The following is a 72,089-nucleotide window of genomic DNA, read 5'->3' as shown; positions in this document are numbered from 1 at the left end:
GATGGTAGTCACTCCTTATCCTTCCAGTGGGTGGTAGTCACTCCTTATCCTTCCAGTGGATGGTAGTCACTCCTTATCCTTCCAGTGGATGGTAATCCCTCATCCTTCCAGTGGATGGTAGTCACTCCTTATCCTTCCAGTGGATGGTAGTCACTCCTTATCCTTCCAGTGGATGGTAGTCACTCCTTATCCTTCCAGTGGATGGTAGTCACTCCTTATCCTTCCAGTGAATGGCAGTCACTCCTTATCCTTCTAGTACATGATAGTCACTCCTTATCCTTCCAGTAGATGGTAGTCACTCCTTATCCTTCCAGTGGATGGTAGGCATTCATTATCCTTCCAGTGGATGGTAGTCACTCCTTATCCTTGCTAGTTAGTACCTGGTGGCAGACCCATGCCTGTTGCTAGTTAGTACCTGGGGACTGACCCACGCCAGTTGCTAGTTAGTACATGGGGGCTGACCCACGCAAGTTGTTAGTTAGTGCCTGGGGGCTGACCCACGCCAGTTGCTAATTAGTATATGGGGCTGACCCACGCCAGTTGCTAGTTAGTACCTGGGACCTGACCCACGCCAGTTGCTACTTAGTACATGGGGCTGACCCACGCAAGTTGCTAGTTAGTACCTGGGGGCTGACCCATGCCAGTTGCTAGTTAGTACCTGGGGCTGACCCACGCCAGTTGCTAGTTAGTACCTGGGGGCTGGCCCATGCCATTTGCTAGTTAGTACCTGGGGCTGACCCACGCGAGTTGCTAGTTAGTACCTGGGGGCTGACCCACGTCAGTTGCTAGTTAGTACCTGGGGGCTGACCCACGCCAGTTGCTAGTACCTGGGGGCTGACCCACGCCAGTTGCTAGTTAGTACCTGGGGGCTGACCCACGCCAGTTGCTAGTTAGTACCTGGGGGCTGACCCACGCCAGTTGCTAGTTAGTACCTGGGGGCTGGCCCATGTCAGTTGCTAGTTAGTACCTGGGGGCTGACCCACGCCAGTTGCTAGTTAGTACCTGGGGGCTGACCCACGCCAGTTGCTAGTTAGTACCTGGGGGCTGGCCCATGCCAGTTGCTAGTTAGTACCTGGAGGCTGACCCACGCCAGTTGCTAGTTAGTACCTGGGGGCTGACCCACGCCAGTTGCTAGTTAGTACCTGGGGCTGGCCCATGCCAGTTGCTAGTTAGTACCTGGGGGCCGACCCTCGCCAGTTGCTAGTTAGTACCTGGGGGCTGACCCACGCCAGTTGCTAGTTAGTACCTGGGGGCTGACCCACGCCAGTTGCTAGTTAGTACCTGGGGGCTGACCCACGCGAGTTGCTAGTTAGTACCTGGGGGCTGACCCACGTCAGTTGCTAGTTAGTACCTGGGGGCTGACCCACGCCAGTTGCTAGTACCTGGGGGCTGACCCACGCCAGTTGCTAGTTAGTACCTGGGGGCTGACCCACGCCAGTTGCTAGTTAGTACCTGGGGGCTGACCCACGCCAGTTGCTAGTTAGTACCTGGGGGCTGGCCCATGCCAGTTGCTAGTTAGTACCTGGGGGCTGACCCACGCCAGTTGCTAGTTAGTACCTGGGGGCTGACCCACGCCAGTTGCTAGTTAGTACCTGGGGGCTGGCCCATGCCAGTTGCTAGTTAGTACCTGGGGGCTGACCCACGCCAGTTGCTAGTTAGTACCTGGGGGCTGACCCACGCCAGTTGCTAGTTAGTACCTGGGGCTGGCCCATGCCAGTTGCTAGTTAGTACCTGGGGGCCGACCCTCGCCAGTTGCTAGTTAGTACCTGGGGGCTGACCCACGCCAGTTGCTAGTTAGTACCTGGGGGCTGACCCACGCCAGTTGCTAGTTAGTACCTGGGGGCTGACCCACGCCAGTTGCTAGTTAGTACCTGGGGGCTGACCCACGCCAGTTGCTAGTTAGTACCTGGGGGCTGACCCACGCCAGTTGCTAGTTAATACCTGGGGGCTGGCCCACGCCAGTTGCTAGTTAGTACCTGGGGGCTGACCCACGCCAGTTGCTAGTTAGTACCTGGGGCTGACCCACGCCAGTTGCTAGTTAGTACCTGGGGGCTGGCCCACGCCAGTTGCTAGTTAGTACCTGGGGGCTGACCCACGCCAGTTGCTAGTTAGTACCTGGGGGCTGACCCACGCCAGTTGCTAGTTAGTACCTGGGGGCTGACCCACGCCAGTTGCTAGTTAGTACCTGGGGGCTGGCCCACGCCAGTTGCTAGTTAGTACCTGGGGGCTGACCCACGCCAGTTGCTAGTTAGTACCTGGGGGCTGACCCACGCCAGTTGCTAGTTAGTACCTGGGGGCTGACCCACGCCAGTTGCTAGTTAGTACCTGGGGGCTGACCCACGCCAGTTGCTAGTTAGTACCTGGGGGCTGACCCACGCCAGTTGCTAGTTAGTACCTGGGGGCTGGCCCACGCCAGTTGCTAGTTAGTACCTGGGGGCTGACCCACGCCAGTTGCTAGTTAGTACCTGGGGGCTGACCCACGCCAGTTGCTAGTTAGTACCTGGGGCTGACCCACGCCAGTTGCTAGTTAGTACCTGGGGGCTGACCCACGCCAGTTGCTAGTTAGTACCTGGGGGCTGACCCACGCCAGTTGCTAGTTAGTACCTGGGGGCTGACCCACGCCAGTTGCTAGTTAGTACCTGGGGGCTGACCCACGCCAGTTGCTAGTTAGTACCTGGGGGCTGACCCACGCCAGTTGCTAGTTAGTACCTGGGGCTGACCCACGCCATCTCATCACGGCTTAAGTAAATGAACATGTTACGTCACATGAATATATTAAATAAGATGTTATAACGCCGTGGCTGCAATAATTCACCAAAAATCCGCATTTGGAAGCTGATGACGCTTTGGTCTGCTTGACAAACTGTCAAGTCACACTTGGGACGAGACAAGATAAGGCCAGATGACAATAAAGATGGGTAGTAACAGTAGTTGCGGTGGTAATAATAGTAGAAGTAACAGTAGCAGCGATGATAGTAGTAATGGTGGTAGTAGTGTTAATAGTAGTAATAGTAGTGGTGGACGTAGAATTAGTGGTAGTATTCGTAGTAGCATTAGTAGTAATAACAGAAATATTAGTAGTGATAGTAGCAGTAATAGTATTGCAGTAGATACAGTAGTGATAATAACAGTATTAGTATTAGCAACAGTATTAGTCATAGTAGTAATAAGAGTAGTAGTGGTGGACGTTGAATTAGCGGTAGGTAGTAATGATAGTAATGGCAGTAGTAACAAAAGTAATGGTAGTAGTAATAGTATTATTACAATAAAAACTAAGCACCAAACCCACAGTAGTAGTAGGAGTAGCGAAAGTAGAATTAACAGCAATTGTAGTAGAGGTAACAGCAGTGGTGCCACACTACTTTTATTACCACTAATATCCCTCCTGTTCTTCCCTGCCTCCTTCCATACTGTCTTCTCTACCCATCTCGCCCCAGTCGTAACTTGACAATGGTCCATGAGGGGCCGAAACGTCGTCAAGATTCCTCTCCCAGGTGTGGTTTGTGGATGAACATAGTAATAATAATAATAATTATACAAATAATAACACAATATTTATATTTCGGGCCAGGAGGGAAAAAAGACTGGCAAGAAATGACAATAATCCTACACCAACTGAAAACACTTCTGCAGCAGAGGCATGGACATTGGCCTCCACTCCAGAACAACAGATATTAGAGTCAGCATATAACCCCCCCCCCCGCCCTAAATTCCACCAATATAACGACATTTGTCTTTGCAAATATATAGGGTCTAAAGCCGTCAAAAAAAATTCCTTACATCAAAGGATTGTTCACGGAGTCAAATGCAATATTTGCAACATTCACAGAGACCCACATAAAGGATCATTATGACAACGAAATATGGATCCCAGGTTATAACCTATTCTCATGTGACAGACTAAACAGGCAACAAGGGTGGTTGGTCTGTACGTCACTGAATCGCTCATTTGCACAGAACTACTAAACACCTCAAATGATGTAGTTGAAGTTTTGGCAGTAAAGAGTGAAAACCAAAACATTGTCATTGTGGTGGTATATTAGCCTCCAGTTGCAACTTCCCAGCAATTCCAAGAGCAGCTTGTGAAAATTGACCACTGTCTGGAAAATCTCCCAACTCCTGCCCCAAACATCTTACTACTGGGAAATTTCAACTTGAGACACCTAAAATGGAGGAGTATATCAAACAATGTTTTAGCAGAGATCACCCCGGGAGGCAGCTCAGATGAAAATTCACACACACACGAACTATTAAATCTCTGCACCAAATTCACCTTAAATCAGCAAATAGTAGAGCCTACAAGACTAGAAGATATGCTGGACCTCATCTTCACTAACAACGATGATCTGATACGTAACATAACCGTATAAAAGACAATACACTCAGATCACAACATAATAGAGGTGCAGACATGTATGCACAGGGTCCTAAACAGCAAAATGTGAGTAGTCATGAAGGTCTCCTCACGAAATTCAATTTCAATAACAAAAACATACAATGGGATCAAGTAAACCATGTCCTAAATGAAACAAGGTGGAAAGATATCCTAAACAACACGGATCCGAACATTTGCCTTGAAAAAAAAATGAATTCTGAGGTTCTTGAGATCTGCTCAAGACACATTCCATTAAGAAAAAGAAAGAGAAGATATAAACTAGAAAGAGAGTGATGCTCCCTATACAGACAAAGGTGAAGTGTCACAGAGCTGTTGAGTGGGGTCATTATATCTGAAATACGAAGGGAGGCACTAGTCAATGAAATTGCAAATATTGAACTTAAGCTGAAGGAATCACAGGAGGAACTATAAGCCATAAAGGAAAATGAAAAAAAAAAACTTATTCTCTTTTGTCAAATCTAAGGGAAAAACAACATCCAGTATTGGGCCCCTGCTTAGGCGAGATGGGCCATACACAGATGACAGCCAAAAAATGAGTGAGATACTAAAGTCCCAATATGACTCAGTGTTCAGCGAGCCACTGCCCAGACTAAGGGTCGACAATCCAAATGAATTATTTATGAACGAAACCCAAAATTTGGTCATGTAAAAAATCTTGGATATTATTCTAACTCCACAAGACTTTGAAGAGCAATTAATGACATGCCCATGCACTCTGCTTCAGGCCCAGACTCGTGGAACTTCGTGTTCATCAAGAATTGCAAGAAGCCCCTATCGCGTGCCTTCAGCATTCTAAGGAGAGGGAGCATGGACACAGGGGTCATCCCACACACACTAAACACAACAGACATAGCCCCACTCCACAAAAGTGGCAGTAAAGCAATTGCAAAGAACTACAGACCGATAGCACTAACATCCCATATAAAAATCTTTGAAAGGGTCCTAAGAAACAAGATAGCCAACCACTTAGATACCCATCAATTACACAACCCAGAGCAACACGGGTTTAGAACAAGTCGCTTCTGCCTGTCCCAGCTACTGGACCACTATAACAAGGTCCTGGATGCTGTAGAGGATAAACAAAATATAGATATAGTTTACACAGACTTTGCAAAAGCCTTCGACAAGTGTGACCATGGTGTAATAGCACACAAAATGCATGATAAAGGAATAACAGAAGTTGGTAGGTGGATCTATAACTTCCTGATAAATAGAACACAAAAAGTAATAGTAAACAGAGTAAAGTCCCAGGCAGCCACGGTAAAAAGTTGTTCCACAAGGCACAGTACTCGCTCCTATTCTATTCCTCATCCTCATCTTGACATAGACAGAGATGTAAGCCATAGCTCCGTGTCTTAATTTGCGGATGACACCCGGATTACCATGGCAGTGACCTCCATCGAAGACACTGTGAGACTCAAGCGGACATCAACCAAAATGTGAGGAGAAATTTCAACTACTCAGAAATGGAAAACTTGAAGAAATTAAAAATGTGTCAGGGTATACAACTAATTCTAACTGTACAATAGAGCGGAAAAGTAATGTGAAGGACCTGGGAGTGATAATGTCAGATTATCTCTCCTTGAAAAACCACAACAATGTATCTACCTCATCTGCTGGGAAAATGATACGATGGACAATGAGAACCTTCAAAACCAGGGATGCCAAGCCCATGACGATTCTCTTTAAATCGCTTGTGCTCTCTAGGCTGGAATACTGCCGTACACTAACGGCCCCTTTCAAGGCTGGCGAAATTGCAGACCTGGAGAGTGTAGAAAGATCTTTCACGGCACATATAAGTGCGATAAGGCACCTAAATTACTGGGAACGCTTGAAGGTCCTTGATCTGTATTCCCTCGAACGCAGGCAAAAAAAAAAAAAAAGTAAAAATAGGTTAGATAAATGCATGAGTGGGTGTGGGTGGGTGTGAGTTGGACCTGACTAGCTTATGCTACTAGGTCAGATGTTGGGCTCCTTCTTTCAGTGGATGTGACCCGACTAGGTGGGTCATTGGTCTAAGTCATGGGGGGTGACATGGACCTGCCTTACATGGCCCAGTAGGCCTGCTGCAGTGTTCTTTCTTATGTTCTTATAATATACACTTGGAAGGTCCTGGAGGGATTGGTACCAAACTTGCACACGAAAATCACTCCCTATGAAAGCAAAAGACTCGGCAGGAGATGCAACATTACCCCGATGAAAAGCAGGGGCGCCACGAGTACACTGAGAGATGACACAGTAAGTGTGCGGGACCCAAGACTGTTCAATTGCCTCCCAGCATATATAAGGGGGATTACCAATATTATTATTATTATAATAATCAAGGGGAAGCGCTAAACCCGTAGGATTATTCAGCGGGGATTACCAATAGACCCCTGGCTGTCTTCAAGAAGGCACTGGACAGGCACCTAAAGTCAGTACCTGACCAGTCGTGCTGTGGTTGGTATGTCAGTTTGCGTGCGACCAGCAGAAACAGCCTGGTTGATCAGACTCTGGTCCAGACGGGACCGCGGGGGCGTTGACTCCCGAAACTCTCTCCAGGTACTGCGCTATCAGCTTCAAGTAGTAACTAGTTATAAATGTATTTCAACTGCAATAAGACTATCAAGTTATTTTTAGATATAACGAAACAATGACTTAATTAACTTCTGCTGTTTAATATCTTTTGACCCTTTTCTGTCTTGAATTCATTATGTTAAAAAAAAAGAAAGCCGACCTTTTAATTCAGAACAGTAAGCGTCTCATTCAATGAAGTTTAAAAAATAACATAATCAGAAAAGTTTGTTTAGGAGCACAAAGCGTACACCCCTACCACTGTGACACCTCCCAGGTGACTGAGCTCGCTGCTGCCAGACTCAACACTACACTACACACGCTGCCGGTTTCCTCGCAAACTGTCGTACACTAAACTTTCACAGGGTGTTTAAAAAAGAAACTCAAACCATCAGGAAGAGAGATTATTTTAACCCACGAGAGACAAATATTATTGTAACCCATTAAAGAGATATATTATTCTAACTAATGGGGAAATACAAACCAGTATGATACTAAGTAAATGCCAGTATGATACTAGGGGAAGTACATACCAGTATGGTACTAGGGGAAGTACATACCAGTATGGTACTAGGGGAAGTACATACCAGTATGGTACTAGGGGAAGTACATACCAGTATGGTACTAGGGGAAGTACATACCAGTATGGTACTAGGGGAAGTACATACCAGTATGGTACTAGGGGAAGTACATACCAGTATGGTACTAGGGGAAGTACATACCAGTATGGTACTAGGGGAAGTACATACCAGTATGGTACTAGGGGAAGTACTTACCAGTATGATACTAGGGGAAGTACATACCAGTATGGTACTAGGGGAAGTACATACCAGTATGGTACTAGGGGAAGTACATACCAGTATGGTACTAGGGGAAGTACATACCAGTATGGTACTAGCGGAAGTACATACCAGTATGATACTAGGGGAAGTACATACCAGTATGGTACTAGGGGAAGTACTTACCAGTATGGTACTAGGGGAAGTACTTACCAGTATGGTACGAGGGGAAGTACATACCAGTATGGTACTAGCGGAAGTACATACCAGTATGGTACTAGGGGAAGTACATACCAGTATGGTACTAGGGGAAGTACATACCAGTATGGTACTAGGGGAAGTACATACCAGTATGGTACTAGGGGAAGTACATACAAGTATGGTACTAGGGGAAGTACATACCAGTATGGTACTAGGGGAAGTACATACCAGTATGGTACTAGGGGAAGTACATACCAGTATGGTACTAGGGGAAGTACTTACCAGTATGATACTAGGGGAAGTACATACCAGTATGGTACTAGGGGAAGTACATACCAGTATGGTACTAGGGGAAGTACATACCAGTATGGTACTAGGGGAAGTACATACCAGTATGGTACTAGCGGAAGTACATACCAGTATGATACTAGGGGAAGTACATACCAGTATGGTACTAGGGGAAGTACTTACCAGTATGGTACTAGGGGAAGTACTTACCAGTATGGTACGAGGGGAAGTACATACCAGTATGGTACTAGCGGAAGTACATACCAGTATGGTACTAGGGGAAGTACATACCAGTATGGTACTAGGGGAAGTACTTACCAGTATGGTACGATGGGAAGTACATACCAGTATGGTACTAGGGGAAGTACATACCAGTATGGTACTAGGGGAAGTACATACCAGTATGGTACTAGGGGAAGTACTTACCAGTATGGTACTAGGGGAAGTACATACCAGTATGGTACTAGGGGAAGTACATACCAGTATGGTACTAGGGGAAGTACATACCAGTATGGTACTAGGGGAAATACATACCAATATGGTACTAGGGGAAGTACATACCAGACCAGTATGGTACTAGGGGAGCTACAAACCAGTATGGTACTAAGAAAAGCACAAACTAGTATAGTACTAGGGGAAGTACCAACCTGTATGGTACTAGGGGAAGTACATACCTGTATGGTACTAGGGGAAGTACATACCAGTATGGTACTAGGGGAAGTACAAACCAGTATGGTACTAGGGGAGGTACATACCAGTATGGTACTAGGGGAAGTACCAACCTGTATTATACTAGGGGAAGTACATACCAGTATGGTACTAGGGGAAGTACATACCAGAATGGTACTAGGGGAAGTACCAGCCAGTATGGTACTAGGGAGGTACAAACCAGTATGGTACTAAGAGAAGTACAAACTAGTATGGTACTAGGGGAAGTACCAACCTGTATGGTACTAAGGGAAGTACATACCAGTATGGCACTAGGGGAAGTACATACCAGTATGGTACTAGGGGAAGTACATACCAGACCAGTATGGTACTAGGGGAAGTACCAACCAGTATGGTACTAAGAGAAGTACAAACTAGTATGGTACTAGGGAAAGTACCAACCTGTATGGTACTAGGGGAAGTACATACCAGTATGGTACTAGGGGAGGCACAAACCAATGTGGTACTAAGGGAAGTACAATCCAATATGGTACTTGGGGAAGTACATACCAGCATGGTACTAGGGGAAGTACAAACCAATATGGAACTAGGGGAAGTACAAACCAGTATGGTATTAGGGGAAGTACAATCCAGTATAGTACTAGGGGAAGTACAAACCAGTATGGTACTAGGGGAAGTACGAACCAATATGGTACTAGGGGAAGTACAAACTAGTATGGTATTAGGGGAAGTACAAACCAGTATGGTAATAAGGGAAGCACAAGCCAGTATGGTACTAAGGGAAGTACAAAACAGTATGGCATTAAGGAAAGTATAAGCCAGTATGGTACTAGGGGAAGCACAAACCAACATGGTACTAAGGGAAGTACAAACCAGTATTAGTGAAAGTGAACACAGTTTTGTAGTACCTACAGTAGGTAGTCAGGCTTCAAACACCTTTTATTGTACCACAATAAAGAAGTGGAAAGTACTGTCTGCTCATGTTAAAGCCAGTCATGGCATGAGTCAGTTCAGGAAAAGAGTTTAAAGTACGTAATGAATGGAGCTATGGAAAGGTACCTAATGAATGAACTACGGAAAGGTACCTAATGAATGGAGCTACGGAAAGGTACCAAATGAATGAACTACGGAAAGGTACCTAATGAATGGAGCTACGGAAAGGTACCAAATGAATGAACTACGGAAAGGTACCTAATGAATGGAGCTACGGAAAGGTACTTAATGAATGAACTACGGAAAGGTACCTAATGAATGGAGCTACGGAAAGGTACCAAATGAATGAACTACGGAAAGGTACCTAATGAATGGAGCTACGGAAAGGTACCAAATGAATGAACTACGGAAAGGTACCTAATGAATGGAGCTACGGAAAGGTACCTAATGAATGAACTACGGAAAGGTACCTAATGAATGAAGCTACGGAAAGGCACCTAATGAATGAAGATACAGAAAGGTTCCTAACGAATGAAGTTACATAAAAAAAGATTAGATTTTTAGATTTTCCCACCAGAGTAACTAGTTTATTGTACACGACATACCGACAGTGTGGAGGGCAGCACTAGACTGTATGGGTACACAAAACAGGTCTAGGAACTAGGCTCCAAAAGGAGTTAACATAAGTACAATTGGATAAATATCTAGGGAGGAGAGTGATTGTGTGTAGAGTTAACATTGGTGTACCTGTTATTGTAAGCTGATCCTCTCTTTAATATTAATGTAAATAAATCTAGCTTACCATATTTCAAGAATAACATCTCTGTATTATACCTGATTTTATCACAGTTGAGTTACTTAGCTGAAGTTGTACTCTAGTAACATGACTGGTGTTGTACTCTAGTAACATGACTGGTGTTGTACTCTAGTAACATGACTGGTGTTGTACTCTAGTAACATCATCAGTGTTGTACTCTAGTAACATGACTGGTGTACTCTAGTAACATGACTGGTGTTGTACTCTAGTAACATGACTGGTGTTGTACTCTAGTAACATGACTGGTGTTGTACTCTAGTTACATGACTGGTGTTGTACTCTAGTAACATCATCAGTGTTGTACTCTAGTAACATGACTGGTGTTGTACTCTAGTAATATCATCAGTTTTGTACTCTAGTAACATGACCAGTGTTGTACTCTAGTAACATGACTGGTGTTGTACTCTAGTAACATGACTGGTGTTGTACTCTAGTAACATGACTGGTGTTGTACTCTAGTAACATGACTGGTGTTGTACTCTAGTAACATCATCAGTGTTGTACTCTAGTAACATGACTGGTGTTGTACTCTAGTAATATCATCAGTTTTGTACTCTAGTAACATGACCAGTGTTGTACTCTAGTAACATGACTGGTGTTGTACCCTAGTAACATGACTGGTGTACTCTAGTAACATGACTGGTGTTGTACTCTAGTAACATGACTGGTGTTGTACTCTAGTAACATGACTGGTGTTGTACTCTAGTAACATGACTGGTGTTGTACTCTAGTAACATGACTGGTGTTGTACTCTAGTAACATCATCAGTGTTGTACTCTAGTAACATGACTGGTGTTGTACTCTAGTAATATCATCAGTTTTGTACTCTAGTAACATGACCAGTGTTGTACTCTAGTAACATGACTGGTGTTGTACCCTAGTAACATGACTGGTGTACTCTAGTAACATGACTGGTGTTGTACTCTAGTAACATGACTGGTGTTGTACTCTAGTAACATGACTGGTGTTGTACTCTAGTAACATCATCAGTGTTGTACTCTAGTAACATGACTGGTGTTGTACTCTAGTAATATCATCAGTTTTGTACTCTAGTAGCATGACCAGTGTTGTACTCTAGTAACATGACTGGTGTTGTACTCTAGTAACATGACTGGTGTTGTACTCTAGTAATATGACCAGTGTTGTACTCTAGTAACATAACCAGTGTTGTACTCTAGTAATATGACCAGTGTTGTACTCTAGTAACATGACCAGTGTTGTACTCTAGTAGCATCATCAGTGTTGTACTCTAGTAACATGACCAGTGTTGTACTCTAGTAACATAACCAGTGTTGTAATCTAGTAAAATGACCAGTGTTGTACTCTAGTAACATGACCAGTGTTGTACTCTAGTAACATGACCAGTGTTGTACTATAGTAAGATAAGATAAGATAAGATTTCGTTCGGATTTTTAACCCCGGAGGGTTAGCCACCCAGGATAACCCAAGAAAGTCAGTGCGTCATCGAGGACTGTCTAACTTATTTCCATTGGGGTCCTTAATCTTGTCCCCCAGGATGCGACCCACACCAGTCGACTAACACCCAGGTACCTATTTGCTGCTAGGTGAACAGGACAACAGGTGTAAGGAAACGTGTCAAATGTTTCCACCCGCCGGGAATCGAACCCGGGCCCTCCGTGTGTGAAGCGGAAGCTTTAGCCACCAGACCACCGGGTCACATGACATATGTTGTACTCTAGTAACATGACTGGTGTTGTACTCTACTAACATGACTGGTCATGTACTATACTAACATAAGTGGTGTTGTACTCTACTAGCATGACTGATCATGTACTCTAGTAACATGGCTGGTCGGTGGCCCGGTGGTCTGGTGGCCCGGTGGTCGGTGGCCCGGTGGTCTGGTGGCTAAAGCTCCTGCTTCACACACGGAGGGCCCGGGTTCGATTCCCGGCGGGTGGAAACATTCCGACACGTTTCCGATTAAGGACCCCAATGGAAATAAGTTAGACAGTCCTCGATGACGCACTGACTTTCTTGGGTTATCCTGGGTGGCTAACCCTCCGGGGTTAAAAATCCGAACGAAATCTTATCTTATCTGTTGTACTCTACTAACATGACTGGTGTTGTACTCTACTAACATGACTGGTGTTGTACTCTACTAACATGACTGGTGTTGTACTCTACTAACATGACTGGTGTTGTACTCTACTAACATGACTGGTGTTGTACTCTACTAACATGACTGGTGTTGTACTCTACTAACATGACTGGTGTTGTACTCTACTAACATGACTGGTGTTGTACTCTACTAACATGACTGGTGTTGTACTCTACTAACATGACTGGTGTTGTACTCTACTAACATGACTGGTGTTGTACTCTACTAACATGACTGGTGTTGTACTCTACTAACATGACTGGTGTTGTACTCTACTAACATGACTGGTGTTGTACTCTACTAACATGACTGGTGTTGTACTCTACTAACATGACTGGTGTTGTACTCTACTAACATGACTGGTGTTGTACTCTACTAACATGACTGGTGTTGTACTCTACTAACATGACTGGTGTTGTACTCTACTAACATGACTGGTGTTGTACTCTACTAACATGACTGGTGTTGTACTCTACTAACATGACTGGTGTTGTACTCTACTAACATGACTGGTGTTGTACTCTACTAACATGACTGGTGTTGTACTCTACTAACATGACTGGTGTTGTACTCTACTAACATGACTGGTGTTGTACTCTACTAACATGACTGGTGTTGTACTCTACTAACATGACTGGTGTTGTACTTGTGTGTCAAAACCTACAAACTAATATTTATGATGTACTGAGAGGAGAGAGAGAGAGAGAGAGAGAGAGAGAGAGAGAGAGAGAGAGAGAGAGAGAGAGAGAGAGAGAGAGAGAGAGAGAGAGAGAGAGAGAGAGAGACAAACACTGAGTCATCAGTAACGGACATAGGTAATTCCAGTCAGTCTTCAAGGTGAGTTATAAATCTCTTAGTAGTACTGTCGTACTCTCTGTTTATCAGCACCTACATACAGTTAGAAGAATGTAATCTTTCTAGCAGTACAATACTCCTTGCTGTTATTGATGCTCTCTCTTTCTCTCTCTCTCTCGCTCTCTTTCGCTCTCTCTCTACAACTGAGAAAGTCTTCCGTGATACTGAAGTTTGGTTTCATTCTTATGGTTGTGGAGGCCATGGCTTAAATGTGTGTTGATGCTATATTTAGCACTGCCAATGTTATTCCCGGAGTGAGTCATTGTGTGTGATTCCAGTGTGCGTCTTATGCGCGCGCGCGCGCGCGCGTGTGTGTGTGTGTGTGTGTGTGTGTGTGTGTGTGTGTGTGTGTGTGTGTGTGTGTGTGTGTGTGTGTGTGTGTGTGTGTGTACTCACCTATTTGTGGTTGCAGGGGTCGAGTCATAGCTCCTGGCCCCGCCTCTTCACTGATTGCTACTAGGTCCTCTCTCTCCCTGCTCCACGAGCTTTATCATACCTCGCCTTAAAACTATGTATGGTTCCCGCCTTCACTACGTCACTTTGTAGGCTATTCCACGGCCTGACTACTCTATGACTGAAGAAGTACTTCCTAACATCCCTTTGATTCATCTGAGTCTTCAACTTCCAATTGTGACCTCTTGTTTCTGTGTCCCATCTCTGGAACATCCTGTCTTTGTCCACTTTGTCTATTCCGCGCAGTATTTTATATGCCGCTATCATGTCTCCCCTGACCCTCCTGTCCTCCAATGTCGTTAGGCCGATTTCCCTCAACCTTTCTTCGTAGGACATTCCCCTTAGCCCTGGGACTAGTCTTGTTGCAAACCTTTGCACTTTCTCTAATTTCTTGACGTGCTTGACCAGGTGTGGATTCCAAACTTGTGCTGCATACTCCAGTATGGGCCTGACGCAAATGGTATACAGAGTCTTGAACGATTCCTTACTGAGGTATCGGAATGCTATCCGTAGGTTTGCCAGACGCCCGTATGCTGCAGCAGTTATCTGATTGATGTGCACCTCAGGAGATATGCTCGGTGTTATACTTACCCCCAGATCTTTTTCCTTGAGTGAGGCTTGCAGTCTTTGGCCATCTAGACTATATTGTGTCTGCGGTCTTCTTTGCCCTTCCCCAATCTTCATGACTTTGCATTTGGCAGGGTTAAATTCAAGGAGCCAGTTGCTGGACCAGGCTTGTAGCCTGTCCAGGTCTCTTTGTAGTCCTGCCTGATCCTCGTCCGATTTGATTCTCCTCATTAACTTTGCATCATCCGCAAACAAGGACACTTCTGAGTCTATCCCTTCCGTTATGTCATTCACATATACCAAAAACAGCACAGGTCCTAGGACTGACCCCTGTGGAACCCCGCTTGTCACAGGCGCCCACTCTGACACCTCGTCACGTACCATGACTCGTTGTTGCCTCCCTGTCAGGTATTCTCTGATCCATTGCAGTGCCTTTCCTGTTATGTGTGCCTGATCCTCTAGCTTTTGCAGTAACCTCTTGTGAGGAACTGTGTCGAAGGCCTTCTTGCAGTCCAAAAAATGCAGTCGATCCACCCCTCTCTCTCTTGTCTTACTTCTGTCACCTTGTCATAAAACTCCAGTAGGTTTGTGACACAGGATTTTCCTTCCCTGAAACCGTGCTGGTTGCCAATTATACACTTGTTTCTTTCCAGGTGCTCCACCACTATCCTCCTGATGATCTTCTCCATGACTTTGCATACTATACACGTTAGTGATACAGGTCTGTAGTTTAGTGCCTCATGTCTGTCTCCCTTTTTAAAAATTGTGTGTGTGTGTGTGTGTGTGTGTGTGTGTGTGTGTGTGTGTGTGTGTGTGTGTGTGTGTACTCACCTATTTGTACTCACCTATTTGTGGTTGCAGGGGTCGAGTCCTAGCTCCTGGCCCCGCCTCTTCACCGGTTGCTACTAGGCCCTCTCTCTCCCCGCTCCATGAGCTTTATCAAACCTCGTCTTAAAACTGTGTATGGTTCCTGCCTCCACTACGTCATTTTCTAGGCTATTCCACTGCCTTACAACTCTATGACTGAAGAAATACTTCCTACTATCTCTCTGACTCATTTGTGTCTTCAACTTCCAATTGTGGCCTCTTGTTTCTGTGTCCCCTCCCTGGAACATCCTGTCCTTGTTCACCTTGTCTATTCCACGCAGTATTTTATATGTCGTTATCATGTCTCCCCTGACCCTCCTGTCCTCCAGTGTCGTCAGGCCGATTTCCCTTAATCTTTCTTCATAGGACATTCCCCTTAGCTCTGGAACTAACCTTGTTGCAAACCTTTGTACTTTCTCTAGTTTCTTGACGTGCTTTATCAACTGCGGGTTCCAAACAGGTGCTGCATACTCCAGTATGGGCCTGACATACACGGTGTACAGTGTCTTGAATGATTGTGTGTGTGTGTGTGTGTGTGTGTGTGTGTGTGTGTGTGTGTACTCACCTACTCACCTAGTTGAGGTTGCAGGGGTCGAGTCCAAGCTCCTGGCCCCGCCTCTTCACTGGTCGCTACTAGGTCACTCTCCCTGAACCGTGTGCTTTATCAAACCTCTGCTTAAAGCTATGTATGGATCCTGCCTCCACTACATCGCTTCCCAAACTATTCCACTTCCTGACTACTCTGCGGCTGAAGAAATACTTCCTAATATCCCTGTGATTCATCTGTGTCTTCAACTTCCAACTGTGTCCCCTTGTTGCTGTGTCCCATCTCTGGAACATCCTGTCTTTCTCCACCTTGTCAATTCCTCTCAGTATTTTGTATGTCGTTATCATGTCCTCCCTATCTCTCCTGTCCTCCAGTGTCCTCAGGTTGATTTCCCTTAACCTTTCTTCGTAGGACATTCCCCTTAGCTCTGGAACTAGCCTTGTTGCAAACCTTTGCACTTTCTCTAATTTCTTGACATGCTTGATTAGGTGTGGGTTCCAAACTGGTGCTGCATGCTCCAGTATGGGCCTGACGTACACAGTGTACAGTGTCTTGAAAGATTCCATACTAAGGTATCGGAACGCTATTCTCAGGTTTGCCAGGCGCCCGTATGCTGCAGCAGTTATCTGGTTGATTTGTGCCTCCGGAGACGTGCTCGGTGTTATGCTCACCCCAGTTGCTGGACCAAGCTTCCAGCCTGTCCAGGTCTCTTTGAATTCCTGCCTGATCCTCATCTGATTTATTTCTCCTTATTAACTTCACATCATCTGCGAATAGAGACACTTCTGAGTCTATCCCTTCCATCAAGTCATTCACAGATACCAAAAATAGTACTGGTATGTGTGTACTCACCTAGTTGTGGTTGCAGGGGTCGAGTCATAGTGTGTGTGTGTGTGTGTGTGTGTGTGTGTGTATGTGTGTGTGTGTTGCATGCAACAACAGTAGTTAAGAGAAGTCAGACAACGTTCTCAACATCCTCTTACAGTCTAAGAGAAAGGATCAGTAACTTTCAGATTCCCTCTCACATCCGTCTGAGTCATGTATGACCTCCTCGCTTCTTTAAATGATAAAAATAATGTAACAGAAATAAAAATTAATCCTATTTTTCTTTACCATATCCCAGAATTATAGTAAGTTGTCTTTGTCAGGGAATAATAAACATCTCTGGGGCAGAACTATTCACATCTCTGAGACAGAACTATATTCATCTCTGGAGGAGAACTATACACATCTCTGAGACAGAACTATATTCATCTCTGGGGGAGAACTATACACATTTCTGAGACAGAACTATACACATCTCTGAGACAGAACTATATTCATCTCTGCGGGAGAACTATACACATTTCTGAAACAGAACTATACACATGTCTGAGACAGAACTTTATTCATCTCTGAGACAGAACTATATATATCTCTGGGGAGAACTATACACATTTCTGAGACAGAACTATATACATCTCTGGAGGAGAACTATACACATTTCTGAGACAGAACTATACACATGTCTGAGACAGAACTTTATTCACCTCTGAGACAGAACTATATATATCTCTGGGGAGAACTATACACATTTCTAAGACAGAACTATATACATCTCTGGGGAGAACTATACACATCTCTGAGACAGAATTATACACATATATGACACAGAACTATACACATCTCTGAGACAGAAGCACACACATCTCTGAGACAGAAATATATACATCTCTGAGAGAGAACTATATACATCTCTGGGGGAGAACTATACACATCTCTGAGAGAGAACTACACACATCTCTGAGAAAGAACTATACACATCTCTGAGAGAGAACTATACACATCTCTGAGACAGAACTATACACATCTTTGAGAAAGAAGCATACACATCTCCGAGACAGAACTATACACATCTCTGAAACAGCACTATACACATCTCTGAGACAGAACTATACACATATCTGAGACAGAACTATACACATCTCTGAGACAGAACTATACACATCTCTGAGACAGAAGCATACCCATCTCTGAGACAGCACTATACACATCTCTGAGACAGAACTATACACATCTCTGAGACAGAAGCATACCCATCTCTGAGACAGAACTATACACATCTCTGAGACAGAAGCATACTCATCTCTGAGACAGAACTATACATATCTCTGAGACAGCACTATACACATCTCTGAGACAGAACTATACACATCTCTGAGACAGAACTATACACATATCTGAGACAGAACTATACACATCTCTGAGACAGAACTATACACATATCTGAGATAGAACTATACACATCTCTGAGACAGAACTATACACATATCTGAGACAGAACTATACACATCTCTGAGACAGAACTATACACATATCTGAGACAGAACTATACACATCTCTGAGACAGAACTATACACATATCTGAGACAGAACTATACACATCTCTGAGACAGAACTATACACATCTCTGAGACAGAAGCATACCCATCTCTGAGACTGCACTATACACATCTCTGAGACAGAACTATACACATCTCTGAGACAAAAGCATACCCATCTCTGAGACAGAACTATACACATCTCTGAGACAGCACTATACACATCTCTGAGACAGCACTATACACATCTCTGAGACAGAACTATACACATCTCTGAGACAGAAGCATACCCATCTCTGAGACAGAAGCATACCCATCTCTGAGACAGAACTATACACATCTTTGAGACAGAACTATACACATCTCTGAGACAGCACTATACACATCTCTGAGACAGAAGCATACCCATCTCTGAGACAGCACTATACACATCTTTGAGACAGAACTATACACATCTCTGAGACAGCACTATACACATCTTTGAGACAGAACTATACACATCTCTGAGACAGAACTATACACATCTTTGAGACAGAACTATACACATCTCTGAGACAGCACTATACACATCTCTGAGACAGAAGCATACCCATCTCTGAGACAGCACTATACACATCTCTGAGACAGCACTATACACATCTCTGAGAAGCACTATACACATCTCTGAGACAGAAGCATACACATCTCTGAGACAGAACTATACACATCTCTGAGACAGAAGCATACCCATCTCTGAGACAGAACTATACACATCTCTGAGACAGAAGCATACCCATCTCTGAGACAGAACTATACACATCTCTGAGACAGAAGCATACCCATCTCTGAGACAGAACTATACACATCTCTGAGACAGAACTATGCACATCTCTGAGACAGAAGCATACCCATCTCTGAGACAGAACTATACACATCTCTGAGACAGAACTATACACATCTCTGAGACAGAAGCATACCCATCTCTGAGACAGAACTATACACATCTCTGAGACAGAACTATGCACATCTCTGAGACAGAAGCATACCCATCTCTGAGACAGAACTATACACATCTCTGAGACAGAACTATACACATCTCTGAGACAGAAGCATACCCATCTAGAGACAGAACTATACACATCTCTGAGACAGAAGCATACTCATCTCTGAGACAGAACTATACATATCTCTGAGACAGCACTATACACATCTCTGAGACAGAACTATACACATCTCTGAGACAGAACTATACACATATCTGAGACAGAACTATACACATGTCTGAGACAGAACTATACACATATCTGAGATAGAACTATACACATCTCTGAGACAGAACTATACACATATCTGAGACAGAACTATACACATCTCTGAGACAGAACTATACACATCTCTGAGACAGAAGCATACCCATCTCTGAGACAGCACTATACACATCTCTGAGACAGAACTATACACATCTCTGAGACAGAAGCATACCCATCTCTGAGACAGAACTATACACATCTCTGAGACAGAAGCATACTCATCTCTGAGACAGAACTATACACATCTCTGAGACAGCACTATACACATCTCTGAGACAGAACTATACACATCTCTGAGACAGAACTATACACATATCTGAGACAGAACTATACACATCTCTGAGACAGAACTATACACATATCTGAGATAGAACTATACACATCTCTGAGACAGAACTATACACATATCTGAGACAGAACTATACACATCTCTGAGACAGAACTATACACATATCTGAGACAGAACTATACACATCTCTGAGACAGAACTATACACATATCTGAGACAGAACTATACACATCTCTGAGACAGAACTATACACATCTCTGAGACAGAAGCATACCCATCTCTGAGACAGCACTATACACATCTCTGAGACAGAACTATACACATCTCTGAGACAAAAGCATACCCATCTCTGAGACAGAACTATACACATCTCTGAGACAGCACTATACACATCTCTGAGACAGCACTATACACATCTCTGAGACAGAACTATACACATCTCTGAGACAGAAGCATACCCATCTCTGAGACAGAAGCATACCCATCTCTGAGACAGAACTATACACATCTTTGAGACAGAACTATACACATCTCTGAGACAGCACTATACACATCTCTGAGACAGAAGCATACCCATCTCTGAGACAGCACTATACACATCTTTGAGACAGAACTATACACATCTCTGAGACAGCACTATACACATCTTTGAGACAGAACTATACACATCTCTGAGACAGAACTATACACATCTTTGAGACAGAACTATACACATCTCTGAGACAGCACTATACACATCTCTGAGACAGAAGCATACCCATCTCTGAGACAGCACTATACACATCTCTGAGACAGCACTATACACATCTCTGAGAAGCACTATACACATCTCTGAGACAGAAGCATACACATCTCTGAGACAGAACTATACACATCTCTGAGACAGAAGCATACCCATCTCTGAGACAGAACTATACACATCTCTGAGACAGAAGCATACCCATCTCTGAGACAGAACTATACACATCTCTGAGACAGAAGCATACCCATCTCTGAGACAGAACTATACACATCTCTGAGACAGAACTATGCACATCTCTGAGACAGAAGCATACCCATCTCTGAGACAGAACTATACACATCTCTGAGACAGAACTATACACATCTCTGAGACAGAAGCATACCCATCTCTGAGACAGAACTATACACATCTCTGAGACAGAACTATGCACATCTCTGAGACAGAAGCATACCCATCTCTGAGACAGAACTATACACATCTCTGAGACAGAACTATACACATCTCTGAGACAGAAGCATACCCATCTCTGAGACAGAACTATACACATCTCTGAGACAGAAGCATACCCATCTCTGAGACAGAATTATACACATCTCTGAGACAGAACTATACACATCTCTGAGACAGAACTATACACATCTCTGAGACAGAAGCATACCCATCTCTGAGACAGAACTATACACATCTCTGAGACAGAAGCATACCCATCTCTGAGACAGCACTATACACATCTCTGAGACAGAACTATACACATCTCTGAGACAGAACTATACACATCTCTGAGACAGAACTATACACATCTCTGAGACACAATTATACACATCTCTGAGACAGCACTATGCACATGTCTGAGACAGAACTATACACATCTCTGAGACAGAACTATACACATCTCTGAGACAGCACTATACACATGTCTGAGACATACATACACATCTCAAGTCATTTAACCAGGTTAACGCCTTTATAACAAACACTCAAATATGATTACACGAGACTATTATGAAGAGTCGAGGTGCTTACAAGTTAGTGGAAACAACCATAAAACTAAGATCAAAGAGGAAATAATAGAGTCTATCACTAGGCTTGTCTAGGCTGTCTCAGTGAGAGTCTATCACTAGGCTTGTCTAGGCTGTCTCAGTAAGAGCCTATCACTAGGCTTGTCTAGGCTGTCTCAGTAAGAGTCTATCACTAGGCTTGTCTAGGCTGTCTCAGTAAGAGTCTATCACTAGGCTTGTCTAGGCTGTCTCAGTAAGGGTCTATCACTAGGCTTGTCTAGGCTGTCTCAGTAAGAGTCTATCACTAGGCTTGTCTAGGCTGTCTCAGTAAGAGTCTATCACTAGGCTTGTCTAGGCTGTCTCAGTAAGAGTCTATCACTAGGCTTGTTTAGGCTGTCTCAGTAAGAGTCTATCACTAGGCTTGTCTAGGCTGTCTCAGTAAGAGTCTATCACTAGGCTTGTCTAGGCTGTCTCAGTAAGAGTCTATCACTAGGCTTGTCTAGGCTGTCTCAGTAAGAGTCTATCACTAGGCTTGTCTAGGCTGCCTCAGTAAGGGTCTATCATTAGGTTTGTCTAGGCTGTCTCAGTAAGGGTCTATCACTAGGCTTGTCTAGGCTGTCTCAGTAAGGGTCTATCACTAGGCTTGTCTAGGCTGTCTCAGTAAGGGTCTATCACTAGGCTTGTCTAGGCTGTCTCAGTAAGAGTCTATCACTAGGCTTGTCTAGGCTGTCTCAGTAAGGGTCTATCACTAGGCTTGTTTAGGCTGTCTCAGTAAGGGTCTATCACTAGGCTTGTCTAGGCTGTCTCAGTAAGGGTCTATCACTAGGCTTGTCTAGGCTGTCTCAGTAAGAGTCTATCACTAGGCTTGTCTAGGCTGTCTCAGTAAGGGTCTATCACTAGGCTTGTCTAGGCTGTCTCAGTAAGGGTCTATTATTAGGTTTGTCTAGGCTGTCTCAGTAAGGGTCTATGACTAGGCTTGTCTAGGCTGTCTCAGTAAGGGTCTATCACTAGGCTTGTCTAGGCTGTCTCAGTAAGAGTCTATCACTAGGCTTGTCTAGGCTGTCTCAGTAAGGGTCTATCACTAGGCTTGTCTAGGCTGTCTCAGTAAGAGTCTATCACTAGGCTTGTCTAGGCTGTCTCAGTAAGATTCTATCACTAGGCTTGTCTAGGCTGTCTCAGTAAGGGTCTATCACTAGGTTTGTCTAGGCTGTCTCAGTAAGGGTCTATCACTAGGCTTGTCTAGGCTGTCTCAGTAAGGGTCTATCACTAGGCTTGTCTAGGCTGTCTCAGTAAGGGTCTATCATTAGGTTTGTCTAGGCTGTCTCAGTAAGGGTCTATCACTAGGCTTGTCTAGTCTGTCTCAGAAAGAGTCTATCACTAGGCTTGTCTAGGCTGTCTCAGTAAGAGTCTATCACTAGGCTTGTCTAGGCTGTCTCAGTAAGGGTCTATCACTAGGCTTGTCTAGGCTGTCTCAGTAAGAGTCTATCACTAGGCTTGTCTAGGCTGTCTCAGTAAAATTTTATCACTAGGCTTGTCTAGGCTGTCTCAGTAAGGGTCTATCAATAGGTTTGTCTAGGCTGTCTCAGTAAGGGTCTATCACTAGGCTTGTCTAGGCTGTCTCAGTAAGAGTCTATCAGTAGGCTTGTGTAGGCTGTCTCAGTAAGAGTCTATCACTAGGCTTGTGTAGGCTGTCTCAGTAAGAGTCTATCACTAGGCTTGTCTAGGCTGTCTCAGTAAGAGTCTATCACTAGGCCTGTCTAGGCTGTCTCAGTAAGAGTCTATCACTAGGCTTGTCTAGGCTGTCTCAGTAAGAGTCTATCACTAGGCTTGTGTAGGCTGTCTCAGTAAGAGTCTATCACTAGGCTTGTGTAGGCTGTCTCAGTAAGAGTCTATCACTAGGCTTGTGTAGGCTGTCTCAGTATGAGTCTATCACTAGGCTTGAGTAGGCTGTCTCAGTAAGGGTCTATCACTAGGCTTGTGTAGGCTGTCTCAGTAAGGGTCTATCACTAGGCTTGTGTGGGCTGTCTCAGTAAGAGCCTATCACTAGGCTTGTGTAGGCTGTCTCAGTAAGAGTCTATCACTAGGCTTGTCTAGGCTGTCTCAGTAAGAGTCTATCACTAGGCTTGTCTAGGCTGTCTCAGTAAGGGTCTATCACTAGGCTTGTGTAGGCTGTCTCAGTAAGGGTCTATCACTAGGCTTGTGTGGGCTGTCTCAGTAAGAGCCTATCACTAGGCTTGTGTAGGCTGTCTCAGTAAGAGTCTATCACTAGGCTTGTCTAGGCTGTCTCAGTAAGAGTCTATCACTAGGCTTGTCTAGGCTGTCTCAGTAAGGGTCTATCACTAGGCTTGTGTAGGCTGTCTCAGTAAGGGTCTATCACTAGGCTTGTGTGGGCTGTCTCAATAAGAGCCTATCACTAGGCTTGTTTAGGCTGTCTCAGTAAGAGTCTATCACTAGGCTTGTCTAGGCTGTCTCAGTAAGGGTCTATCACTAGGCTTGTCTAGGCTGTCTCAGTAAGAGTCTATCACTAGGCTTGTGTAGGCTGTCTCATTAAGAGTGTATCACTAGGCTTGTGTAGGCTGTCTCATTAAGAGTGTATCACTAGGCTTGTGTAGGCTGTCTCAGTAAGAGTGTATCACTAGGCTTGTGTAGGCTGTCTCATTAAGGGTCTCAGAAGCTCGTTCGGGTGTTTTATGTATATGAACCTCAATCTAAAGCAATATTTACTTTAATTAACTGGGTCTATATTTTTGAAACACCCTGTAAGCTCCTGCTATTTCATCTGAATGTAACCTGGGCTAGTCTGCTAACACCCAGGTACCTACTTACTGTACACAGTCAACCCGCACGTAGGAGACAAAAGCCTACGGCGACGTTTCGGTCCGTCTTGGTCGAAGTCGGATTGAAACGTTGTCGTAAGCTCCTCTTTTCTATGTGCGGGGTATTTGTGCAATGTTTCTGTCACGGTATTGTGATTTGTTGGTTTTTTTCCTACTTACTGCTAGGTGAACAGTGGCAGCAGGTGCGAGGTGACTAACACTCAGGTACCTACTTACTGCTAGGTGAACAGTGGCAGCAGGTGCGAGGTGACTAACACTCAGGTACCTACTTACTGCTAGGTGAACAGTGGCAGCAGGTGCGAGGTGACTAACACTAAGGTACCTACTTACTGCTAGGTGAACAGTGGCAGCAGGTGCAAGGTGACTAACACTCAGGTACCTACTTACTGCTAGGTGAACAGTGGCAGCAGGTGCAAGGTGCCTAACACTAAGGTACCTACTTACTGCTAGGTGAACAGTGGCAGCAGGTGCGAGGTGACTAACACTCAGGTACCTACTTACTGCTAGGTGAACAGTGGCAGCAGGTGCGAGGTGACTAACACTCAGGTACCTACTTACTGCTAGGTGAACAGTGGCAGCAGGTGCGAGGTGACTAACACTAAGGTACCTACTTACTGCTAGGTGAACAGTGGCAGCAGGTGCGAGGTGACTAACACTAAGGTACCTACTTACTGCTAGGTGAACAGTGGCAGCAGGTGCAAGGTGACTAACACTCAGGTACCTACTTACTGCTAGGTGAACAGTGGCAGCAGGTGCGAGGTGACTAACACTAAGGTACCTACTTACTGCTAGGTGAACAGTGGCAGCAGGTGCGAGGTGACTAACACTAAGGTACCTACTTACTGCTAGGTGAACAGTGGCAGCAGGTGCGAGGTGACTAACACTCAGGTACCTACTTACTGCTAGGTGAACAGTGGCAGCAGGTGCGAGGTGACTAACACTCAGGTACCTACTTACTGCTAGGTGAACAGTGGCAGCAGGTGCGAGGTGACTAACACTAAGGTACCTACTTACTGCTAGGTGAACAGTGGCAGCAGGTGCGAGGTGACTAACACTCAGGTACATACTTACTGCTAGGTGAACAGTGGCAGCAGGTGCAAGGTGACTAACACTCAGGTACCTACTTACTGCTAGGTGAACAGTGGCAGCAGGTGCGAGGTGACTAACACTCAGGTACCTACTTACTGCTAGGTGAACAGTGGCAGCAGGTGCGAGGTGACTAACACTCAGGTACCTACTTACTGCTAGGTGAACAGTGGCAGCAGGTGCGAGGTGACTAACACTCAGGTACCTACTTACTGCTAGGTGAACAGTGGCAGCAGGTGCGAGGTGACTAACACTAAGGTACCTACTTACTGCTAGGTGAACAGTGGCAGCAGGTGCGAGGTGACTAACACTCAGGTACATACTTACTGCTAGGTGAACAGTGGCAGCAGGTGCAAGGTGACTAACACTCAGGTACCTACTTACTGCTAGGTGAACAGTGGCAGCAGGTGCGAGGTGACTAACACTCAGGTACCTACTTACTGCTAGGTGAACAGTGGCAGCAGGTGCGAGGTGACTAACACTCAGGTACCTACTTACTGCTAGGTGAACAGTGGCAGCAGGTGCGAGGTGACTAACACTCAGGTACCTACTTACTGCTAGGTGAACAGTGGCAGCAGGTGCGAGGTGACTAACACTCAGGTACCTATTTACTGCTAGGTGAACAGGGGCAGCAGGTGCGAGGTGACTAACACTAAGGTACTTACTTACAGCTAGGTGAACAGTGGCAGCAGGTGCGAGGTGACTAACACTCAGGTAGATATTTACTGCTAGGTGGACAGGGGCAGCAGGTGCGAGGTGACTAACACTAAGGTACCTATTTACTGCTAGGTGAACAGGGGCAGCAGGTGCAAGGTGCCTAACACTAAGGTACCTACTTACTGCTAGGTGAACAGGGGCAGCAGGTGCGAGGTGACTAACACTAAGGTACCTACTTACTGCTAGGTGAACAGTGGCAGCAGGTGCAAGGTGCCTAACACTAAGGTACCTACTTACTGCTAGGTGAACAGGGGCAGCAGGTGCAAGGTGACTAACACTAAGGTACCTACTTACTGCTAGGTGAACAGGGGCAGCAAGTGCGAGGTGACTAACACTAAGGTACCTACTTACTGCTAGGTGAACAGTGGCAGCAGGTACAAGGTGACTAACACTCAGGTAGCTACTTACTGCTAGGTGAACAGTGGCAGCAGGTGCAAGGTGACTAACACTCAGGTAGCTACTTACTGCTAGGTGAACAGTGGCAGCAGGTGCGAGGTGACTAACACTCAGGTACATACTTACTGCTAGGTGAACAGTGGCAGCAGGTGCGAGGTGACTAACACTCAGGTACCTACTTACTGCTAGGTGAACAGTGGTAGCAGGTGCGAGGTGACTATCTCCCCGGTACCTACTTAATGCTGGGTAGTAGTAGTAGTAATAATAATAATAGTAATTATTATTATTATTATTATTATTATTATTATTATTATTATTATTATTATTATTATTATTATTATTAAAGTGTTGAGCAGTATAAATAATTGAGATCACTTGAGCGGGTGAGGGAAGCCCGTGTGTGCGTGTGTGTGTGTGTGTGTGTGTACATGACCTTGGCATTCTTGTACACACACACACACTCACTCACACGAAGCCAGGACCTGTGAATCGACCCCCTACAACCACTTACAGGTATGTACACACATAAATATATGACCACACGTAAGCACACATTAAATCACATATACATCGCTGAGGTACTAGGATAGGCTAAATGACCCTAACGACCCTAAATGAAACAACCAGGAGAGATATGGTAATGATGTACACGATACTTGTTAGAGGAGAAACATTATTTGGAGGTTAGCACACCTTCAAGATGGCCAGGAGTGGTGTACCACAAGGATCAGTACTGTTACTACTACTGTTTCTTAATAATAATAATAATAATAATAATAATAATAATAATAATAATAATAATAATAATAATAATAATAGTAATAATAATAATAACAACAACAACAACAACAATAATAATAATAATAATAATAATAATAACAACAACAACAACAACAACAACAACAACAACAACAACAACAACAACAACAACAACAACAACAACAACAACAATAATAATAATAATAATAATAATAACAACAACAACAACAACAACAACAACAACAACAACAACAACAACAACAACAACAACAACAACAACAACAACAACAACAACAACAACAACAACAATAATAATAATAATAATAATAATAATAATAATAATAGTAATAATAATAACAAAAACAATAATAATAATAATAATAATAATAATAATAATAATAATAATAATATTTACTACCAGTACATGTACAAGGTATACAGACCATACCTGACATCAGTAACATACTACTATATAGAAAGCCCCTTGTTATGCTGAGCATTTCCCGCATATTAGGTCAGTTTTGTCCCAGGATGCTACCCACACCAGTCCACTAACACCCAGGATGCTACCCACACCAGTCCACTAACACCCAGGATGCGACCTACACCAGTCCACTAACACCCAGGATGCCACCCACACCAGTCCACTAACACCCAGGTACTTACTTTACTGGTAGGTGAACATGGACAGCAGATGTCTTAAGGAAACACGTCCTAATGTTTCCAGCCGTACCGGAGATCGAACCACGGACCTTAGTGTGTGAGCTACGTGCCTAACCAACACGTAGTTTGAAGGTTAGCATACCTTGAAGAGGACCAAGAGTGGTGTACCGCAAGGATCACTACTGCTACCACTAATGTTTTCCACGCAGGCTAATTAATGACAGCTGACGAGACAGCTGACGAGACAGCTTGTGTTCCACTTTGTAAATAGCTAAATTGAGCACTGACTGAGCGTTACAATTAAGTATGATGCAAAGAGTACAATGTCTATTGAATATTCGTTAGCCCATCAGGAGAGCTAGCAGTCTGATTGGTGATAATCAATGTTACTTTGGTCTGTTAACACTCATATTAAACACTGGTAAACATTATGAGGGAAAGTTTTATTATGAACATTGACTTAATTGTAAGATACACAGAGGTCATCACCAGTGCCAGCAGCAGCAGCACCAGCAGTGCTACTGAAGCAGCTGCATCAGCAGCAGCAGCACCAACAGTGCTACTGAAGCAGCTGCATCAGCAGCAGCAGCACCAACAGTGCTACTAAAGAAGCTGCAGTCGAAGGAGTAGTAGCAGCTACAGCAGGAGGAGGAGCAGGAGGAGCAGCAGCAGCAGCAGCAGCTACAGCAGCAGGAGCTATAGCAGTAGGAGCAGCAGCAGCAGCAGCTACAGCAGTAGGAGCAGCAGCAGCTACAGCATCAGGACCTATAGCAGTAGGAGCAGCAGCAGTTACAGTAGCAGGAGCGCCAGCAGCAGCAGCTACAGCAGTAAGGGCTGTAGCAGCAGCAGCAGCAGCAGCAGCAGCAGCAGCAGCAGCAGTAGCAGCAGCAGAGACACAGTAGTTACAGCAGCAGCACAACTAGCAGCAACAACAATACTAGGAACTTCAAAAAACACCAATAACAAAAGTATCACTATTAAAAACAGCAACTCCAGCTTAAACAATAAAAGCAACACCAGCTGCAAAAAAAAAAAAAAATGAGAGGGGCAGCAACAACATGACGGAGCATAGCAACACCACCAGCATCACCAGTAACAACAGCTGTAGCAACAGCCACAACAAGAACAACAACAGCTGCAACAGCAGCAACATTACAAGCATAGCAACTTCAGAATTAACAAGAAACACAGCAGCAACAGCAACAATAAGAGCAGATTCTTGGTGATCTCGCCATGACACACTTAGCGAGGGGGAACACCCGGGACTATGTCCTCTCTCTTACCCTCGCTAAACCACCTCAAACCTGAAGCTCCAACCATGTTTTTACGGCTATAAACCTGATAACGCAGAGCCCCAAATATCAATAGGTTTTGATATTATCGGCGCTATAAAGTGCTGTGAGTCTAGTCTTGAGGATGTAATTTGGTGTTGTGTTGTGAAAGTTAGTGTGTGGTGGCCTGGTGGAGCAGGTGTGGTGTGAGAGGAACTAATTTAATGTACTAGTGTTGGTATTGCTGGAGGAATGTTATCGTATTTTGGGTGTAGGGAGTATGGCCCTAGCGTGGGCCCGGCTGTGGTCCCGCTCGGCTGCCGGAGTCGCCGACGGCACAGGTAAGTTTTGAGGATTTTTCCGGTCTTGCCCCCTCCCTGGCCTGGCCCTACCTCCACGGGCCAGCCACCCATCACCAAGAACCAACCCATCACCTCCCACTCCTCTTCCTCCCCCACAACAAACCAACCGGGGTGAGCCCCGGCTGACTGACCGAGTGGCTGGCAGGAAGGGGGTTCCCACAAGGTGGATGTCTCATGCTGTTTGGAATACTTCACGTGATGGTACAATATTACACACGTGATGGTGCAGTATTACACAAGTGATGGTACAATATTACACAAGTGATGGTACAATATTACACACGTGATGGTACAATATTACACAAGTGATGGTACAATATTACACACGTGATGGTACAGTATTACACACGTGATGGTACAATAGTACACACGTGATGGTACAATATTACACACGTGATGGTACAATATTACACACGTGATGGTACAGTATTACACACGTGATGGTACAATATTGCACAAGTGATGGTACAATATTACACATGTGATGGCACAATATTACACACGTGATGGTACAGTATTACACACGTGATGGCACAATATTACACATGTGATGGCACAAAATTATACACGTGATGGTACAGTATTACAAACGTGATGGTACAATATTACACACGTGATCGTACAGTATTACACACGTCATGGTACAATATTACACAAGTTATGGTACAGTATTACACACGTGATGATACAATATTAAACACGAGTTGGTACAATATCACACACACATGATGGTACAATATTACACACGTTATAATTCAATATTACACACACATGATGGTACAACATTACACACGTGATGGTACAATATTGCACACGCGATGGAACAATATTACACACACATGATGGCACAATATTACACACGAGATGGTACAATAGTACACACGTGATGGTACAGTATTACACATGATGGAACAATATTACACACGTGATGGTACAATATTACACAGGTGATTGTGCAGTATTTCACAAGTGATGGTACAATATTACACACGTGACAGTACAATATTACACAAGTGATGGTACAATATTACACACGTGATGGTACAATATGACACACGTGATGGTGCAATATTACACATGTGATGGCACAATATTACACACGTGATGGCACAATATTACACACGTGATGATAAAAAATTACACACGTGATGGTACAATATTACACACGTGACGGTACAAAATTACACAAGTGATGGTACAATATTACACATGTGATGGTCTAATATTACACACCTGATGGTACAATATTACAAACGTGATGGCACAAAATTACAAAAGTGATGGTACAATATTACGCATGTGATGGTCTAATATTACACATGTGATGGTACAATATTGCACACATGATGGTATAATATTACACATGTGATGGTACAAAATGACAAACGTGATGGTACAAAATTACACACGTGATGGTGCAATATTACACACGTGATGGTACAATATTACACACATGATGGTAAAATAATACACACGTGATGGTACAAAATTACACACGTGATGGTACAATATTACACACGTGATGGTACATGACACACGTGATGGTACAATATTACACATGTGCTGGCACAATATTACACACGTGATGGTACAATATTACACACGTGATGGTACAATATTACACATGTGATGGTACAAAATTACACACGTGATGGTACAATATTACACATGTGATGGCAAAATATTACACGTGGTGGTACAATATTACACACGTGATGGTACAATATTACACATGTGATGGTACAATATTAAACACGTGATGGTACAATATTACTCACGTGATGGTACAATATTACACATGTGATGGTACAATATTACACACGTGATGGTACAATATTACACACGTGATGGTACAATATTACACAATTGATGGTACAATATTACATATGTGATAGCACAATATTACACACGTGATGGTACAATATTACACACGTGATGGTACAAAATTACACGAGTGATGGTACAATATTACACATGTGATGGTCTAATATTACACACCTGATGGTACAATATTACAAACGTGATGGTACAAAATTACAAAAGTGATGGTACAATATTACGCATGTGATGGTCTAATATTACACATGTGATGGTACAATATTGCACACATGATGGTACAATATTACACACGTGATGGTACAAAATTACACACGTGATGGTACAAAATTACACACGTGATGGTGCAATATTATACACGTGATGGTACAATATTACACACATGATGGTACAATATTACACACGTGATGGTACAAAATTACACAAGTGATGGTACAATATTACACACGTGATGGTACAAAATGACACACGTGATGGTACAAAATTACACACGTGATGGTGCAATATTACACACGTGATGGTACAATATTACACACATGATGGTACAATATTACACACGTGATGGTACAAAATTACACACGTGATGGAACACTATTACACACGTAATGGTACATGACACACGTGATGGTACAATATTACACATGTGATGGCACAATATTACACACGTGATGGTACAATATTACACACGTGATGGTACAATATTACAAACGTGATGGTACAAAATGACACACGTGATGGTACAATATTACACATGTGATGGCAAAATATTACACACGTGGTGGTACAATATTACACACGTGATGGTACAATATTACACATGTGATGGTACAATATTACACACGTGATGGTACAATATTACTCACGTGATGGTACAATATTACACATGTGATGGTACAATATTACACACGTGATGGTACAATGTTACACACGTGATGGTACAATATTACACACGTGATGGTACAGTATTACACACGTGATGGTACAGTATTACACACGTGATGGCACAATATTACACATGTGATGGCACAAAATTATACACGTGATGGTACAGTATTACAAACGTGATGGTACAATATTACACACGTGATCGTACAGTATTACACACGTCATGGTACAATATTACACAAGTTATGGTACAGTATTACACACGTGATGATACAATATTAAACACGTGTTGGTACAATATCACACACACATGATGGTACAATATTACACACGTTATAATGCAATATTACACACACATGATGGTACAACATTACACACGTGATGGTACAATATTGCACACGCGATGGAACAATATTACACACACATGATGGCACAATATTACACACGAGATGGTACAATAGTACACACGTGATGGTACAGTATTACACACATGATGGAACAATATTACACACGTGATGGTACAATATTACACAGGTGATTGTACAGTATTTCACAAGTGATGGTACAATATTACACACGTGACGGTACAATATTACACAAGTGATGGTACAATATTACACACGTGATGGTACAATATGACACACGTGATGGTGCAATATTACACATGTGATGGCACAATATTACACACGTGATGGCACAATATTACACACGTGATGATAAAAAATTACACACGTGATGGTACAATATTACACACGTGATGGTACAAAATTACACAAGTGATGGTACAATATTACACAAGTGATGGTCTAATATTACACACCTGATGGTACAATATTACAAACGTGATGGCACAAAATTACAAAAGTGATGGTACAATATTACGCATGTGATGGTCTAATATTACACATGTGATGGTACAATATTGCACACATGATGGTACAATATTACACACGTGATGGTACAAAATTACACACGTGATGGTACAAAATTACACACGTGATGGTGCAATATTATACACGTGATGGTACAATATTACACACATGATGGTACAATATTATACACGTGATGGTACAATATTACTCACGTGATGGTACAATATTACACACGTGATGGTACATGACACACGTGATGGTACAATATTACACATGTGATGGCACAATATTACACACGTGATGGTACAATATTACACACGTGATGGTACAATATTACACACGTGATGGTACAAAATGACACACGTGATGGTACAATATTACACATGTGATGGCAAAATATTACACACGTGGTGGTACAATATTACACACGTGATGGTGCAATATTACACATGTGATGGTACAATATTACACACGTGATGGTACAATATTACTCACGTGATGGTACAATATTACACATGTGATGGTACAATATTACACACGTGATGGTACAATATTACACACGTGATGATACAATATTACACAATTGATGGTACAATATTACACATGTGATAGCACAATATTACACACGTGATGGTACAATATTACACACGTGATGGTACAAAATTACACGAGTGATGGTACAATATTACACATGTGATGGTCTAATATTACACACCTGATGGTTCAATATTACAAACGTGATGGTACAAAATTACAAAAGTGATGGTACAATATTACGCATGTGATGGTCTAATATTACACATGTGACGGTACAATATTGCACACATGATGGTACAATATTACACACGTGATGGTACAAAATTACACACGTGATGGTACAAAATTACACACGTGATGGTGCAATATTATACACGTGATGGTACAATATTACACACATGATGGTACAATATTACACACGTGATGGTACAAAATTACACACGTGATGGTACAATATTACACACGTGATGGTACAAAATGACACACGTGATGGTACAATATTACACATGTGATGGCACAATATTACACACGTGATGGTACAATATTACACACGTGATGGTACAATATTACACATGTGATGGTACAAAATTACACACGTGATGGTACAATATTATACACGTGATGGTACAATATTACACACGTGATGGTACAAAATGACACACGTGATGGTACAATATTACACATGAGATGGCACAATATTACACACGTGATGGTACAATATTACACACGTGATGGTACAATATTACACATGTGATGGTACAATATTACATATGTGATGGTACAATATTACACACGTGATGGTACAATATTACACATGTGATGGTACAATATTACACACGTGATGGTACAATATTACACACGTGATGGTACAATATTACACACGTGATGGTACAATATTACACATGTGATGGTACAATATTACACACGTGATGGTACAATATTACACACGTGATGGTACAATATTACACATGTGATGGTTCAATATTACACACGTGATGGTACAATATTACACATGTGATGGTACAATATTACACATGTGATGGTACAATATTACACATGTGATGGTACAATATTACACATGTGATGGTACAATATTACACACGTTATGGTACAATATTACACACGTGATGGTACAATATTACACACGTGATGGTACAATATTACACATGTGATGGTACAATATTACACACGTGATGGTACAATATTACACACGTGATGGTACAATATTACACACGTGATGGTACAATATTACACATGTGATGGTACAATATTACACACGTGATGGTACAATATTACACACGTGATGGTACAATATTACACACGTGATGGTACAATATTACACACGTGATGGTACAATATTACACACATGATGGTACAATATTACACATGTGATGGTACAATATTACACACGTGATGGTACAGTATTACACACGTGATGGTACAATATTACACACGTGATGGTACAATATTACACACGTGATGGTACAATATTACACACGTGATGGTACAATATTACACATGTGATGGTACAATATTACACACGTGATGGTACAATATTACACACGTGATGGTACAATATTACACACGTGATGGTACAATATTACACACGTGATGGTACAATATTACACACGTGATGGTACAATATTACACACGTGATGGTACAATATTACACACGTGATGGTACAATATTACACATGTGATGGTACAATATTACACACGTGATGGTACAATACTACACACGTGATGGTACAGTATTACACACGTGATGGTACAATACTACACACGTGATGGTACAATATTACACACGTGATGGTACAATATTACACACGTGATGGTACAATATTACACACGTGATGGTACAATATTACACAAGTGATGGTACAATATTACACACGTGATGGCACAATATTACACACGTGATGGTACAATATTACACACGTGATGGTACAATATTACACACGTGATGGTACAATATTACACACGTGATGGTACAATATTACACAAGTGATGGTACAATATTACACACGTGATGGTACAATATTACACACGTGATGGTACAATATTACACACGTGATGGTACAATATTACACAGGAGATGGTACAATATTACACACGTGATGGTACAATATTACACACGTGATGGTACAATATTTCACACGTGATGGTACAATATTACAGAAGTGATGGTACAATATTACACACGTGATGGTACAATATTACACACGTGATGGTACAATATTACACACGTGATGGTACAATATTACACAAGTGATGGTACAATATTACACACGTGATGGTACAATATTACACACGTGATGGTACAATATTACACACGTGATGGTACAATATTACACAAGTGATGGTACAATATTACACACGTGATGGTACAATATTACACACGTGATGGTACAATATTACACACGTGATGGTACAATATTACACACGTGATGGTACAATATTACACACGTGATGGTACAATATTACACACGTGATGGTACAATATTACACACGTGATGGTACAATATTACACACGTGATGGTACAATATTACACACGTGATGGTACAATATTACACACGTGATGGTACAATATTACACACGTGATGGTACAATATTACACACGTGATGGTACAATATTGCACACGTGATGGTACAATATTACACACGTGATGGTACAATATTACACACGTGATGGTACAATATTACACAAGTGATGGTACAATATTACACACGTGATGGTACAATATTACACACGTGATGGTACAATATTACACACGTGATGGTACAATATTACACACGTGATGGTACAATATTACACAAGTGATGGTTCAATATTACACACGTGATGGTACAATATTACACACGTGATGGTACAATATTACACACGTGATGGTACAATATTACACACGTGATGGTACAATATTACACACGTGATGGTACAATATTACACACGTGATGGTACAATATTACACACGTGATGGTACAATATTACACACGTGATGGTACAATATTACACAAGTGATGGTACAATATTACACACGTGATGGTACAATATTACACACGTTATGGTACAATATTACACACGTGATGGTACAATATTACACAAGTGATGGTACAATATTACACACGTGATGGTACAATATTACACACGTGATGGTACAATATTACACACGTGATGGTACAATATTACACACGTGATGGTACAATATTACACACGTGATGGTACAATATTACACAAGTGATGGTACAATATTACACACGTGATGGTACAATATTACACACGTGATGGTACAATATTACACAAGTGATGGTACAATATTACACACGTGATGGTACAATATTACACACGTGATGGTACAATATTACACACGTGATGGTACAATATTACACACGTGATGGTACAATATTACACAAGTGATGGTACAATATTACACACGTGATGGTACAATATTACACACGTGATGGTACAATATTACACAAGTGATGGTACAATATTACACACGTGATGGTACAATATTACTCACGTGATGGTACTATATTACACACGTGATGGTACAATATTACACACGTGATGGTACAATATTACACAAGTGATGGTACAATATTATACACGTGATGGTACAATATTACACACGTGATGGTACAATATTACACACGTGATGGTACAATATTACACAAGTGATGGTACAATATTACACAAGTGATGGTACAATATTACACACGTGATGGTACAATATTACACAAGTGATTGTACAATATTACACACGTGATGGTACAATATTACACAAGTGATGGTACAATATTACACACGTGATGGTACAATATTACACACGTGATGGTACAATATTACACACGTGATGGTACAATATTACACTCGTGATGGTACAATATTACACACGTGATGGTACAATATTACACAAGTGATGGTACAATATTACACACGTGATAGTACAATATTACACAAGTGATGGTACAATATTACACACGTGATGGTACAATATTACACACGTGATGGTACAATATTACACAAGTGATGGTACAATATTACACACGTGATGGTACAATATTACACACGTGATGGTACAATATTACACAAGTGATGGTACAATATTACACACGTGATGGTACAATATTACACAAGTGATGGTACAATATTACACACGTGATGGTACAATATTACACACGTGATGGTACAATATTACACACGTGATGGTACAATATTACACACGTGATGGTACAATATTACACACGTGATGGTACAATATTACACACCTGAGAGTACAAAGTCTCTTCATCCAAGGTTCTGAACCTAACCTTACGTTTGCAGGGTTTAGACTCTTCCAATAATAATAATAATAATAATAATAATAATAACAATAATATATATATATATATATATATATATATATATATATATATATATATATATATATATATATATATATATATATATATATATATATATATATATATATATATATATATATATATATAATAACTCAGGGTTTAAATATAATTTTAAAATCTTGGTTTTAATGAGATTTTATATTTTTACACTTCCTTTGTTTGTCCTTAAATGTTGAGTTAAGTCATTTGTGTGTGTGTGTGTGTGTGTGTGTGTGTGTGTGTGTGTGTGTGTGTGTGTGTGTGTGTGTGTGTGTGTGTGTGTGTGTGTGTATACTCACGTAATTGTGGTTGCAGGGGTCGATACTCAGCTCCTGGCCCCGCCTCTTCACTGATCGCTACTGGATCCTCTCTCTCTCTGCTTCATGAGCTTTATCATACCTCTTCTTAAAACTATGTATGGTTCCTGCCTCCACTACTTCACTTGCTAGGCTATTCCACTTGCTGACAACTCTATGACTGAAGAAATACTTCCTAACGTCCCTGTGACTCGTCTGAGTCTTCATCCTATCTCTGTCCACCTTGTCTATTCCCCGCAGTATCTTGTATGTCGTTATCATGTCTCGCCTGACCCTTCTGTCCTCCAGTGTCGTCAGTCCGATTTCCCTTAACCTTTCCTCGTACGACATTCCCTTGAGCTCTGGGATTAGCCTTGTTGCAAACCTTTGTACTTTCTCTAACTTCTTGACGTGCTTGACCAGGTGTGGGTTCCAGACTGGTGCTGCATACTCCAGTATGGGCCTAACATACACAGTGTACAGTGTCTTGAACGATTCCTTATTAAGGTATCGGAACGCTATTCTCAGGTTTGCCAGGCGCCCGTGTGCTGCAGCAGTTATTTGGTTGATGTGTGCCTCCAGTGATGTGCTCGGTGTTATGGTCACCCCAAGGTCTTTCTCCCTAAGTGAGGTCTGTAGTCTTTGTCCACCTAGCCTATACTCTGTCTGCGGTCTTCTTTGCCCCTCCCCAATCTTCATGACTTTGCATTTGGCTGGATTGAATTCGAGAAGCCAGTTACTGGACCACATGTCCAGCCTGTCCAGGTCTCTTTGCAGTCCTGCCTCATCCTCGTCCGATTTAATTCTTCTCATCAACTTCACGTCATCTGCGAACAGGGACACTTCAGAGTCTATTCCTTCCATCATGTCGTTCACATATATCAAAAATAGCACTGGTCCTAGAACTGACCCCTGTGGGACCCCGCTCGTAACAGGCGCCCACTGTGATACCTCTTCACGTACCATGACTCGTTGCTGCCTCCCTGTCAGGTATTCCCTTATCCATTGCAGTGCCCTCCCTTTTACATGCGCCTGATCCTCCAGCTTCTGCACTAATCTGTTGTGGGGAACTGTGTCAAAGGCCTTCCTGCAGTCTAGGAAAACGCAATCTACCCACCCCTCTCTCTCGTGTCTTACTTCTGTTACCTTGTCATAAAACTCCAGGAGGTTTGTGATACAAGATTTGCCTTCCATGAACCCATGCTGGTTTTCATTTATAATCTTGTTCCTTTCCAGGTGTTCGACCACTCTCCTCCTGATAATCTTCTCCATGACTTTGCACACAATACATGTCAGAGACACAGTTCTGTAGTTTAGTGCCTCGTTTCTGTTTCCTTTCTTAAATATGGGGACTACATTAGCTGTCTTCCATTTCTCAGGTAGTTGCCCAGTTTCAAGGGATGTGTTGAAGATTGTGGTTAGAGGCACGCACAACATCTCTGCTCCTTCTCTAAGGACCCATGGGGAGATGTCCGACCCATCGCCTTTGAGGTGTCAAGGTCACTTAAGAGCTTCTTCACCTCCTCCTCAGTAGTTCGTATGTCATCCAACACTTGTTGGTATATTCCCTCTTGATGTTCCCTTCTGTGCTGTCTTCCCACAGCCCTTCCTGTCTCTACTGTAAAAACTTCCTTAAATCTCCTGTTCAGCTCCTCACATACCTCCTGATCATTTCTTGTGAGTTCTCCACCTTCTGTCCTTAATCTGTTTGTGTGTGTGTGTGTGTGTGTGTGTGTGTGTGTGTGTGTGTATGTGTGTGTACTCACCTAGTTGAGGTTGCAGGGGTCGAGTCCAAGCTCCTGGCCCCGCCTCTTCACTGGTCGCTACTAGGTCACTCTCCCTGAACCATGAGCTTTATCGTACCTCTGCTTAAAGCTATGTATGGATCCTGCCTCCACTACATCGCTTCCCAAACTATTCCACTTCCTGACTACTCTGTGGCTGAAGAAATACTTCCTAACATCCCTTTGATTCATCTGTGTCTTCAGCTTCTAACTGTGTCCCCGTGTTGCTGTGTCCAGTCTCTGGAACATCCTGTCTTTGTCCACCTTGTCAATTCCTCTCAGTATTTTGTAAGTCGTTATCATGTCCCCCCTATCTCTCCTGTCCTCTAGTGTCGTCAGATTGATTTCCCTTAACCTCTCCTCATAGGACATACCTCTTAACTCTGGGACTAGTCTTGTTGCAAACCTTTGCACTTTCTCTAGTTTCTTTACATGCTTGGCTAGGTGTGGGTTCCAAACTGGTGCCGCATACTCCAATATGGGCCTAACGTACACGGTGTACAGGGTCCTGAACGATTCCTTATTAAGATGTCGGAATGCTGTTCTGAGGTTTGCAAGGCGCCCATATGCTGCGGCAGTTATTTGGTTGACGTGCGCTTCAGGAGATGTGCCTGGTGTTATACTCACCCCAAGATCTTTTTCCTTGAGTGATGTTTGTAGTCTCTGGCCCCCTAGACTGTACTCCGTCTGCGGTCTTCTTTGCCCTTCCCCAATCCTCATGACTTTGCACTTGGTGGGATTGAACTCCAGGAGCCAGTTGCTGGACCAGGTCTGCAGCCTGTCCAGATCCCTTTGTATTTCTGCCTGGTCTTCGATCGAATGAACTCTTCTCATCAACTTCACGTCATCTGCAAACAGGGACACCTCGGAGTTTATTCCTTCCGTCATGTTGTTCACAAATACCAGAAACAGCACTGGTCCTAGGACTGACCCCTGTGGGACCCCGCTGGTCACAGGTGCCCACTCTGACACCTCGCCACGTACCATTACTCGCTGCTGTCTTCCTGACAAGTATTCCCTGATCCATTGCAGTGCCTTCCCTGTTATCCCTGCTTTGTCCTCCGGTTTTTGCACTAATCTCTTGTGTGGTACTGTGTCAAACGCCTTCTTGCAGTCCAAGAAAATGCAATCCACCCACCCCTCTCTCTCTTGTCTTACTGCTATCACCATGTCATAGAACTCCAGTAGGTTTGTGACACAGGATTTCCCGTCTCTGAAACCATGTTGGCTGCTGGTGATGAGATCATTCCTTTCTAGATGTTCCACCATTCTTCTCCTGACAATCTTCTCCATGATTTTACATGTTATACATGTCAGTGACACTGGTCTGTAGTTTAGTGCTTCATGTCTGTCTCCTTTCTTAAAGATTGGGACCACATTTGCTGTCTTCCATGCCTCAGGCAATCTCCCTGTTTCGATAGATGTATTGAATATTGTTGTTAGGGGTACACATAGCGCTTCTGCTCCCTCTCTCAGGACCCATGGAGAGATGTTATCTGGCCCCATTGCCTTTGAGGTATCTAGCTCACTCAGAAGCCTCTTCACTTCTTCCTCGGTTGTGTGTACTGTGTCCAGCACATGGTGGTTTACCCCACCTCTCCGTCTTTCTGGAGCCCCTTCTGTCTCCTCTGTGAACACTTCTTTGAATCTCTTGTTGAGTTCCTCACATACTTCACGGTCATTTCTTGTTGTCTCTCCTCCTTCCTTCCTTAGCCTGATGACCTGGTCCTTGACAGTTGTTTTCTTCCTGATGTGGCTGTATAACAGCTTCGGGTCAGATTTGGCTTTTGCTGCTATGTCGTTTTCATATTGACGTTGGGCCTCCCTTCTTACCTGTGCATATACGTTTCTGGCTCTACGACTGCTCTCCTTATTCTCCTGGGTCCTTTGCCTTCTATATTTCTTCCATTCCCTAGCACACTTGGTTTTTGCCTCCTTGCATCTTTGGATGAACCATGGGCTCATCCTGGCTTTTCCATTATTCCTGTTACCCTTGGGTACAAACCTCTCCTCAGCCTCCTTGCACATTGTTGCTACATATTCCATCATCTCATTAACTGGCTTCCCTGCCAGTTCTCTGTCCCACTGAACCTCATTCAGGAAGTTCCTCATTTCTGTGTAGTCCCCTTTCCTGTAGTTTGGTTTCATTTGTCCTGGCCTTCCTGGCCTTCCACATGATCGCTGGCCCCAAGGGGTCTTTCATATGTGATGTCCTCAATATCTGCACTACTCAAGGTGAATACTAAGTCCAGTCTTGCTGGTTCATCCTCTCCTCTCTCTCTTGTAGTGTCCCTTACGTGTTGGTACATGAAGTTTTCCAGTACCACCTCCATCATTTTAGCCCTCCATGTATCTTGGCCCTCATGTGGCTCCAAGGTCTCCCATTCGATCTCCTTGTAGTTAAAGTCGCCCATGATCAGGAGCTTTGCCCTGCATGCATTAGCTCTTCTCGCCACTGCAGCCAGTGTGTCAACCATCGCTCTATTGCTCTCGTCATACTCTTGCCTTGGCCTCCTGCTGTTCTGTGGTGGGTTGTACATCACTGCAATTATCACCTTGGGACCACCAGAGTGAAGCGTTCCCACTATGTAATCACTTTCTTCTCCACTGTCTCCTCTCTCCAGCTCATCAAAATTCCATCGGTGTTTGATCAGCAATGCCACTCCTCCACCCCCCCTGTTCCTTCTGTCTTTTCTCAGGATCTGGTATCCCGCTGGAAAGATGGCATCTGTTATCATACCTGTAAGCTTGGTTTCTGTGATCGCTATGATGTCTGGTGATGCCTCTTTGACTCTTTCGTGCCACTCCTCCCACTTGTTTGTTATTCCATCAGCGTTTGTGTACCATACCTTCAGTTTCCTTTCCAACACTGTGGTTTGGGGGGCCTGTGGGGGTGGGAGACCTGGTAGCATACTGTGGGATTCTATGGTTGGGGGTTGGGTGGAAGCTGTGGGTATGGATTGTATTGTGTGTTAGGATCGTGTGATAGGTTGTGGGGTTCTGAGGATAGTTGTGTGTGTGCTTGCCCTTGCTGCTCTGTTCTGCTCTGACTGACCTCTGCTGGTTCCATCCTTGTCTCCTGTCCTAGCTCCTTTCGCTTTTTTTGTCCTCTCCCTCAGCTGCCGTCTCTCTGTTTGTGTTCTGTCTCTGTCTAGGAACACCTTCTTGTACTCTTCTGAGCTTTTCAACCGTGGTTTCTCTTGGAGGATCCTGTTCCGCACTGTTTCTGTCCTGAGAATCAGCTTGATCGGTCGGTTTCTCCCCTTCAAGTACCCCCCTATTCTCTGAAAATTTACAATCTCATCCATGTCTTCTCCCCCTATTTCTGTGATGATTTTCTCAATCTCCTTTCTTTCTTCCTGCCGTCTTTCAGTGTGTGTCCTTTCCTCTCTCTCCCGAAGCCCATGGATAATCACTGATTTTGCCCTTTCCTTCTCCCATTGCCTCTCCCTCTGTGACTCTGGTTTCTGTCTGTATGTGGTCATTTTCTCCCTTGATTTTTCCAGTGGCTCTTGGTAGCATGGTTGTGCCTCAGCATTCGACCTATCTCCCTCTCCATCTGCACCCATCTGCTCTTCCCTTCCACTCCCTGGCCCTTCTTTGCAGGCTGATATGACCTTAGCATAATTCATATCTCCTTCCTTCCTGTTCAGCCTCTCATCTTCACATGGTGTGTCTTCTCTGGTCACTACCCCTGAGACTTGCTTCAGCCTGCTTACCTCAAATTCTAGGACCTTTACCCTGGCTACTGCAGTTTCGACTTGTGCCTCCCAATTCTTCGTCTCCTTCTCCAACCTCTTTTCCCATTTCACAGAGAGCCCTTTCTCCATTTTTTCAGAAAGCTCTCCTAATTTTCTCTCCCATTCTTGCTCTATCCTTTTCCACTGTTCCTCCATCCATTCCTCCCTACCAGTACCATTGTCATCTGATCCCTGATTCCTGCGAGTCCCAACCATTTTTTTTTTTAGTGAAAGAGAGAGAGAAAGAGAAAAAGAAAAAGGGGGAGAGAGTGAGAGAGAGGGAAAAGGTAAGAGAGAGGGGGGAGTGACAAGGGAAGAGAGAGAGAGATAAAAAAAAGAGGAAGAGAGAGACTAAGAGAGGAAGAGAGAGAGGGAGAGGGAGAGAGGATGAGAGAAATGGGGAGAGAGAAAGAGAGAGAGAGAGAGAGAGAGAGAGAGAGAGAGAGAGAGAGAGAGAGAGAGAGAGAGAGAGAGAGAGAGAGAGAGAGAGAGAGAGAGAGAGGAAGAGAGAGGAGAGGAGAGGGAGAGAGATGGGGGGGGAAGGAAGGGTTATATTGTCACTTCACAGGAAGGTGTAAAATCCTGTATATGTGTGTGTGTGTGTCTGTATGTATGTATGTGTGTGTGTGTGTGTGTGTGTGTGTGTGTGTGTGTGTGTGTGTGTGCTACAGCCATTCAAGTGCCTAACAGCAGAGCTGTCCTCACCTAGTGTGTGTGCATATGTTTATGTAAACAGTCCTTATTTCCCACGTATGTACTACATATGTATTGTATATGTACCCGATCTCTTGGTTCCCACTGTACTGTCTTATACGTTTAAAATTACGTTCAAAAATAAATACACTAGGCTTCGCCTATATGCCAATACCTCTAAATTTTATTAAATGCCAGTAAATGCTGCTTATTCTAATTCTGATAGCTCGAGGAGAGTGACCCCCAATTCCAGCTAGAGACAGGTACTATTGACCCCATGCAACTCAAACTAGGTGAATATTACTTGCGGCTGGCAGTGGAGTAACGTTGCGGGTCTGTCCTGTCCCAGAAGTTGATGTTTGATGCTTCTCGGTAATTTTTCCACTAACTTCCTGTATGCACTATAGTCTCTAGCTCTTCTAATTTTTTCACTCACTCACTGTATTTACTGACACATCTATACATATCTCTTATCTCCCTGGTCTTGAGTCGCACTTATTCTTCAAAATACCCCACAGCGTTATTATGGCAACACTATTTAGGCCTGACACAACCGTTCACCCTTCCAACGGCCCTCACTAACCACTCAGCCAATATTTCCTTTTTTTTCTTTTCTGTGATCACTTATATTTCCTTTTTTCGGGGCTTAAGTGATTATATGCACTCTTATGCGTGCATACGCCTATATCCCACACTCTATTCCTTATGGCACAGTCAGAAATTACCACCAAAACACGAGCTCAAACCGCGTGACTCCTCCACGAGTGTGTGTACTCACCTATTTGTACTCACCTATTTGTGGTTGCAGGGGTCGAGTCCTAGCTACTGGCCCCGCCTCTTCACCGGTTGCTACTAGACCCTCTCTCTCCCCGCTCCATGAGCTTTATCAAACCTCTTCTTAAAACTGTGTATGGTTCCTGCCTCCACTACGTCATTTTCTAGGCTATTCCACTGCCTTACAACTCTATGACCATGTGTGTGTGTGTGTGTGTGTGTGTGTGTGTGTGTGTGTGTGTGTGTGTGTGTGTGTGTGTGTGTGTGTGTGTGTGTGTGTGTGTGTGTGTGTGTATGTGTGTGTGTGTGTGCGTGTGTGTGTGTGTGTGTGTGTGTGTGTATGTGTGTATGTGTGTGTATGTGTGTGTGTGTGTGTGTTTATGTGTGTGTATGTGTGTGTGTATATATATGTGTGTGTGTGTGTGTGTGTGTGTGTGTGTGTGTGTGTGTGTGTGTATGTGTGTGTGTGTGTGTGTGTGTGTGTGTGTGTGTGTGTGTGTGTGTGTGTGTATGTGTGTGTATGTGTGTATGTGTGTGTGTGTGTATGTGTGTATGTGTGTATGTGTGTGTGTTAGTTACCATTTGGTCCTAGGCACATGTCGATTAGACAATAGGCCTGTTGTATGTGCATGCGTGTGTGTGTGTGTGCGTGTGTGTGTGTGTGTGTGTGTGTGTGTGTGTGTGTGTGTGTGTGTGTGTGTGTGTGTGCGTGTGTGTGTGTGTGTGTGTGTGTGTGTGTTTGTCAGTGTGTGTGTGTGTGTGTGTGTGTGTGTGTGTGTGTGTGTGTGTTTGTCAGTGTGTACTCACCTATTTGTACTCACCTATTTGTGGTTGCAGGGGTCGAGTCACAGCTCTTGGCCCCCCCTCTTCACTTGTGTGTGTGTGCTCGCCTATATATGGTTGCTGGGGTCGATTCACGGCTCCTGTGTGTGTGTGTTTGTGTGTGCCTTAACTAGGCTCCAGCTCTGGGTCACTTCTGTCACCTTCCGACTGGCTGAAGTGACCGAGGCTCGTCATGTTTATTTCTAACTCTTGTGTAAAGTTCACCTCTACTGTGTCATTGCTCAACTCATCCCACGTCATTACCACTCTTACGGTAAATACTGACACTTCCTAAAGTCGGTGTGGCTCATCTGGTAGCGTAATTCCCAGCCAGGGCCCTTCCTTGTCCATTAGTATCTTTTACATTGTGGTTATATCCCCTCTTGTGCTTCATTTCTGGCATTATTTCCTCTCTGCTCAAGCTCTCCAGTACTCATGTACCCTTATGTGCGTCGTTAAGTCACTTTGTGTTAGGTGTCCCGTAGCTCGGCTGGTAGAGCACTCAGCTCACACACTGAGGTCTGTGGTTCGATCCCCGGTACGGCTAGAAATGTTAGGACGTGTTTCCTGAAGACACCTGCTGTCCATGTTCACCTAGCAGTAAATAGGTGCCTGGGTGTTAGTGGACTGGTGTGGGTCGCATCCTGGGACAAAACTGACCTAATTTGCGGGAAATGCTCAGCATAACAAGCGGCTTTCTGTATAGTAGTATGTCACTGATGTCTACAAGTACATGTCTACAAGTACATGTCTACAAGGTATACATATACTTGTAGACATAAAGATTATTATAATTATTATTATTATTATTATTATTATTGTTATTATTATTATTATTATTATGTGTGGGTTGCACAGCGCCGCTAAATGCTACTCGGTTGTTTGGTTAACCTGTGTTGATGATGTTAACACAGGTGTTTGAGCAGGTGATGTAGTCATAGTTATTCTCAGGTTTATTGTGTTTTGTACTCTGTGAGTGTGTCCTTTCTAAACGTACTCTGCTGTTTGTGTGTCCTCTCTAGGCATACTCTGTTATGTGTCCTCCCTAGACGTACTCTGTTGTGTGTCCTCTGTAGACGTACTCTGCTGTGGTTGTGTAAGTCAGTAAGTCAGTAAGTCGGTAAGTCAGTAAGTCAATCAGTAAGTAATTCAGCAAGTCAGTAAGTCAGTAGTAAGTCAGTAAGTAAGTCAGTAAGTAAGTCAGTAAGTAAGTCAGTAAGTCAGTAAGTCAGTAAGTAAGTAAGTCAGTAAGTAAGTAAGTAAGTCAGTAAGTAAGTCAGTAAGTCAGTAAGTAAGTCAGTAAGTCAGTAAGTAAGTCAGTAAGTCAGTAAGCCAGTAGTAATTCAGTAAGTCAGTAAGTCTGTATGTCAATAAGTCAGTAAGACAGTAAGTAAATCATTAAATCAGTAAGTCAGTAAGTCAGTAAGTCAGTCAGTAAGAAAATAAGATTACTCAGGTACTAGTACAAATAAGTACAGTTAGGAAAATGATGATACAGAGTAACATGTGTATGATAATAAGTATGACTTATATCCAGTGTGGCTCTATTATACCACTTACACAGTCTCCGTTGTGACCTTGATCAAGCCTAGAACAACCTCATAGTGTCTCTAGTATACTAGTAGTATAACAGTAGTATATTACTAGAGGCTTAATATGACTGGAAGGTAGTTGGTAATGATGAAAACAGTTGCGATAAGGAAGGATTGTAGGGGTCTGGGATAGTCTGGGAGAGGTCAGACAGGGTGTTGCAGGGGTCTGGGATAGTCTGGGAGAGGTCAGACAGGGTGTTGCAGGGGTCTGGGATAGTCTGGGAGAGGTCAGGCAGGGTGTTGCAGGGGTCTGGGATAGTCTGGGAGAGGTCAGACAGGGTGTTGCAGGGGTCTGGGATAGTCTGGGAGAGGTCAGACAGGGTGTTGCAGGGGTCTGGGATAGTCTGGGAGAGGTCAGACAGGGTGTTGCAGGGGTCTGGGATAGTCTGGGAGAGGTCAGGCAGGGTGTTGCAGGGGTCTGGGATAGTCTGGGAGAGGTCAGACAGGGTGTTGCAGGGGTCTGGGATAGTCTGGGAGAGGTCAGACAGGGTGTTGCAGGGGTCTGGGATAGTCTGGGAGAGGTCAGACAGGGTGTTGCAGGGGTCTGGGATAGTCTGGGAGAGGTCAGATAGGGTGTTGCAGGGGTCTGGGATAGTCTGGGAGAGGTCAGATAGGGTGTTGCAGGGGTCTGGGATAGTCTGGGAGAGGTCAGACAGGGTGTTGCAGGGGTCTGGGATAGTCTGGGAGAGGTCAGGCAGGGTGTTGCAGGGGTCTGGGATAGTCTGGGAGAGGTCAAACAGGGTGTTGCAGGGGTCTGGGATAGTCTGGGAGAGGTCAGACAGGGTGTTGCAGGGGTCTGGGATAGTCTGGGAGAGGTCAGGCAGGGTGTTGCAGGCGTCTGGGATAGTCTGGGAGAGGTCAGACAGGGTGTTGCAGGGGTCTGGGATAGTCTGGGAGAGGTCAGGCAGGGTGTTGCAGGGGTCTGGGATAGTCTGGGAGAGGTCAGACAGGGTGTTGCAGGGGTCTGGGATAGTCTGGGAGAGGTCAGGCAGGGTGTTGCAGGGGTCTGGGATAGTCTGGGAGAGGTCAGACAGGGTGTTGCAGGGGTCTGGGATAGTCTGGGAGAGGTCAGGCAGGGTGTTGCAGGGGTCTGGGATAGTCTCGGAGAGGTCAGGCAGGGTGTTGCAGGGGTCTGGGATTGTCTGGGAGAGGTCAGGCAGGGTGTTGCAGGGGTCTGGGATAGTCTGGGAGAGGTCAGGCAGGGTGTTGCAGGGTCTGGGATAGTCTGGAAGAGGTCAGGCAGGGTGTTGCAGGGGTCTGGGATAGACAGGGAGAGGTGAGGCAGTGTTGCAGGGGTCTGGGATAGTCTGGGAGAGGTCAGGCAGGGTGTTGCAGGGGTCTGGGATAGTCTGGGAGAGGTCAGGCAGGGTCTTGCAGGGTCTGGGATAGTCTGGAAGAGGTCAGGCAGGGTGTTGCAGGGGTCTGGGATAGACAGAGAGAGGTGAGGCAGAGTGTTGCAGGGGTCTGGAATAGTCTGGGAGACGTCAGGCAGGGTGTTGCAGGGGTTTGGGATAGTCTGGGAGAGGTCAGGCAGGGTGTTGCAGGGTCTGGGATAGTCTGGGAGAGGTCAGACAGGGTGTTGCAGGGGTCTGGGATAGGCAGGGAGAGGTCAGGCAGGGTGTTGCAGGGGTCTGGGATAGTCTGGGAGAGGTCAGGGAAGGTGTTGCAAGGGTCTGGGATAGTCTGGGAGAGGTCAGGGAGGATGTTGCAGGGGTCTGGGATAGTCTGGGAGAGGTCAGGGAGGGTGTTGCAGGGTCTGGGATAGTCTGGGAGAGGTCAGGGAGGATGTTGCAGGGGTCTGGGATAGTCTCGGAGAGGTCAGGGAAAGTGTTGCAGGGGTCTGGGATAGTCTGGGAGAGGTCAAAGAGGGTGTTGCAGGGTCTGGGATAGTCTGGGAGAGGTCAGGGAAGATGTTGCAGGGGTCTGGGATAGTCTGGGAGAGGTCAGGGAGGATGTTGCAGGGGTCTGGGATAGCCTGAGAGATGTCAGGGAGGGTGTTGCAGGGTCTGGGATAGCCTGGGAGAGGTCAGGGAGGGTGTGGGAGGGGTCTGGGATAGTGTGAGAGAGGTAATGGAGGGTGTGGAAGGGGTCTGGGATAGTGTGGGAGAGGTTATGGAGGGTGTGGAAGGGGTCTGGAATAGTGTGGGAGAGGTTATGGAGGGTGTGCAAGAGGTCTAGAATAGTGTGGGAGAGGTTATGGAGGGTGTGGAAGAGGTCTTGAATAGTGTGGGAGAGGTAATGGGAGAAGTCTGGGAGAGTATAAGAAATCAGTTGCTGCAGAAGCACCAGCAGCAACACCAGCACAAGCAGCAACACCAGCACGAGCACCAGCAGCAACACCAGCACCAGCAGCAACACCAGCACCAGCAGCAGCACCAGCACCAGCAGCAACACCAGCAGCATCACCAGCACCAACACCAGCACCAGTAGCAACACCAGCACCAGAAGCAACGCCAGCACCAGAAGCAACGCCAGCACCAACACCAGCACCAGTAGCAACACCAGCACCAGCACCAACACCAGCACCAGCACCAACACCAGCACCAGTAGCAACACCAGCACCAGCAGCAACACCAGCACCAGAAGCAACGCCAGCACCAGCAGTAACACCAGCAACAGTAGCAACACCAGCACCAGCAGCAACACCAGCACCAGCACCAACAGCAACGCCAGCACCAGCAGCAACACCAGCACCAACAGCAACGCCAGCACCAGCAGCAACACCAGCATCAGCAGCAACACCAGCACCAGCAGCAACACCCGCACCAGCAGCAACACCAGCACCAGTAGCAACACCAGCACCAGCAGCAACACCAGCACCAGCAGCAACACCAGCACCAGCATCAACACAAGCACCAGCAGCAACACCAGCACCAGCAGCAACACCAGCACCAACAGCAACACCAGCACCAGCAGCAACACCAGCACCAGCATCAACACAAGCACCAGCAGCAACACCCGCACCAGCAGCAACACCAGCACCAGCAGCAACACCAGCACCAGCAGCAACACCAGCACCTGTAGCAACACCAGCACCAGAAGCAACACCAGCACCAGCAGCAACACCAGCACCAGCATCAACACCAGCACCAGCAGCAACACCAGCACCAGCAGCAACACCAGCACCAGCAGCAACACCAGCACCAACACCAGCACCAGCAGCAACACCAGCACCAGCACCAACACCCGCACCAGCAGCAACACCAGCACCAGCAGCAACACCAGCACCAGCAGCAACACCATCACCAGCAGCAACACGAGCACCAGCAGCAACACCAGCACAAACACCAGCACCAGCAGCAACACCAGAACCAGCAGGAAACCAGTACCAGCAGCAATACCAGCACCAGCAGCAACACCAGCACCAGCAGCAACACCAGCACCAGCAGCAATACCAGCACCAGCAGCAACACCAGCACCAGTAGCAACACCAGCACCAGCAGCAACACCAGCGCCAGCAGCAACACAAGCACCAGCAGGAACACCAGCACCAGCACCAACACCAGAACCAGCAGCAACACCAGTACCAGCAGCAATACCAGCACCAGCAGCAACACCAGCACCAGCAGCAACACAAGCACCAGCAGCAATACCAGCACCAGCATCAGCAGCAGTAGCAACACCAGCACCAGCAACAACACCAGCACCAGCAGCAACACCAGCACCAGCATCAGCAGCAGTAGCAATACCAGCACCAGCAGCAACACCAGCACCAGCAGCAACACAAGCACCAGCAGCAACACCAGCACCAGCATCAGCAGCAGTAGCAACACCAGCACCAGCAGCAACACCAGCACCAGCAGCAACACCAGCACCAGCAGCAACACAAGCACCAACAGCAACACCAGCACCAGCACCAGCAGCAATACCAGCACCAGTAGCAACACCAGCACCAGCAGCAACACCAGCCCCAGAAACAACACCAGCACCAACAGCAACACCAGCACCAGCACCAGCAGCAACACCAGCACCAGCAGCAACACCAGCCCCAGCAACAGCACCAGCACCAGCAGCAACACAAGCACCAGCAACAGCAGCAACACCAGGACCAGCAGCAACACCAGGACCAGCAGCAACACCAGCACCAGCACCAGCAGCAACACCAGCACCGGCACGAGCAGCAACACCAGCACCAGAAGCAACACCAACACAAGCAGCAACACCAGCACCAGAAGCAACACCAACACAAGCAGCAACACCAGCACCAGCAGCAACACCAGCACCACCAGCAACATCAGCACCACCAGCAACACCAGAACCAGCAGCAACACCAGCACCAGCAGCAACATCACCATCAGCAGCAACGCCAGCACCAGCACCAACAGCAACACCAGCACCAACAGCAACACCAGCACCTGCAGCAACACCAGCAACAGCACCAGCAGCAACACCAGCACCAGTAGCAACACCAGCACCAGCAGCAACGCCAGCCCCAGCAGCAACACCAGCACCAGCACCAGCAGCAACACCAGCACCAGCAGCAACACCAGCACCAGCAGCAACACAAGCACCAGCACCAGCAGCAACACCAGCACCAGCAGCAACACCAGCACCAGCACCAGCACCAGCAGCAACACCAGCACCAGCAGCAACAATGGCAGAAGCAGCAACACCAGCACCAGCAACACCAGCAGCATCACCAGCTCCAGCAGCAACTCCAGCACCAGCAACATCAACATCAGCACCAGCAGCAACATCAGCACCAGCAGCAACACCAGCACCAGCAACAACACCAGCACCAGCAGCAACACCAGCACCAGCAACATCAACATCAGCACCAGCAGCAACACCAGCACCAGCAACAACACCAGCACCAGCAGGAACACCAGCACCAGCAGCAACACCAGCACCAGCAGCAACACCAGCACCAGCAGCAACACCAGCACCAGCAGCAACACAAGCACCAGCACCAGCAGCAACACCAGCAGCAACACAAGCACCAGCACCAGCAGCAACACCAGCACCAGCACCAGCACCAGCACCAGCAGCAACACCAGCACCAGCAGCAACAATGGCAGAAGCAGCAACACCAGCACCAGCAACACCAGCAGCATCACCAGCTCCAGCAGCAACTCCAGCACCAGTAGCAACACCAGCACCAGCAGCAACACCAGCCCCAGCAGCAACTCCAGAAACAGCACCAGCAGCAACGCCAGCACCAGCAGCAACAACAGCACCAGCAGCAACACAAGCACCAGCAGCAATACCAGCACCAGCAGCAACACCATCACCAGCAGCAACACCGGCACCAGCAGCAACACCAGCACTAGCAGCAACACCAGCACCAGCAGCAACACCAGCACCAGCAGCAACATCAGCACCAGCAGCAACACCAGCACCAGCAGCAACATCAGCACCAGCAGCAACACCAGCACCAGCACCAACAGCAACACCAGCACCAACAGTAACACCAGCACCAGCAGCAACACCAGCACCAGCACCAGCAGCAACACCAGCACCAGCACCAGCAACAACACCAGCACCAGCAGCAACAAAAGTACCAGCAGCATAATTAGCACCAGCAGCAACACCAGCACCAGCAGCAGCACGAGCAGCAACACCAGCACCAGCAGCAACACCAGCACCAGCAACAACTCCAGCACCAACAGCAACACCAGCACCAGCAGCAGCAGCAGCAGCAACACCAGCACCAGCAACATCACCATCAGCCCCAGCAGCAACACCAGTACCAGCAGCAACACAAGCACCAGCAGCAACACCAGCTCCAGCACCAGCACCAGCAGCAACACCAGCACCAGCAACACCAGCAAAAGCAGCAACACCAGCACCAGCAGCAACACCAGCACCAGCAGCAACACCAGCACCAGCAACAACATCAGCACCAGCAACACCAGTTCCAGCACCAGCAGCAACAGCAACACCAGCAACAACATCAGCACCAGCAACAACATCAGCACCAGCAGCAACACCAGCACCAGCAACAACACCAGCACCAGCAGCAACACCAGCACCAGCAGCAACACCGGCACCAGCACCAGCAACAACACCAGCACCAGCAGCAACACCAGCACCAGCAACATCAACATCAGCACCAGCAGCAACATCAGCACCAGCAACAACATCAGCACCAGCAGCAACATCAGCACCAGCAACAACATCAGCACCAGCAACATCAACATCAGCACCAGCAGCAACATCAGCACCAGCAACAACATCAGCACCAGCAACAACATCAGCACCAGCAACATCAACATCAGCACCAGCAGCAACATCAGCACCAGCAACAACATCAGCACCAGCAACATCAACATCAGCACCAGCAGCAACATCAGCACCAGCAACAACACCAGCACCAGCAACATCAACATCAGCACCAGCAACAACACCAGCACCAGCAACATCAACATCAGCACCAGCAGCAACATCAGCACCAGCAGCAACACCAGCACCAGCAACATCAACATCAGCACCAGCAGCAACATCAGCACCAGCAACAACACCAGCACCAGCAGCAACACCAGCACCAGCAACATCAACATCAGCACCAGCAACAACACCAGCACCAGCAGCAACACCAGCACCAGCAACATCAACATCAGCACCAGCAGCAACATCAGCACCAGCAACATCAACATCAGCACCAGCAGCAACATCAGCACCAGCAGCAACACCAGCACCAGCAACATCAACATCAGCACCAGCAACAACACCAGCACCAGCAGCAACACCAGCACCAGCAACATCAACATCAGCACCAGCAGCAACATCAGCACCAGCAACATCAACATCAGCACCAGCAGCAACATCAGCACCAGCAGCAACACCAGCACCAGCAGCACCAGCGCCAGCGGCAACACCAGTAACACCAGCACCAGCAGCACCAGCACCAGCAGCAACACCAGCCCCAGCAGGAACACCAGCACCAGCACTAGCAGCAACATCAGCAACACCAGCACCAGCAGCACCAGCACAAGCAGCAACACCAGCAGCACCAGCGCCAGCACCAGCAGCAACACCAGCACCAGCAGCAACACCAGCCCCAGCAGCACCAGTACCAGCACCAGCAGCAACACCAGTCCCAGAAGCAAAACCAGCACCAGCAGCAACACCAGCACCAGCAGCAACACCAGCACCAGCAGCAACACCAGCACCTGTAGCACCAGTACCAGCACCAACAGCAACACCAGCCCCAGGATCAGCAGCAACACCAGCAACACCAGCAGCACCAGCAGCAACACCAGCACCAGCAACAACAACAACAGCAGCAATAATTACAACGGAAGCAGCAACAACAGCAGCAGCAGACACAACAACACTATTTAAGTCAGTATTGTATACCATTTATGTACAACAACAGTATGGAAGAGGGTAAGGTACCTAGGGATTGGCAGAGAGCATGCATAGTTCCTTTGTATAAAGGCAAAGGGGACAAAAGAGAGTGCAAAAATTATAGGGGGATAAGTCTGTTGGGTATACCTGGTAAAGTGTATGGTAGAGTTATTATTGAAAGAATTAAGAGTAAGACGGAGAATAGGATAGCAGATGAACAAGGAGGCTTTAGGAAAGGTAGGGGGTGTGTGGACCAGGTGTTTACAGTGAAACATATAAGTGAACAGTATTTAGATAAGGTTAAAGAGGTCTTTGTGGCATTTATGGATTTGGAAAAGGCGTATGACAGGGTGGATAGGGGGGCAATGTGGCAGATGTTGCAAGTGTATGGTGTAGGAGGTAGGTTACTGAAAGCAGTGAAGAGTTTTTACGAGGATAGTGAGGCTCAAGTTAGAGTACATAGGAAAGAGGGAAATTATTTCCCAGTAAAAGTAGGCCTTAGACAAGGATGTGTGATGTCACCGTGGTTGTTTAATATATTTATAGATGGGGTTGTTAGAGAAGTAAATGCGAGGGTCTTGACAAGAGGCGGGGAGTTAAAAGATAAAGAATCACACATAAAGTGGGAGTTGTCACAGTTGCTCTTTGTTGATGACACTGTGCTCTTGGGAGATTCTGAAGAGAAGTTGCAGAGATTGGTGGATGAATTTGGTAGGGTGTGCAAAAGAAGAAAATTAAAAGTGAATACAGGAAAGAGTAAGGTTATGAGGATAACAAAAATATTAGGTGATGAAAGATTGGATATCAGATTGGAGGGAGAGAGTATGGAGGAAGTGAATGTATTCAGATATTTGGGAGTGGACGTGTCAGCGGATGGGTCTATGAAGGATGACGTGAATCATAGAATTGATGAGGGGAAAAGGGTGAGTGGTGCACTTAGGAGTCTGTGGAGACAAAGAACTTTGTCCTTGGAGGCAAAGAGGGGAATGTATGAGAGTATAGTTTTACCAATGCTCTTATATGGGTGTGAAGCATAGGTGATGAATGTTGCAGCGAGGAGAAGGCTGGAGGCAGTGGAGATGTCATGTCTGAGGGCAATGTGTGGTGTGAATATAATGCAGAGAATTCGTAGTTTGGAAGTTAGGAGGAGGTGTGGGATTACCAAAACTGTTGTCCAGAGGGCTGAGGAAGGGTTGTTGAGGTGGTTCGGACATGTAGAGAGAATGGAGCGAAACAGAATGACTTCAAGAGTGTATCAGTCTGTAGTGGAAGGAAGGCGGGGAAGGGGTCGGCCTAGGAAAGGTTGGAGGGAGGGGGTAAAGGAGGTTTTGTGTGCGAGGGGCTTGGACTTCCAGCAGGCGTGCGTGAGCGTGTTTGATAGGAGTGAATGGAGACAAATGGTTTTTAATACTTGACGTGCTGTTGGAGTGTGAGCAAAGTAACATTTATGAAGGGGTTCAGGGAAACCGGCAGGCCGGACTTGAGTCCTGGAGATGGGAAGTACAGTGCCTGCACTCTGAAGGAGGGGTGTTAATGTTGCAGTTTAAAAACTGTAGTGTAAAGCACCCTTCTGGCAAGACAGTGATGGAGTGAATGATGGTGAAAGTTTTTCTTTTTCGGGCCACCCTGCCTTGGTGGGAATCGGCCAGTGTGATAATAAATAAAAATATAACAGTAGCAGCAGCTACATCAACAACAACAACAACAACAACAAAGTGATGAATGGAGCCCTAGGGATCAATAAGTGCGTGGTAAACACCTGTGTGTGTGTGTGTGGGGGGGGGATATATCGACCCCCAGTCTGGCACTGAGGTGCATGGGTCTCCTGACTGCTTACCCACCACCACCACCACCATCACCACCACCACCCCAGCACAGGTGAGGTATTGTACCACCACCACCCCAGCACAGGAGAAGTATTGTACCACCATCACCCCAGCACAGGTGAAGTATTGTACCACCACCACCCCAGCACAGGTGAGGTATTGTAACACCACCACCCCAGCACAGGTGAAGTATTGTACCACCACCACCCCAGCACAGGTGAAGTATTGTACCACCACCACCACCACCACCACCACCACCACTACCACCACCACCACCCCAGCACAGGTGAAGCATTGTACCACCACCACCCCAGCACAGGTGAAGTATTGTACCACCACCACCCCAGCACAGGTGAAGCATTGTACCACCACCACCCCAGCACAGGTGAGGTATTGTACCACCACCACCCCAGCACAGGTGAGGTATTGTACCACCACCACCCCAGCACAGGTGAAGTATTGTACCACCACCACCCCAGCACAGGTGAAGTATTGTACCACCACCACCCCAGCACAGGTGAAGTATTGTACCACCACCACCCCAGCACAGGTGAAGTATTGTACCACCACCACCCCAGCACAGGTGAAGTATTGTACAGCCACCACCCCAGCACAGGTGAGGTATTGTACCACCACCACCCCAGCACAGGTGAGGTATTGTACCACCACCACCCCAGCACAGGTGAGGTATTGTACCACCACCACCCCAGCACAGGTGAAGTATTGTACCACCACCACCCCAGCACAGGTGAAGCATTGTACCACCACCACCCCAGCACAGGTGAAGTATTGTACAACCACCACCACCACCACCACCACAACCACTACCACCACCACCACCCAGCACAGGTGAAGCATTGTACCACCACCACCACCCAGCACAGGTGAAGTATTGTACCACCACCACCCCAGCACAGGTGAAGTATTGTACCACCACCACCCCAGCACAGGTGAAGCATTGTACCACCACCACCACCACCCAGCACAGGTGAAGTATTGTACCACCACCACCCCAGCACAGGTGAGGTATTGTACCACCACCACCCCAGTACAGGTGAAGTATTGTACCACCACCACCCCAGCAGAGGTGAGGTATTGTACCACCACCACCCCAGTACAGGTGAGGTATTGTACCACCACCACCCCAGCACAGGTGAGGTATTGTACCACCACCACCCCAGCACAAGTGAAGTATTGTACCACCACCACCCCAGCACAGGTGAAGTATTGTACCACCACCACCCCAGCACACGTGAAGTATTGTACCACCACCACCATCACCACCACCACCCCAGCACACGTGAAGTATTGTACCACCACCACCCCAGCACAGGTGAGGTATTGTACCACCACCACCCCAGTACAGGTGAGGTATTGTACCACCACCACCCCAGTACAGGTGAGGTATTGTACCACCACCACCCCAGCACAGGTGAGGTATTGTACCACCACCACCCCAGTACAGGTGAGGTATTGTACCACCACCTCCCCAGCACAGGTGAAGTATTGTACCACCACCACCCCAGCACAGGTGAGGTATTGTACCACCACCACCCCAGCACAGGTGAGGTATTGTACCACCACCACCCCAGCACAGGTGAAGTATTGTACCACCACCACCCCAGCACAGGTGAGGTATTGTACCACCACCACCCCAGTACAGGTGAGGTATTGTACCACCACCACCCCAGTACAGGTGAAGTATTGTACCACCATCACCCCAGCACAGGTGAAGTATTGTACCACCACCACCCCAGTACAGGTGAGGTATTGTACCACCACCACCCCAGCACACGTGAAGTATTGTACAACCATCACCCCAGCATAGGTGAAGTATTGTACCACCACCACCCCAGTACAGGTGAAGTATTGTACCACCATCACCCCAGCACAGGTGAAATATTGTACCACCACCACCCCAGTACAGGTGAAGTGTTGTACCACCCCAGCACAGGTGAAGTATTGTACCACCACCACCCCAGCACACGTGAAGTATTGTACCACCACCACCCCAGCACAGGTGAAGTATTGTACCACCACCACCCCAGCACACGTGAAGTATTGTACCACCACCACCCCAGCACAGGTGAAGTATTGTACCACCACCACCCCAGCACACGTGAAGTATTGTACCACCACCACCCCAGTACAGGTGAAGTATTGTACCACCACCACCACAGCACAGGTGAGGTATTGTACCACCACCACCACCCCAGCACACGTGACGTACTGTACCACCACCACAACCCCAGCACAGGTGAGGTACTGTACAACACCACCACCCTAGCACAGGTGACGTACTGTACAACACCACCACCCCAGCACAGGTGACGTACTGTACAACACCACCACCCCAGCACAGGTGACGTACTGTTCAACACCACCACCCCAGCACAGGTGACGTACTGTACCACCACCACCACCACCACCACCACCACCACCACCACCACCCCAGCACAGGTGACGTACTGTACCACCACCACACTAGCACAGGTGAGGTACTGTACCACCACCACAACCCCAGCACAGGTGAGGTACTGTACAACACCACCACCCCAGCACAGGTGACGTACTGTACCACCACCACCACCACCATCACCACCACCACCACCACCCCAGCACAGGTGACGTACTGTACCACCACCACCGCCACCACCACCCCAGCACAGGTGACGTACTGTACCACCACCACCAACCCAGCACAGGTGACGTACAGTACCACCACCACCACCCCAGCACAGGTGACATACTGTACCACCACCACCACCCCAGCACAGGTGACGTACTGTACCACCACCACCGCCACCACCCCCCCAGCACAGGTGACGTACTGTACCACCACCACCACCCCAGCACAGGTGACGTACTGTACCACCACCACCACCCCAGCACAGGTGACATACTGTACCACCACCACCACCACCATCACCACCATCACCACCACCAACCCCCCACCACAGGTGACGTACTGTACCACCACCACCGCCACCACCACCCCAGCACAGGTGACGTACTGTACCACCACCACCACCCCAGCACAGGTGACGTACAGTACCACCACCACCACCCCAGCACAGGTGACATACTGTACCACCACCACCACCACCACCACCACCACCACCACCACCACCCCAGCACAGGTGACGTACAGTACCACCACCACCACCACCACCACCACCATCACCACCACTATCACCACCATCACCACCACCACCACCACCACCCCAGCACAGGTGACGTACTGTACCACCACCACCACCACTACCCCAGCACAGGTGACGTACTGTACCACCACCACTGCAGCACATGTGACGTACTGTACCACCACCACCACCCTAGCACAGGTGACGTACTGTACCACCACCACCACCCCAGCACAGGTGACGTACTGTACCACCACCACCCCAGCACAGGTGACGTACTGTTCCACCACTACCACCCCAGCACATGTGACGTACTGTACCACCACCACCTCCACCCCAGCACAGGTGACGTACTGTACCGCCACCACCTCCACCCCAGCTATTACAACCTAGGATTTCAAATGGCCTGTTATCCCAGGTGTAATGGGAGCAAATAAACACAGTAGAAAAAGTTTAGACTTATATTATCCTTCACCAATTATAACAGCAATATGTACACTATGTACAGTGATAAATATAGTGCACTCCACGGTAAGCAAGGCAGAAATAGAAGCCACAAGATAGCAGACCGTGCTTCAACCAGCTCTAGAGTGGGAATGACAAGGGCAGACAGGAGAGCGGTATCCACATAACCTCTGCGATTGTCAATCCCACCTTCTTATTGGCTAGAACCTGGTCACTAGTTGAACGATGGGGCCCCATCATCAACTCTTAGCAACCTGGTTCGCTGGTTGGGGGAGATAGCCTGTAAATGAGGGTGTGTCCATGCGCCGAATAAAGGTTACGTACTCTTTGCATGCCACACCCCCACCCCCGAGAAGGCTCAGGATTAGGCTGCCACCTCCCAGTGGTAACCGTGCCGCCATGGCACAAAATAATGGGACCGCCTATCCTCTCCACCATCCAACTCTTAGATAGAGCTCAGCTTTCCTAGTGCCTGAAAGCCAAACCCTAAACTCAGAGTGAGACAGCAGTCAGATAAGCCAACATAGGTCCAAGATACAAGCGGACGGTAGCCCGTATCCCCTCACTAAAAAAAACCCCCACATCAGGGGATAAAAAAAAGAGCTTGAAAGGGGTTACCACAAATACATCCTAACCTAAATAAAATAATAAACTAGACTCTTGACAAAGAGTCTGCCAACACATTTTCTTTGCCGGCAATGTAACGAATTTTGAAGTTATAGGGCTGCAGCCTGAGCGTCCAACGCATAAGCCTTGTGTTGTGATTCTTCATGGCTTGGAGATAGACTAACGGGTTGTGATCACTGTAGACTGTGACCACCTGCGATGTCTGGCCCACATAAACATCGAAATGCTCCAAAGCCATTACCAGCGCGAGGGCTTCTTTTTCAATGGTAGAGTAAGCTCTCTGATGTGGCTGGAACTTAGCTGAAAAGTATGCTACAGGCTGCAACTCCTTGTTCCCGATTTGTAATAGTACCGCCCCAACCCCAGACTCACAAGCATCAACCTGTAATGAAAAAGGTTTGGAGAAGTCTGGAGACAGGAGAATGGGTGCAGAGCACAATAATCTTTTTGCTTTATTAAAAGCAGTGTTACAATCTGACGTCCAATTAAAGGGAACTTTATGACTGGTAAGAGAGGTAAGAGGGGCTACAATATCTGAGAAATTCTTACAGAATCTTCTGTAAAATCCTATCATGCCTAGGAAACGTTGAAGAGATTTCCTATCATGAGGAACTGGATAATCTTTAATCGAAAGAACTTTAGCAAGTTTAGGTGCAACATTACCACTACCTACTTCATGGCCTAGAAAAGTGATAGTGGCCTGGCCAAAGGAAGATTTAGACAAATTAACTGTTAATTGGGAATTCTTAAAGGTCTCAAACAGAGCTTTAAGTCTAAGTAGGTGTTGATCCCAAGTATCAGACACCACAACAATATCATCTAGGTATGCTGCCGTGCCTTCAAGTCCTTTAATAGCCTGATGGATGAGTTTCTGGAATGAAGAGGGGGAATTTTTCATTCCGAAGGGGGTAACTGTATACTGATAATGACCTCCTGGAATTACGAAGGCAGAGATTTCCTTCGCCTTATCTGTCAAAGGTACCTGATAGTAACCTTTAAGGAGATCTAATTTGGACACAAAAGTAGCCTTACCCACAAAGTCAATTACGTCATCCAGACGAGGAAGAGGGTAAGCATCTGTAATTGTGACCTCGTTCACTTTACGGTAGTCTGTGCACATACGAAACCCTCCATCAGCCTTCTTTACTAGGATGCACGGTGAAGCCCATGGACTAGATGACTCCTCCACTAAACCATGTTCTAACAAGAAGTCTACTTCCTGCTGAAGTAGCCTTTGCTTTTCAGGATTAGCTCTGTAGGGGGAGAGTTTAATTGGTTTAGATTTTCCCACATCTACATCATGGTAACCTAACGTACATTTTTTCGGCACATCCGAAAAAATATTAGGATATGACTGTAGAAGCTCAGTTAAATTTGTTGCTTGTATTTCAGATAATCCATCCATTAACGGGCTAGGATCCTTGAGGAGGACAGAATTTGAAAGTTTAGTATTAATTTCAGAGATAGAGTGCAAAGAGTCAGAGTCGTCCTCAGAGGTAGAGGACAGAGTCATTACTGGGACTTTATCTGGTGTATGAAAGGCCTTGATTTGATTAATGTGGTAAGTTTTTGTTTTTGAGGTCTTATCAATGGGAGCTACCACATAATTTAAATCAGATAATCTACTTACAATCTGCATAGGTCCCGTATATCTAGCTTTCAAGGTGTGGCCAGGTATAGGTTCCTGCACCAACACCTTGTCTCCTGGATGGAAGGAGCGGAATTGTGCACTTTTGTCATACCTCTGTTTCATCTTACTTTGAGCTATTTTTAGGTTAGCCGTGGCTAACTCACGTGCCACCTGCAACCTTGAAGACGGGTTGTAGAGTGCTGAGCTTACGTCTTCTCCCATCCATCCTTCTTTGAGCACCCGAAGAGGACCTCGTACATTGTGCCCAAAGATCAGCTCAAACGGACTATACCCTGTAGACTCTTGCACCGTCTCTCGTACTGAGAACAGCAACAATGGTAGAGATTCATCCCAATCTGTCGGAAAGTGCATGCAAAAACTTCTCATCATTGTTTTTAATGTTTGGTGGAATCTTTCCAAGGCGCCTTGGGACTGAGGGTGATAGGCAGTGGATAAGTTGTGAATTATCCCTAACCTAGTTAATACTTCCCTAAATGCTTTGGCAGTGAAGTTAGTACCTTGATCACTTTGTATAGTTTTAGGAATGCCAAAACAAGAAATGAATTTTGTTAAAGCTTTGAGAATAGCTTTAGTATTGATACTACGCATTGGGATCGCTTCAGGATATCTGGTTACTTTATCCATAATTGTAAATAAATACTGATTTCCAGACTTTGACTTAGGTAGTGGACCTACACAATCTATAATTAAATCTGCAAAAGGTTCTCCATCAGCAGGTATGGGTTGGAGAGGTGCAGGTTTAATAGAATGTCCAGGTTTTCCAACTTGCTGACATTCTCGGCAACACCTAATATGATTCTTCACATCTTTCTTTAATGTTGGCCAATAAAATTCTTTTGTGATTCTATACAAGGTTTTTGTAATTCCTAAGTGACCTCCTGATGACGTATTATGAGCTATATTTAATATCTGAGGTCTATACTTGGTTGGAACCACTAACCTGTCGTATAATTGCCGGCCCTCTGTCTCCTTACCAGTCTCAGTGCATACCAAATAATCATTTTTAACTTCATACTTGACTGGATGACCCAAAGAGGATTTACCCATGGCTGCCTCAAAAGTGAATTTTAACGAAGGGTCCTTACGTTGTTCCTCCCGGAAGGACAGTCCCTCGGGCATGGAAACAGAGACATCTGGCAATCCTGCAACCTGGGAATAGGAAGGCTTGATCGGGGTCTGTTCACTTGATTTACGAGACTCCGGCCGGTGTGTCTCATAAAACAACGTGGCTATTCCGAGATCGGAGTCGTCCAAGGATAGGTCAACATTCTCCCCAGACAACCCTTGGGATGTTGCCCGAGTTATGGCCAACACTGGAGAAGCATTAATCATTATAGGTTCAGGACACGAAGTAACAGTAGTAATGTTATTACCCAGTAATAACATGGCATTTTTCATGGGAAATCCTTTTGAGATACCTACAGTCAAGTACCCAGTGTAATATTTGCACTGTACATAAATTTTATGCAAAGGAACAGAATATATAGTTCCTCCATAGGCTTCCAATAAAACTGAGGAATTCAAGGAAGTATTCTCTGAAAGGGGTAATATTCCTTCTCTGACAAGTGAGCAATATGCTCCAGTATCTCTAAAGGTATTTACTTTAGTTGGTTCTGAGTTTTCCTGAAGGGAAATAAGACTTTCGCAATAATAAGGGGCCATACCTTTTTCTACTTCTCTAGGGGACATGTTACTAGGGATATTAGAGATTTTCCCGATGGGTTGAGGTTTTTGGGGGCAGTTGGAACTGATATGACCTACTTTATTACACCTGAAGCAGACGACAGGCTTGCCCTTTACTCCCTGATGACGTTGCAAGTGGTGTCGTTCTGGCTGGTGCCTCTCTGGATATTGTTGTCGAGATGCTCCATAAGTAGTTTGCCTCTCCGCAGGGGGACCATATGTTGAGAAGCGTGGCTCACCAGGTGACTTGGTTGGATGTCGTAGACGCTCTCCCTCCGGCTGGCACTTCATTCTCCAATGTTGTCGATCTCTGCTCACGCCAGACTGTTGAAAAGAGAGACGGGACCGCTCGGACAAGGAGCGGTTCGTTTCGAAGGTATCAGCCAACCTGGCCGCCTCCAATGCAGTGGTTAAGTCACGATCCTGCAGAAAGACACGAACCTCTGGTCCCACAGACTCCAGCAGGTTATCAATCAGAATAAGCTGCACCAGCTCCTCAAAGTTAGAGACACCACTCGCTTTATACCAGCTGGTAAAAGCTTTGGTTTGCTGTCTCACAAAGTCCACCAGGGATTGACCAAGCTGCCGCCTGTTCAATTTGAAGGTCTTACGATATTTAGCTGGGATACATGTATATGCTCCCAACACTGTGGTCTTCACTACTTGATAATCAGAGAATTCAGCGTCAGTTAATACCGACGTAAATTCCTGTGCCTTACCCAATAATGCTGTATGAACCAACGCTGCCCAGTGCTGTTCCGGCCACCTCAAGGCTCGAGCCTGATTTTCGAAGCTTTCGAAAAATTGCTCTGGTTCGGCCTCATTGAAGCGGGGAACAAGCTGTACTGCTTTTTGTAAACTGAAATCGTTTACAGAATGCGAAAACTGCCTCCTTTCTCTTTCCCTATCAAATTCTTCCCTTGCGAATGCTCTCTGTTCCCTAGTTTGCTCAAGATTGATTTTTGCCAGCTGAAGTGCCAACGACGCTGATTCACCCTGAGACAACCCATGTGCACTATACTGACCATTTTGCTCCGTAGGTGTATCATCTTCCTCCTGCGAGAACATAGTAGTTTTTTCCCTAGCTCCCGTAAAGGGAGGAGTTTGATGTGCCATCTCTTCTTCAATAAGTATGTCAGCAATAAGTGAACGCAGTTGCGCAGCTGTAAGAGTGCGTTTATAGGGAATGCCAATGGAACGAGCAATTTGCCAACAACGCTGTAGAGACAATTTAGGTAGGTTATGCAAAGTATATGCCGACACCAGGCGTCTGACTCGTCTAGGTGGCATAAGTTATTCGCTATGCACAGTACGAATACCCCAACGTAACACGTTAATTTGCAGAACACGCTTAGCTATGCACAGTACGATTGCAGAATACGCATACAAGCAAAGCCGACTGCACACAAGACTGACCGTAGCGAAGCGAGCACACTGAACAAGCTAGTAGCGAGCTGCTGAACGATCACACAATAGCAAGGCTGATCATAAGCGACTGACACGCAAAATTTTTAAAGCGAAGCGAAACAGCAAGCTACACAATGTTCCTGCTACAAGCTTCACCCTAAGCTCAACCGTTTCTCTAAGTCCAGCTCCCGGACAGGCTACCCATATTACAACCTAGGATTTCAAATGGCCTGTTATCCCAGGTGTAATGGGAGCAAATAAACACAGTAGAAAAAGTTTAGACTTATATTATCCTTCACCAATTATAACAGCAATATGTACACTATGTACAGTGATAAATATAGTGCACTCCACGGTAAGCAAGGCAGAAATAGAAGCCACAAGATAGCAGACCGTGCTTCAACCAGCTCTAGAGTGGGAATGACAAGGGCAGACAGGAGAGCGGTATCCACATAACCTCTGCGATTGTCAATCCCACCTTCTTATTGGCTAGAACCTGGTCACTAGTTGAACGATGGGGCCCCATCATCAACTCTTAGCAACCTGGTTCGCTGGTTGGGGGAGATAGCCTGTAAATGAGGGTGTGTCCATGCGCCGAATAAAGGTTACGTACTCTTTGCATGCCACACCAGCACAGGTGACGTACTGTACCGCCACCACCACCCCAGCACATGTGACGTACTGTACCACCACCACCACCCCAGCACAGGTGACATACTGTACCACCACCACTACCCCAGCACAGGTGAGGTACTGTACCACCACCACCACCCCAGCACATGTGACGTACTGTACCACTCTACCACCCCAGCACAGGTGACGTACTGTTCCACCACTACCACCCCAGCACATGTGACGCACTGTACCACCACCACGTCCACCCCAGCACAGGTGACGTACTGTACCGCCACCACCACTCCAGCACAGGTGACGTACTGTTCCACCACCACCACCCCAGCACAGGTGACGTACTGTACCACCACCACCACCACCCCAGCACAGGTGACGTACTGTACCACCACCACCACCACCCCAGCACAGGTGACGTACTGTACCACCACCACCACCAAAGCACATGTGACGTACTCTACCACCACCACCACCCCAGCACAGGTGACGTACTGTACAACTCCACCACCACAGCACATGTGACGTACTCTACCACCACCACCACCCCAGCACATGTGACGTACTGTACCACTCTACCACCCCAGCACAGGTGACGTACTGTACCACTCTACCACCCCAGCACAGGTGACGTACTGTACCGTCACCTCCACCCCAGCACAAAGACAGTACAATCTGAGAAGCAAGTATTGGGTACACATGTAGTAAAAGGTAGTACATAACTGGGTGAAAGAATGACTTGTTAACACACGCTAGTATTATAATTATTAGAATTACTCTCAGTGTTAATGGTATCTTATTAGTATTACGGATACACAGAGGTGAATTGTATTTCTGGGACATATAAAGAACTGACGTGCTCACACGCACACGCGCGCGCACACATACACTCGGGGCCAGGAGCTGAGTCTTGACCCCTGAAACCACAACTAGGTGAGTACACACAGCTGATCCTTGGAATTTGACCGCGTCCCCTCACCCCCCACACACCTTTCCCTCCCCCACAGACCTTTCCCCTCCCCTGCTCTTGCCTTCACTCCCTCCTCCCTCCTATCTTTCCCTCTCCCCCTCCCTCGCGTTTCTCTCTCTCATAGCCTTTTTCCCTCCCCTTCCCCCTACTCTTTCTCTTTCTCTCTCTCTCTCTCTCTCTCTCTCTCTCTCTCTCTCTCTCTCTCTCTCTCTCTCTCTCTCTCTCTCTCTCTCTCTCTCTCTCTCTCTCTCTCTCTCTCCCTCTCTCCCTCACTCCCATAACCCTATCTCTCACCCTCCTCTCTCTCTATAGGCTTCTCTCTCCATCTCTCCATTTCTCTCTCTCATAGCCTTTTCCCTCACCCTCCTTTCTCCCTCTCTCTCTCTCTCCCTCTCCCTCTCTCTCTCTTTCTCCCTCTCTCTACCCTTTCTCTCCCTCCTCACATTTCTCTCTGTCTCCCCCTTGGTCTTATCCCTCACCCCCATACTCTCTCCTCTCTCTCCCTCTTTCTACCCTTTCTCTCTCCTCTCTCTCCCTCTTTCTACCCCTCCTCTCTCCCCATCGCACCCTCTCCCTCCTCTAGCCTTCTGTCTGTGGTATAAAAAAAAAAATGGGTGGCCCTAGAGGACGGAAAACCAGAGATCTGGTAGACGAACCAGGGAGGAAAGACTGGGAGTTAGAGCTCCAAAAAAGGGAGGAAGAGTGGGGAAGGAAGATAGTAGAGCTTGGTAAGAAAATGGAGGAGCGGATAGCTGAAGAGTGCAGGAAGTGGGAAGTACAGGTCTTAGCAGCAGAAGCTAGGATACAGTGCTTAGAAGAGAAACTGCAAAGCCTGAAACAGATTAGAGAGACAAATGACAATTCAGATGTGACATCAGGAAATTCAATGTCAGGCGCAGACAAGGGGACGGTAAGCAACAACGGAGACATGCCGTACACGAAGGCCCTATCAGACCCACGTGGGGCCAGGGAAAAGACGATGAGCACACTAAGATCAAATGACAGGTCCGAAGACAATGAAGGTATGCTATATGCAGAGATTCTAACAGCCAACTGCAGTAGCAAGGGACAGCTGGTCATGAAAGACAGTTCACTGATAATAGAAGTTTCAGATATGACAGGGACTGAAGGCAAGAACATGTCAATGGAAGGAAATAAAATGCCTCAGAGGAAGCAGATGGAGACTCAGTGGGAGGAGGAAAGGGCGAGGTCAGTTTTTGTGTACGGGCTCCAAGAAGCCAAGGGGGACAAGTTTGAAGAAATAAAACAGGAGGAGAAAAAAATGATTGAAGGCATCATGAAGACAATAGGTGAGGGCGATATGACCCAGGTGACAAATTTTCAGAGAATTGGGTGGTTTGCGAGTGGAAGGATACGGCCTGTCAGAGTAACTTTCAGGGAAGAATCAGTTCGAACCAGGATTCTGCAAGAGAAAGCAAGACTGAGGGACAAACAAGGGTACCAGAGAGTATACCTCGACTGCGACAGAACACAAGAAGAAAGGACTACACTGAAAGAGAGGGTACAGAGACGCAAGGAGGAACGAGAGGCAATGACGAAAATGAGCAGGACCCAGACACAGGAGGAAGGGCAAACACACCCCACAGAATCTCCCACCAAAAGACTCCAACCGCGACATTCCCAACGCAACTGAGCAACCTATACTACAACCCACTCACTGTTCCCTCTGCCACCAACCCCCATATCACAAACCTCACCCCAACAGCTGTCCCTTATGGGCATTCTGACCCCACCCCCATCATCACAAACCCCACCTACACCACAGCACCATATAGACCCCCACCAAGGCTCTCGCTTCCCCAACCCCAATATTCTTGCATGACCACAATGATAGAAAAGAAACTGAAAGTTTGGTACACAAACGCAGATGGAATAACGAATAAACATGAGGAGTGGAATGAAAGAATCAGTGAAAAATCCCCAGACATCATAGCAGTCACAGAAACAAAACTCGCTGAGACAATAACAGACACAATCTTCCCAACAGGATATCAGATCCTGAGGAAAGATAGAAGGAGTAGAGGGGGAGGAGGGGTTGCACTGCTCATAAAACACCGATGGGGATTTGAGGAAATGGAAGGCATGGACATGATTGGAGAAAGAGACTACATTGTAGGTACAATTCAGCCCTTAGAACATAAAGTAGTCATTGGAGTGATGTATAACCCACCACATAACTGCAGGAGGCCAAGAGAGGAGTACGAAGAAAACAACAGAGTGATGGTGGACACACTGGCTGAGGTGGCAAGAAGAGCTCACTCGAGCAGAGCAAAGTTACTGGTAATGGGCGATTTTAACCACAGGGAGATCGACTGGAAAAACCTGGAGCCACATGGGGGTCCCAAAACATGGAGAGCCAAGATGATGGATGTGGTACTTGAAAACCTCATGCATCAACATGTCAGGGACACAACCAGAGAGAGAGGGGAGGATGAGCCAGCAAGACTGGATCTTGTGTTCACCCTGAGCAGTTCAGACATTGAGGGCATCACTTACGAGAGGCCCCTTGGAGCTAGCGATCACGTGGTTCTGAGTTCTGATTATATAGTAGAGTTACAAGTGGAGAAGGTAACAGGAACTGAAGGGGACAGGCCAAACTATAAAAGGGGGGACTACACAGGTATGAGAAACTTCCTGCAGGACGTTCAGTGGGACAGAGAAATGGTAGGAAAATCAGTAAACGAGATGATGGAATATGTGGCAACAAAGTGCAAGAAGGCAGAGGAAAGTTTTGTTCCCAAGGGCAACAGAAATAATAGGAAGACCAAAACGAGTCCTTGGTTTACCCGAAGGCGTAGGGAGGCAAAAACTAAGTGCAACAGAGAATGGAAAAGGTACAGGAGGCATAGGACCCAGGAAAACAAGGAGATTAGTAGAAGAGCCAGAAACGAGTATGCACAGATAAGGAGGGAGGCCCAGCGACAGTATGACAACGACATAGCATCGAAAGTCAAATCTGACCCGAAACTGCTGTATAGCCACATTAGGAGGAAGACAACAGTCAAGGACCAGGTGATAAGGCTGAGGAAAGAAGGTGGAGAACTCACAAGAAACGATCAAGAGGTATGTGAGGAGCTCAACACGAGATTTAAGGAAGTATTTACAGTAGAGACAGGAAGGACTCTGGGGGAACAGACCAGATGGGGACACCAGCAAGGAATACACCAACAAGTGTTGGACGCCATACATACAGATGAGGAGGAGGTGAGAAAACTGCTAAGGGACATTGATACCTCAAAGGCAATGGGACCGGACAACATCTCCCCGTGGGTTCTTAGAGAGGGAGCAGATATGTTGTGCGTGCCACTTACCACAATCTTCAACACGTCCCTGGAAACTGGGCAACTACCTGAGGTATGGAAGACGGCAAATGTAGTTCCCATTTTTAAAAAAGGAGACAGAAAAGAGGCACTAAACTATAGACCTGTGTCATTGACGTGTACAGTATGCAAAATTATGGAGAAGATTATCAGGAGGAGAGTGGTGGAGCACCTAGAACGGAACAAGAGTATAAATGCCAACCAGCACGGATTCACGGAAGGCAAGTCCTGTGTCACAAACCTTCTGGAGTTTTATGATAAAATAACAGAAGTAAGACACGAGAGAGAGGGGTGGGTTGATTGCATCTTCTTGGACTGCAAGAAGGCCTTTGACACAGTTCCTCACAAGAGATTAGTGCAGAAGCTAGAGCATCAGGCGCAAATAACAGGAAGGGCACTGCAATGGATCAGAGAATACCTGACAGGGAGGCAACAACGAGTCATGGTATGTAATGATGTATCACAGTGGGCACCTGTGACGAGCGGGGTCCCACAGGGGTCGGTCCTAGGACCAGTGCTATTTTTGGTATATGTGAACGACATGATGGAAGGGTTAGACTCAGAAGTGTCCCTGTTTGCAGATGATGTGAAGTTAATGAGGAGAATTAAATCTGATGAGGACCAGGCAGGACTTCAAAGAGACCTGGACAGACTGGACACCTGGTCCAGCAAATGGCTTCTCGAATTTATTCCTGCCAAATGCAAAGTCATGAAGATAGGGGAAGGGCACAGAAGACCACAGACAGAGTATAGGCTAGGTGGCCAAAGACTGCAAACCTCACTCAAGGAGAAAGATCTTGGGGTGAGTATAACACCGAGCATGTCTCCGGAAGCACACATCAATCAGATAACTGCTGCAGCATATGGGCACCTGGCAAACCTTAGAACAGCATTCCGATACCTTAGTAAGGAATCGTTCAAGACACTGTACACCGTGTATGTCAGGCCCATACTGGAGTATGCAGCACCTGTTTGGAACCCGCACTTGATAAAGCACGTCAAGAAACTAGAGAAAGTACAAAGGTTTGTCA

The sequence above is a fragment of the Cherax quadricarinatus genome, chromosome 8, assembly GCF_038502225.1.
Source record: "Cherax quadricarinatus isolate ZL_2023a chromosome 8, ASM3850222v1, whole genome shotgun sequence".
NCBI lineage: Eukaryota > Metazoa > Arthropoda > Malacostraca > Decapoda > Parastacidae > Cherax > Cherax quadricarinatus.
This window is presented reverse-complemented; position numbering follows the sequence as displayed.